Source organism: Monodelphis domestica, chromosome 1 (genome assembly GCF_027887165.1).
Source record: "Monodelphis domestica isolate mMonDom1 chromosome 1, mMonDom1.pri, whole genome shotgun sequence".
Lineage (NCBI taxonomy): Eukaryota > Metazoa > Chordata > Mammalia > Didelphimorphia > Didelphidae > Monodelphis > Monodelphis domestica.
Genome location: NC_077227.1, coordinates 590,925,048 through 590,997,136, shown reverse-complemented (window position 1 = coordinate 590,997,136; position 72,089 = coordinate 590,925,048). Strand labels below are relative to the sequence as shown.

The 72,089-nt window shown below is 39.2% G+C and overlaps 1 long non-coding RNA gene across 4 annotated transcripts; it reads right to left on the bottom strand.

Moving 5' to 3' along the window:
- Positions 1-27,530: 27,530 nt before the first annotated feature.
- Positions 27,531-63,844, bottom strand: LOC103102129 (uncharacterized). Of its 4 annotated transcripts, none has more exons than XR_458977.2 (6): positions 63,685-63,844; positions 62,894-63,031; positions 40,142-40,206; positions 29,220-29,391; positions 29,006-29,066; positions 27,531-27,864 (listed from the first exon to the last, which is right to left on the bottom strand). It is a non-coding gene; the product is annotated as an uncharacterized LOC103102129 (long non-coding RNA). The 4 variants fall into 4 exon arrangements; XR_008915567.1 differs by lacking the exon at positions 62,894-63,031 and adding an exon at positions 47,957-48,166; XR_008915566.1 differs by lacking the exons at positions 29,006-29,066; positions 62,894-63,031 and adding an exon at positions 47,957-48,166.
- Positions 63,845-72,089: the final 8,245 nt, after the last annotated feature.

Genomic DNA, 72,089 nt, shown 5'->3' with positions numbered 1-72,089 from the left:
GAGGGGGAGAGGGAGAACAAAAAGGGAGGGAAAGAGAGGGGGGAGGGGGAGGGAACAAAAAGGGAGGGACTAAAAAGGGAAACATCAAGGGAGGGGACAAGGGGGACTGATTCAAAGTAAATCACTGGACTAAAAGGTAGAGCCGAAGAAGAAAAGGTTAGAATTAGGGAAGGCAATCAAAATGCCAGGGAGTCCACAAATGACAATCATAACTTTGAACGTGAATGGGATGAACTCACCCATAAAACGTAGACGAATAGCTGAATGGATTAGAATCCAAAACCCTACCATATGTTGTCTTCAAGAAACACACATGAGGCGGGTTGACACCCACAAGGTCAGAATTAAAGGATGGAGTAAGACCTTCTGGGCCTCAACTGATAGAAAGAAGGCAGGAGTGGTAATCATGATATCTGATAAAGCCAATGCAAAAATAGACCTGATCAAAAGGGATAGGGAAGGTAATTATATTTTGTTAAAAGGGACTCTAGACAATGAGGAAATATCATTAATCAACATGTATGCACCAAATAATATAGCACCCAAATTTCTAATGGAGAAACTAGGAGAATTGAAGGAAGAAATAGACAATAAAACCATACTAGTGGGAGACTTAAACCAACCATTATCAAATTTAGATAAATCAAATCAAAAAATAAATAAGAAAGAGGTAAAAGAAGTGAATGAAATCTTAGAAAAATTAGAATTAATAGACATATGGAGAAAAATAAATAGGGATAAAAAGGAATACACCTTCTTCTCAGCACCACATGGCACATTCACAAAAATTGACCATACATTAGGTCACAGAAACATAGCACACAAATGCAAAAAAGCAGAAATAATGAATGCAGCCTTCTCAGATCACAAGGCAATAAAAATAATGATTAGTAATGGTACATGGAAAACCAAATCTAAAACCAATTGGAAATTAAACAATATGATACTCCAAAACCGTTTAGCTAAAGAAGAAATCATAGAAACAATTAATAATTTCATCAAGGAAAATGACAATGGCGAAACATCCTTTCAAACCTTTTGGGATGCAGCCAAAGCGGTAATCAGAGGCAAATTCATATCCCTGAAAGCTCATATTAACAAACAAGGGAGAGCAGAGATCAATCAATTGGAAATGCAATTGAAAAAACTCGAAAGCGATCAAATTAAAAACCCCCAGCAGAAAACCAAATTAGAAATCCTAAAAATTAAGGGAGAAATTAATAAAATCGAAAGTGATAGAACTATTGATTTAATAAATAAGACAAGAAGCTGGTACTTTGAAAAAACAAACAAAATAGACAAAGTACTGGTCAATCTAATTAAAAAAAGGAAGGAAGAAAAGCAAATTCACAGCATTAAAGATGAAAAGGGGGACAGCACCTCCAATGAGGAGGAAATTAAGGCAATCATTAGAAATTACTTTGCCCAATTATATGGCAATAAATACACCAATTTAGGAGAAATGGATGAATATATACAAAAATACAAACTGCCTAGACTAACAGAAGAGGAAATAGAATTCTTAAATAATCCCATATCAGAAATTGAAATCCATCAAGCCATCAAAGAACTTCCTAAGAAAAAATCCCCAGGGCCTGATGGATTCACCTGTGAATTCTATCAAACATTCAGAGAACAGTTAACCCCAATACTATACAAACTATTTGACATAATAAGCAAAGAGGGAGTTCTACCAAACTCCTTTTACGACACAAACATGGTACTGATTCCAAAACCAGGCAGGTCAAAAACAGAGAAAAAAAACTATAGACCAATCTCCCTAATGAATATAGATGCAAAAATTTTAAATAGGATACTAGCAAAAAGACTCCAGCAAGTGATCAGAAGGATCATTCACCATGATCAAGTAGGATTCATACCAGGGATGCAGGGCTGGTTCAACATTAGGAAAACCATCCACATAATTGACCACATCAACAAGCAAACTAGCAAGAACCACATGATTATCTCAATAGATGCAGAAAAAGCCTTTGATAAAATACAACACCCATTCCTATTAAAAACACTAGAAAGCATAGGAATAGAAGGGTCATTCCTAAAAATAATAAACAGTATATATCTAAAACCAACAGCTAATATCATCTGCAATGGGGATAAACTAGATGCATTCCCAATAAGATCAGGAGTGAAACAAGGATGCCCATTATCACCTCTACTATTTGACATTGTACTAGAAACACTAGCAGTAGCAATTAGAGAAGATAAAGAAATTGAAGGCATCAGAATAGGCAAGGAGGAGACCAAGTTATCACTCTTTGCGGATGACATGATGGTCTACTTAAAGAATCCTAGAGATTCAACCAAAAAGCTAATTGAAATAATCAACAACTTTAGCAAAGTTGCAGGATACAAAATAAACCCACATAAATCATCAGCTTTTCTATATATCTCCAACACAGCTCAGCAGCAAGAACTAGAAAGAGAAATCCCATTCAAAATCACCTTAGACAAAATAAAATACCTAGGAATCTATCTCCCAAGACAAACACAGGAACTATATGAACACAACTACAAAACACTCGCCACACAACTAAAACTAGACTTGAACAATTGGAAAAACATTAACTGCTCATGGATAGGACGAGCCAATATAATAAAAATGACCATCCTACCCAAACTTATTTATCTATTTAGTGCCATACCCATTGAACTACCAAAATACTTCTTCACTGATTTAGAAAAAACCATAACAAAGTTCATTTGGAAGAACAAAAGATCAAGGATATCCAGGGAAATAATGAAAAAAAACACATATGATGGGGGCCTTGCAGTCCCAGACCTCAAACTATATTACAAAGCAGCAGTCATCAAAACAATTTGGTACTGGCTAAGAAACAGAAAGGAAGATCAGTGGAATAGACTGGGGGAAAACGACCTCAGCAAGACAGTATACGATAAACCCAAAGATCCCAGCTTTTGGGACAAAAATCCACTATTCGATAAAAACTGCTGGGAAAATTGGAAGACAGTGTGGGAGAGACTAGGAATAGATCAACACCTCACACCCTACACCAAGATAAATTCAAAATGGGTGAGTGACTTAAACATAAAGAAGGAAACCATAAGTAAATTGGGTAAACACAGAATAGTATACATGTCAGACCTTTGGGAGGGGAAAGGCTTTAAAACCAAGCAAGATATAGAAAGAATCACAAAATGTAAAATAAATAATTTTGACTACATCAAACTAAAAAGCTTTTGTACAAACAAAACCAATATAACTAAAATCAGAAGGGAAACAACAAATTGGGAAAAAATCTTCATAGAAACCTCTGACAAAGGTTTAATTACTCATATTTATAATGAGCTAAATCAATTGTACAAAAAATCAAGCCATTCTCCAATTGATAAATGGGCAAGGGAAATGGATAGGCAGTTCTCAGATAAAGAAATCAAAACTATTAACAAGCACATGAAGAAGTGTTCTACATCTCTTATAATCAGAGAGATGCAAATCAAAACAACTCTGAGGTATCACCTCACACCTAGCAGATTGGCTAACATAACAGCAAAGGAAAATAATGAATGCTGGAGGGGATGTGGCAAAGTAGGGACATTAATTCATTGCTGGTGGAGTTGTGAACTGATCCAACCATTCTGGAGGGCAATTTGGAACTATGCCCAAAGGGCGACAAAAGAATATCTACCCTTTGACCCAGCCATAGCACTGCTGGGTCTGTACCCCAAAGAGATAATGGACACAAAGACTTGTACAAAAATATTCATAGCTGCGCTCTTTGTGGTGGCCCAAAACTGGAAAACGAGGGGATGCCCATCAATTGGGGAATGGCTGAACAAACTGTGGTATATGTTGGTGATGGAATACTATTGTGCTCAAAGGAATAATAAAGTGGAGAAGTTCCATGGAGACTGGAACAACCTCCAGGAAGTGATGCAGAGCGAGAGGAGCAGAACCAGGAGAACATTGTACACAGAGACTAATACACTGTGGTATAATCGAACGTAATGGACTTCTCCATTAGGGGCGGTGTAATGTCCCTGAACAACTTTCAGGGATCCAGGAGAAAAAAAACACCATTCATAAGCAAAGGATAAACTATGGGAGTGGAAACACCGAGAAAAAGCAACTGCCTGAATACAGAGGTTGAGGGGACATGACAGAGGATAGACTTTAAATGAACACTCTAATGCAAATACTATCAACAAAGCAATGGGTTCAAATCAAGAAAACATCTAATGCCCAGTGGACTTACGCGTCGGCTATGGGGGGTGGGGGGGAGGAAAAGAAAATGATCTATGTCTTTAACGAATAATGCTTGGAAATGATCAAATAAAATATATTTAAAAAAAAAAAAAAGAAATGTATGGACTGGAGGTGGGGAAGAGGGGAGGAAGGAAGTACAAGTCACTTCTACTCTGCTTCAAAGCTCCAGTGAACACCTCCCTTCTTTTCTCCCCTTTCCCCCAAAACAATAACAAACTAATGATAGTTATTATAGAATTGGCTTGAAGGAAGGAAGGAATAGGGGTGGGTGGGTGTTTTGATTAACATAATCTACCCCTTTACCCCCTATTGTTAGAATCTCAGGCTCTTATAAGAAGATAAGAGCTCTTACACACATACACACACACACACACACACACACACACACGTCAATTACTAAAAATGCACCAAAGATTTGGAGGATATATGATTGCCAAAAACATGTGTTTTCTTCTACCCCAGGCATAAGGACTTACAAGGCAAACAGGGGAGAAGATTACTAGAAAAAATTAAATGCTGACCCTTCTTTCTCACGTACAACTTTAAATGTGTTCCCTAATTTCTTCCACCCACAGCCAGCCACAAATATCTCAGCCTGAAAATTGCTGATATTCACAACTATCTGGAATGCAGAAAAGACAAGGGACAGACACAAAGGCATCTTCACATGTCTTCCAGTCTTGAAACTAAGTCTGAATTAGATAGGTCGCATTGTTTATAACTGCCTGGAGAGATTAGAAATCACCAGAGACATGATTCTATAATGTATCAGAAGTATCATGAGACCTTGCACTTTGGGTAAAACATATTTTTTAGCAAAATAGCAAAGGATGTTTCACATGAAAGGCAGGGCCTAGCTTGTACCTGGCAGCACATGAATCTATTGACACCATTTCTGATCATGTGGTCTTAAGGTGAGCAGCTTCCTCTTACCCTGCAGCATAAGACAACACTGGTTTAAACAGATGAAATAAAGAAGTAGGCAATAGAAGCAATCAGCAGAGAAACTTGTGGTTTGGTCCTATTCCTCCTTGACCACCTCAGAGTCTCTCAGTTATAATATTCAAAGATGGTCCTCAGGCAGGGGTTCTTATCCATTTTCTGTCCTGGATTCCTTTGGCAGTCTGGTAACTCTATGGACCTCTTCTAAAAATGTTTTTGAATGCATAAAATTCATCACATTCTCATGGAAATAAAATTATATTTGAATTCAATTATATTAAAAAAAAATTTTAAGCTCATTGACCCCAGAGTGAGAACTCCCACTATACAGTAAAACCACTTAGGTTAATCTTCCCCAGGGTTCACACGTTGGACCATCTGCTCTTTACTGCTGAAGTAACTAGTAGTTGGGCTATGACTCACCCCAGCAGCCAGCGAAGAAAAGGAGGTGACTTCAACAGCTGGTGCTAAAAAAGCCTTAAGCGTCATACACATACAGAGCCTATACATTTTGCTGCCATCCCCAATCTTCAAAGCTAAAGGGGCTGCTTTTTTCCCTTCCATACATGTACTTCTTATTTCCATTCTGTTGCTTATTTTCCTCTTTAAACCTGTCTTTAATGTGGCAGAGTGGCTAAATAAGTGGCCCTGATGTTATAGAGACAGGGTTAAATCCTTCCTCTGATTGTTGTCATTCAGTTGTTTTCAGTCACATATGACTCTTTGTGACCCCATTTGGGGTTTTCTTGGCAAAGATTTTAGAATAGTTTGCCATTTCCTTTTCCAACTCATTTTACAGATGAGGAAAATGAGTCAAACAGAATTTAGTGAGTTGCCCAGGAGTCACACAGCTAGTAGGCATCTGATACTTCCTAGATAAGTGATGATAAGGAAATCATTTAACCTTTATAGACCTCAGTTCCTTCAATTGTAAGAATAAAGAGAGGTTAGACTAGATGACCTCTAAACTTATGATTCTGTGAAATTGTTTTCCATGTGTAAAATAATAGGGAGAGAGAAGATAAATCAGGTGGTGGCATTTTTTCCCAACCCCTGGATAGTCCTGGTAACAGCTTTGGTTTTGTGTGGAAGTAGACGCCAGGATCATTCATTCCATCAACTTATGTTTATGGAGCACCTGCTCTGTGCAAAGCATTGTCCTAAACACTGCACAACTCTGAAGATGAATGTGTCACATCATGAAAAGAGCAATAGACTTGATAGAAACTCCTGGCTTCTGCTTCTGTCTCTGCTCCTTAGTTATGTATGACTTTAGGCAAGTCATTTCAATTCTGCAGATTTTAATTTCACCAAATTAAAAGGAAATGCTTAGATTAGAGTATATGTAAGGTTCCTAATAGCTTCAGATCCTAGGATTTGGAGGTTTATATCTTCATAATGTTTACTATTGAGGTATAGAGATTTAGCATGAAGAATGAGGCACCCATACAAATAATTCTAATTAAAAGGTGGAATAATGGTAAAATAAGAGAGGTACAAAAATAATGCTATAAATTCAAAGGAAAGAGAGATGTTCTTGCTGAAGGGAAACAAGAAAGACATGATGAAGGAAGTAGCATTCAAGCTAAGCTTTAAAGAATAGTTTTGAGAAAGGAAGCTAGGTGGAAAAGGGCATTCTGGACAAAGGAACTTCATATTCGAAGTTACTCAGAGTGAGAAAGAATGGGGTATATTTGGAGAATGAGAATCATTTATTGGATGGCATAGTACAGTGCCTGGTACATAGTGTACAGTTAATAAGTGCCTCTTGGAAATCTGACCTCAGACACTTCCTAGCTGTGTGACCCTAAGCAAGTTGATTAACTCTGATGGCCTAACCCTTGCTGTTCTTCTAGCTTAAAATTGAGACTAAGACAGAGAATACCTAAATACCTCTTGGCATTGATTGATTGATTCATTAGAAAGAGGTCATGCCTCTTGGTTAGGTTATATCTCTCCCACCGGATAGAACAGAATAATATTAGATTGAATAAGAAGAAAGAAAGGAGTAGTGGATAGAGGATTGGCCATGAAGTCATTCAGACTTGGGTTCCATTTCTGCCTATGTTACTGCTGGCTATGTAACAATGAGCAATCACTATATCTCTCAGTGTTCCAGAGAGCTTTCCAAGACCATAAGCTATACATAAACTTCCTATTTGCAATAATAAAGGCAATTTCCACACTAAAAGTTCCTTATACTGATGAGATCACAGGTCCGTTTACCAAAACTAGCCTTAGTAGGTTCAGAGGCTGACATGAATGCCACTACCTGTTCCATCTTCTCTCCTCCCATTTACCCCTTATATAGAAAGCTCTCCACCCAAGGGGGAAAGTATCTGGATGACTGCTTGTCAGGGATGTTTCAGAGATCATTATACCAGATGTCCTCTGCCATCCCTGTCATCTCTAAAATTCTATAAATGTAGCACTCTCTCTTTTCTCATCCAGGCTTAACAGTAGTTGAGTTTGTTGGTTTTCTGTCTTTTTTTTCATTAAATGCTACAGTAAACACTTAGTAAACATGTACACACACATTAATTTATGCCGGCTGCTGCCTTTGTATGTTGGAACAAGTCAGCCTCTTTTGTCTAATTGCTTAATGAAACATCCCTGTCTATCCTGTCAACACAAATAATGTCGTTAAATAATGGATGCCCACCTGCCACCTGAATGTAAAGCCATCTAATTAACAGCAAGAACTAGATTCATTACCACCAAATGTTCTCCCCTTCCATCTCCTCCAGTCCTTCCACCCAATGGTCCAATCCAGTGACCTGTCCCAGATTCTCTGCTACTATAGCCAGAGACAGATGCTAGGAAACAGAAGATTAGATCTAGTCTTTTGGTTATCTCTTCTAATTGATAGGGAAAGAATGAGAAAGGAGCACTACAACTATGTTATTAACAGCTAAGTGACCCAATTGAGTCAAAATGACCTAAGTTCAAATCCTGCCTCACCCTCTCACTAGCTATAAGAACCTGGACAAGTCACTTAATTTCTCTATGAATCAGTTTTCTTATCTGTAAAGTGGCAATAATGATAGAACCTCCCTCCCAGGTCTATTATGAGGACCAAGTGTGCTAATATATATAAAATGCTTCAAAAACCTTAAAGTGTTATATAATGTTGGTTCTCATTAGCTATCATGACTACAGCATTCCTTCCTATTTATAAATGATAATAATTTCTTTTTTAAAAACCCTTACCATCCATCTTAGAATCAATACTATATATTGGTTCTAAGGCAGAAGAGTGATAAGGGATAGGCAATGGAGGTTAAATGACTTGCCCAGGGTCACACAGGCAGGAAGCATCTGACGTCAAATTTGAACCCAGAACCTCTGGACTCTAGACTTGACTCTCAATCCACTGAGCCACCCAGCTGTCCCCTATAATAATTTCTTGAAAAGCAACAGATATCTGATAAAATAAATACCATAGAGAGTAAGCTCAGTGAGCACAGGGTCTGCATCTTATCTAAATTCTATCTCATCTAACACTGAAAGTAGATATGTGTTTATTAGATCCTAGGTAAAGGCTTCAGTGGAAAGATCAGAGAATTCAGTCAGGAGTCCTAGGTTTTAGTTCTACCATTTGGGCAAGTTTCTTCCCCTCTATAGACCTCGATTTCCTCCTATTTGGACGTAAGGTTCCTTTTAGCTCTAATGTTTCATGACTCTAAGAAGGGGCTCTCATCCACAGCAAGTCAGTTTCTCTGTGCATGTGAATGAGAAGGAGAACAGATTTTTTCCTCCATATGTTTGTCTAAATATATTAGCAGTATGTACACACTCACACACACACACACACACACACACACACACACACACACACAGAGAACAAAGCATGACATAGGACAGATTTTCAGTTACAGGAACTCATAATCAACTTAGGGGGCAGGGCTTCTTTTGGATTGCAATTTCCAGAGGACATAAAGTCCTTCTCCATATAAGCAAAATGGGGTACTTTTATTCCCTCCCCATGTCAAGTAGCTCAAATAACACAAACATGTGCATGTATGTGCATACACACACATACAAACACATATTCAGGTTTACCTTATGTATTCCTTGTAAGTCACACTAAGATTATAAAAGGTATTTTACAGATTAGTTAGTCCATCTTATAAATCAAAAACCTGAGACCCAAGGAGGGTGAGTGACTTGCCGCAAATTAAGGGCAGTCTAGTTTGATGGAATGAACAATCATTTTGGAGTTGAAGAACCTGGATTCTAATACCTGATTGGTTATTTAATCGCTCCACTGGAGACAACCATCCAGAAAGACATTGGTCTGTGATCACAATTCTTTGGATCTCATCCTTGAATCAATTCTGAATATGCTTAACTGGTATATTCATGGAGCAACCAGTCCCCAAAAATATCACAGTAGAAAGAATTCTAGTCAGAGGACGTGGGTTTCAATCCTGCTTTTTGATAAGCACTACTTTTTGGGCAAGTCACTTTGCCTTTTCCAGGTCTCATTTTCCTCATTTGTAAAATGAGGGGACTAGACTAGTCTCTGAATTCCCTTCCAATTTTAGATCTATAATCCTATTGGCATGGGCATTGTACCCCCAAAATTCAGGCAAACTGTAAGTAGGGAAATTCCTTTGCTTCCTTACACCCAAGTGACTCCCAACCCAAAACATCTGACCTTGAGGAACAGCCTCCTTTGATTTTCCCATTGATTTGAGATGGACAAAGAGACACCACCTCATCCATCTGTCCTCCAAATCATGAGAACCACTCCCATGCCTTCAGGCAAACTTCCCCACCCCACCCCCCAACCCCTTGCTCCAGAGACATGTCCTCACTGTTGTAAAGAATATAAAATCCCTAGAATTGATGGCATCTGGGGGGACAGCTTTTCCATCAATGTTGTCCTCCCAAATAGCAGCTTTCCATCCATGCTGTTCCACCTAGAAGGCAGGCTTCCATCTATGCTGCCCTCCTAGCCAGATTTAACATTACCTTCCAAATTAATAAATTTCTCTTTTTATTTTAAGCTAAGTTTCAGGGTCTTTCATTCTTGCAAAAGGCACCCTTCCTGAACCCTGGGGTTCACCTCTGCACCCCACAACACTGTCGTTATTTTATATGATGATAACAATAATATTTATGTGGCACTTAAAGGTTTGCAAAGTACTCTACAATGCTATCTTGAAAAACAAAACAAAACACTGTCTTTGGCCTTATTCTACAACGTCCCCAGTAAAGATTGTGATTCTTCTCTTCAACACATCCAACAAGTAGTGGACTTTTGGGACAGTTTTTATGGTTAGGAAGTTCTCCCTAATGGCAAGGTAAATTCTGCCTCTAGGCAATTTTTACCTCTTGTTGCTATCATCCCAATTAAGGCAACCCAAAAGCATTCTTTCCGTTACTACATGAAAACCTTAAAACATTAGAAATCACATCCATTCAATTCAATTCTATTAAATTCAGTTGTAAATTCAATTCATATAAAATTAATTCAACATTTATTTAGCACCTAATATAAGTCTCTTCTCCAGGCTTAGCCTCCTCAATTCCTTCTTTATCATTCTATGGCATCATTTCAAATCCCCTCACCACCAGTTACCCTCCATAGGATTTTATCCCACTTGTCAACTTCTCTCTTAAAAAGGGAAACCTTTGAACCCTTAAAACGAGTTCTTAACCTGGGGTCTGTGAACTTCCTGCATTTATATTTTGATAACTGTATTTAAAAATAATTAGTTTCCTTAGTAATCCTGTGCATTTTATTTTATGCATTTAAAAACATTATTCTGACAAGGGATCCATGGGCTTTAAAAGGTTAAGAATCTCTACTTTAAAAGGTCATTGAGCTATTTACTTGGCAGTTGTATTATAAAAACCAATAGAACAAGCAATTTAGCTGATGGCAAAAGGAGGAATTCAGACTAAACAACAAGGAAAAAAACCTCCCAATCATTATATGAAAAGAAAAAACAAGAGTAGATTACCAGGGATAGAGATTGAGCCTCATTCCTTGGGAGTTCTCTAAGAAATGAAGTCCCTTCTCTGGGCAGTTTTCAAGGTATTCTTGGTAGAAGCTGGTACTTAGTCCACATCCCCCTCTAATGATGCCCTTTTAGCCCTAGGGACTTTGCAAGAGGACCTACCCCTGAGCCAGAAACTCCACAAGGCTGTGGCAGGACTAACAACTATCTGTGGCAAGCAGCTATTTATAAGACAGGATTGCAGCCCTGCTCCCACCTAACAGCTGGCACTCAGCGGGGGCCCCTGGCTCTGTCTTCTGGTGCACCAAAAAGAGAGGGAACAATTGATTATAGGAACCCCCTTCACACTGCCAAGATGGGTGGGGACAGGGAGGAAGAGAGGTATTGTCTAGAATGGCAGGTAGAATGGCAGTCACAGAGCCAGAAGGCACAAATGCAAGGACCCACAAGAGGAAGGAAGGAAGCATGGAAGTGGGAGCTCTCCCAGCCCCCCTTGAGGCTCGGAAGATGCTTTTCCTCCCCTGGAATTTCTGCAGTTAGCTCCAGTGGGGATAGAGGGATGGTGCTCCCTGAAAACCGAGACGTCTTGGTTCCTGCCTCTTCTTCCCCTCGTCCTTTCAGCTCCACAAGTACCCTCGCTGGAAGGTCTGCATCCTCCAGGGAAAGGGTTTGCCAGGAAGCCAAACAACTGCCAGAGGAAGCCTGTGGGCTGAAATGGGAACCTGATTCTTTGGCACTTTAATCACACCCAAACTCTCCTACAGCCAGGGGGATAGGAGCCGTGCTGTTGGCACCGCCCGCTACAAGTCTGAGTGTTTAAAGGTGCAGCTGCCTCTCTGGCTGGGCTCTGAGGCTGGCGGCATGGATGAGAGAGCACACTGCCTCCCTCCCTGCTTAGCCCCAAAGGCCACCAGACATCTGGAAACCACAGCACTCCCTTGGAATCTCTATGGCCCCGCAGGCTCCGTCCCCAGGGTGCCTGGCTCTCTCACTGACGGCCGAATCCCCAATAGCGGTGATCCCCACCCTCAATCCAAACAAACCAACAGTCTTACTGTGGGTATTTCAACAATTACTTTGGCTATCAACATGGCGCCTCTTCTTGGATCGCGGTGACTGGCACCAGCCTGGCATGGCTTAGGCGCAATCTGTCCTAGAGGTTGGAGGGGATAAACAGGTGGCATTTCAAGGCCCCTCTCAACAGGTTCATTCCATGCAACATATATTCAAGACCTTTTCCCACAAGAAGAGAAATATTTCCATTTATTTAATTCAATTTACCTAGTAATTATTGAGTACCAATATATGCCCAGTGCTATTTTAGGCTATTAATAGTCATTACCTAATACTATTCATGGCATCAGTCCTAATTGATCTACTTAACCTTCTCTCTGTACTCCAGTCCATCCTCCATGCTATGGTCAGAATCATTTTCCTTAAGAATCAATATGACCATATCACTTTCCCACTCAACCTACTCCATTGGCTCCCAATTGCCTCTGGTATCCAACTCAAACTCTATTTAACTTTAAAAGCCCAACTTGATAATCTGCTCCCAACCTGTCTTGACCAGCCTCACTGGACATCATCCCTCTCCTACATACCACAATGAAGGCAGTCACTTTCTTTCTTTCCCTCACAAACAATACCCCATTTCCCTCCAATGTGCCTTTTCATTGGCTTACGTATAATGATTGAGATTAAGCCTGTGTCAGTGCACGAATACTACTGAAACTAAGGAGTATTTATGGGAAATGGAACTGGAATGCTGTTCAATGGGAAGCAGTTTAAAAGTCATAGATTATAATCTGTGTCCTGTTTGGCCATGGTAGGAGTAGGAAGGTTGTTTTCCCTCTTGTGTCTTAAATTTCTTGATTTGTAAATATGTAATATTTATTTCATATTATAAATAAATATATTATATATAAATAAATGTATTAATATTTATATATTTATAATATATTATTTCTATATATAAATAAGTGAGGTCATTAGAGTAGATGGTATCCAAGGTCCCTTCCAGATTTGAGCCCTTAGAGCTAAAGTGAGAATGTGATTAAAAATCACATATGTGCTGGAGACAGTGTGTGTGTAGTAGGACTTCAGAGGGAGAGATGATTTAAGTTAGGGGGGGTGGAATTTCCATTGGGCCATAATTCTGGGAAAGGAAAGCAAGGAGGGAAAACTTGGGGAAAATAAAATAAATGGAAATAAGTAATGTGTACAGTGGAAGATAGTAAGAGATATTGTGAATGAAGTGAAGAATTTGCTTAATCCATTTTATAAACCTGTTGTTTCTCACATTGACTATTCTTAAAGTGATCAATGCCTTGTGTTTATAGTTATGTCTTACTGCCTATTCCACAAAAGATTATAGGATCGTCCTTTTAGAAATAGAAAGGACCTCAGAGAATATCTAGCCCAATCACTTCATTTGATAGATGAAGAAACTGAGGCCCCCAGAGATTAAATGACTTGCCCAAGGTTACACAGGCTATAAGTAATAAAAGTGAGACTTGAATCCAGGTCCACTGATTTCAGAACCAATGTCCTTTTGTATTAAATAGTTGATTCTCACAACAGGGAAATGGGTTTAAGTCAAGAACACATGTAATAACCAGTGGAATCATGCATTGGCTATGGGAGAGGGAAAGGTGGTGGGAGGGGGGAAGGGGAGGAAAAGAAAATGATCTTTGTTTCCAGTGAATAATGTTTGGAAATGACCAAATAAAATAATGTTTAAAATTTAAAAAAAAAGAAAATAGTTGATTCTCTTTATAATCACCATAGGAAAAAAAATATATTGCCTTCCAGATGAAATTTAATGTTTCCCTAGTTGGGTACATATAGGAAATCATCTGTTTAAACTGTATTTAAACCATCAAATATATCCCTATGTAGCAAAAGAGTTAATTAGGAGTTAAAGGGATAGAAAACTTCAGTTTTTAACTCTATCCAAAAGACTCTCAAATCTAACTGTCCAGGTCCTCTGAATTCCAGTCTCACATTGCCAACTGCCTACTGGATATCTCTACATCTCTACTATAAGCACCTCAAACTCAACATTTACAACAGAATTTATTTTATTTCCCCAGAAATGTATTCTTTCTCTAAACATCCGTATTTCTGTTGAGGGCCTCTCCTATTTTGGCAGTCACCCTGTTTTCAGTCTTAGAGTTCATCCGTAAAATTTCCCTCTCTCTGAACTCCACCCTCCATCCAAGTATTCCATCAATTGACAAGTCTACTTCCAAATGCCTTTAAATTCCAATATCATATCTCTACTCTAGTTCAAATCCTCACTGTCTTTCACCTGGCCTATTGTTGAGGTCTCCTAAATGGTTTCTCTGCTTTCTGTCCTAATCCCCCAATCTATCCTCAAATAAGCTGCTAAAGTTATATTCCTCTGACCATGTCACTCCCCTGCTCCAGAATCTCCATTGGGTCCTCTCACCCTAGGAAAAAATACAAAATCCTCCACCTGGCTTTTAAAGTCCCTTATTTCTAATCTTTCATTCAATGAAACTGGCTCACTCACTATTCTGCATTCATGACATTCTATCTCCTGCTTTCCATCTTCCTGTGTTTCTGTGTATATTCTGCACAGGGGTTCTATCATGCCTTGAATTCACTTCCTCCACACTTCTTCTATTTTTCTTAATGGTTCTAAGGCAGAAGAGTGGTAAGGGTTAGACAATGCAGCTGGGGGTGGGGGTAAGTGACTTGCACAGGGTCACACAGCTAGGAAGTGTCTGAGGTCCTATTTGAACCCAGGACCTCCTGTTTCTAGGCCCGGCTATCAATCCACTGAGCTGCCCAGCTGCCCCTACCTTCACACTTCTGAGCATGCCTCGAAATCACAGTTTGGCCACCACATCCTGTAGGCCTTTCAGGATTCTCCCAGTTTGGTGGGAGAAAAAAATAAAGAAATGTAAAGAATATGTAAAGAAATGTAAAGAAAAATTTTGAGGCAAAAAATGACTCTGCATATTCTTTACATTTCTTTATTTGTTGGCATAATGCAAACCTAAAATTGAATGAGAGCTCCTCATTCTTAAAATGCCTAACAAAGACTAGCTAGTGCTTGGTAAAAACTTATGGAATTAGCTTGAAATACAGTCTTCAATCTAAAGACATCTCTTTCACAGTGGATACAAAAGTGAGCCTCTAATGGAGAACTTCACCCACTTTTGCTCAGTTCCCGATTCTACACTTTCCTCCCAGCTTCTTCCTTTTCACTACTCTTTCTCCATTTGTTCCCCGTAGGCATGAGACAGGCACACGCATGCACTATGTTCTGAGTTCACCTGTTGTCCTATCTATTTATTCATTATAATTATGAAGCAGTTCCTTTGAAGAAAGAAGAGAAAGCAGGCAGGATATCTTTGTGGGGGGCCTGGAACGGGAGAATATAAGAACAATGTTTAAATGTGTGACCTGATTCCAAAAACCCACAAGAGCCCTGGAGAATAATTAATTAAATGGTTATCGGTGAGGTTCGCTTCGCTCTTTCTCTCCCCTCAACTCTATTTCTCTCTCCCCATTGTAGCTACTCTCTCCCACTCAAGCCCTTCATCCTTTCCTTCTGGTTTGGAGCCTTCACTTTATTTCCCCCGGCAGTGGAATGTGGGTTTGTTTTTAAGAGACTAAAAGTTTGAAGTTCCTTTTTTTCTTAGTCACCATGTTGATTCTATATTTAGTGATTTTATTAAGAAGATAATTTACGTAAATTCCATACCAGGGCCCTGCTGAGAAGAGAGCTATTTAATTCCATTCTTCTTATTAGGGAAAACAGACATGTCAAATGAGATTTAGAGACCAGACAGATGAATTTATGTCTATGCTAAAGTAGGGCCTGGGGCTTGGGAACACAAACCAGGGGAACCGGGAAGCACAGAGCATTGTGTGCAGGCACTAAGGCACCCTCAGTCTAAGGGAAAAGATGGCTATATCCCCAAAGACCCCCCAAAATGTCACTACTGAAGTTCAATGAGGAGCAAAGGCTATTCAAACAGCCTCTGAAGATCTCATATACCAAGGCCCCCTTCTTCTTCTTCTGCTTCCACCTCTCCCTATCAGCACCCCCTAAGCATAACTAATTCATGGATTCTTCATTTGTTAGAGCTGAAAAGTACTTCAGTGTTATCTAGTCCAAACATCGAACTTTTCAGATGGGGAAACCAAGATCCTGAGAGGAAATAGGACTTTATTTCATTCGAATTAAATTTATTAATAATCTACTACATGCAAAGCCTTTGCTAGGTGCCAGGGATACAAAATACAAATAGAAGGAAACTTACACATCACTAGTCAGTGTCAAAACTTGGACTCGAATCCTCGGTCAAATACATGGTCCTTATTAAGTATGTAATTAAGACCAGAGATGAAGAGATGGAAGGGACCTTAGGAACAATCTATTCTATTAATGGATAAGGACACTGAGGTCCAGAGATAATAAATAACTTGTCCAAAGACACAGAGTTTGTAAGAAGTATTGAAATTCAAACACAGGTACTTTCCCTCCTATTTCAAGAGACTCTATCACTACTTATTTGTGTGGACTCCCGGTTCAATGTTCTTTTCATCATGCTGGAGAGAGCAGGTCTGCCCCTTCAGATTGGGGGGGGGGTCATTCCATCTCCTCTCTTGGAGCTCAATTATTTTGGTTTCTCAGCATCATTTTTTTAAATTCTTAATAAGGATACTTTAAATAAACCCAATATGTGAAAAAAAAATCCATTTATATTCAGTTATTGAATTCGGAACATCCTTCATTTCATGCTGGATGAAAGTGTCCCTCCCACAGAAGCAAATCACAATCCTCACCCTCCCACCAATGCCTTAATAGATGGTCTTCACAAACTATAGTGCCTCCCTCAAAAAAAATATACTTATTCTTTTTGAGCGACTTTCTAGTGATGAGTCTTTCTGAATTACCTAGACGAGTACAAGGGTTATAGACCAAAAGTCTACAAAGAAGCTCGTGTCCAAAACCTTCTCAGCCTGGTGAGAATCTATCGATCACCTCCCATTTATTGAACCCTTACTATGTGCCAGGATCTGTGCTAGGCCTTGGGAATACAGAAACAAAAGTGAAAAGAGTTCCCATCTTCAAAAGCATGCATATATGTATGCAAGCACACATTTAGGGGTGTGTGTGTGCATTATGTGTCTATACAAAATGAGTCCAGAACAAATGGAAGATAATTTGAGGCGATGAGAGAAGAGAGAAGGTGCACTGGCAGCTGAACCAATCCAGATAGTCTTGATGTTGAAGATGGTAGGCAGGCTCCACTCACATCATTTTTGATATCTCAAGGTTATTTCTGTACTATGATGAAATCCAAGGAGAGGACCTTAGGGGAGGAACTCCATTGAGATAAAAAAATTAATTGGAGTCATTATTGACTTTACAGAAAGATGAGACACAGTCTGAGGTTTCGGGCAAAATTAGGCATCACTAAAACAGGCTTTTATTTCAATAAGACTACAGTTCCCAATTCAAGAAGCTTCTAACACGAAACAGCTCTTCTATTCCCTGTCTTAACACAGGCAGGCACATGCAGCTTGTGAGCAAGCGAGTGGGCCGACATTTCATCTTCTTCAGAAGCCTTTGGAGACTTTGCCTCCTGCCAACTAACATTCAATCAACTCCAAATCTCTTCCTCCTAAATACATCCGGGCCTGGCTGTGCTCTCTAAGTAGGGGTGATCATGAGTGAGAGACAGACTGAACAGCCATCAGCAGCATGGCACATAGTCCTCCACCTTCCCAAACCCCCCGCATTGAGCCTCTTTCCACCTGCCCCCATTCAGATGTCTTTGTAGGAAGGCTGAATGCTGAACAGTGGGGGAAGCTACGCAGCCCCAGTTTTGATTAAGAGAATGCTACTATCGTTTTATTTCCCAATTTATTTTAAAACTGTTTGTAAAAACCATCTGAGAAGTCTTAGAGAAAACAGCAACTACAACTAATCATCTTTTGTCCCCAACTGGCTTTGTGCTTTTCTATTCCACCAACATTGATTTTTTTTTGTATTTTGTTTTTAATTTAGCTTTAGAGGAGCAGAGACGTAGCTCAAAAAAGTAAAGCAATGAGCTTGACTGAGACTCAGGGGCTGAGAATTCTAATCTCAGTTCTCTCAGAGAAGACTGCTGGGTCGTTGCACCTCAGTGTTGCCCTCTTGAAGAAAGGGATTAACTTTAATATACCTTCTAGAGTGGCTATGGTCGACTAGTAACAATGAGAATTTTCAAAGCTTTATGCAAAAAAGAAATGGATTGAGAAACTGGAAATATGGATATTAAAGTCTCAATAAGGCACTAGGAAGAATGAATGGATGCACTTATGAATGATTATGATTAAGCACCAGACCAAGTACTATGTTACACATAAGGGATGCGCACACACACACACAAAAAAAATGGAAACAACACCTGCCTTCTAGAACCTTATATTCTAAGAAGGGTAGACAATATATAGGGGAGTAATGGCCAGAGAAGGGAGTTTTAATCTAAGAGGTCTCAGAGATAGTGAGTGGGGCAGCAGGGTCATAGACTTTCATTATCTGTCCAGAAGCAACAGAAATAATGATGTGATTATAGTTCCTAGAACAAAAGGGAGAAAGTGAGGGGAAGGAAGCAGTGCATATTCGGTTGCAGGGTAGATGGCAAGATGTCTGAATGGATAGATGTGAAGCATGGTCTGTGTTTCACTGCCAAAGATGGGGTAAGTATTGGTTGAATTTTCACTTACTCACCAATCAGGATAGCCAAGTCTCAGAGTGGAGCTGCAAATATGAGTACACTAATTTCCCTTGGAAAGAAGACATGGGCTGTGGATGTATCATCTGAAGAGTACTATTCCCAGCCGACTGCAGCAGGGCAGATGGCAAGACATTCAGGGTGGACCAAAGAGCAGGGAATCAAAAACCCTGAGGTCTACTTCTGGTTTTCCCATGTTGTATAATTTCTAATACCTGATTTTGGCATTCCAGATGATACCAAGAGGGAGAATCCTGGGTTAACTTGGTTTTAATTCAATTCAGTCAGTACATATTAAGTAATTACTATGTACAAGAAGCTGTGGATAAAAAGGGTACAAAGTAAAGGGATACACACTAATGGCAAGGAAAGATGACAACTCTTACGAAAACAGATAAATGAAAATTAACTTGAGAAGGAAGAGAACACTAAAGACTAGTGAGATCAGGAGAGACCTTATATAGATGGAACCTTAGCTGACCTTTGAAGGAAGCTAAGGATTGAAAGGAGTAGAACTGAAAAGGGAATGAATTCCAAGCATGTAGGACAATCAGGTGTTATAAAGTGGAATGTCAAGTTTGGGAAACAATAAGGAGGCTAACCTAGATAGAATGAAGAGTGGAAGGACTATAATGTGAAATGTGCATTCTCAAAGGCTACATTCTCAAAGTACCAACTCTGAAAGGTATCACAAAGATTTGAAGCATGGTACGATCAAAATAATGATTTTCTAAAATCTGAGAAGCAGAATAGTTAAATTCAGAAAAGTTAATCATCTAAAATCAATTGCAACCTGTTTTTGTTGTAGTTGGGTTTTTGTTGTGATTGTTACTGTTTTTGGTACTTGGCAACTGAAAAAAAATATTTTTAAAATACCTGCCTTAGGACTGTAATTCAGGAAACAATGTGTGGTTTCTCCTGAGTAGAAAAGAGCAAAAGCAGAAAATCCTCCTTCTACAACTATAGAAGCCACCCTACTCAAGGCACTTTGGGTACCAGAGGTTACTAGCTAAGAGATGTATAGAAAATAAAATAAGTATAAAAAATATATTGATCTAGATTTATATAAAACAACAGAAAAGAAAGGATATAAACATATAAATCAAAGCGGAAAAAGAAATGCATGATGCCAATTCCAGGTGATTAGATCCACCCAATGTCTCTTCAGCATGCCCAAAATAGAACTGATTTTCATCCTAATCCCTCTCCATAACCCAGCCAAGCTTTTCTATTTGTGTTGAGGTTACCATCATCTTTCCAGTTACTGAGAATCACTCTTTCAAAGCTCTGTTCCATTTTCCAAGTTTTGTCAACATCCATCCTCTTCAGTGTATTGGGAAAGGCACTAAACTTTTATTCAAAGGACCTGTATTCAAATTCTCCATTACTACCATTTATGCAAACTTTATCTCTTTAGATCCCAAAGTCTCTGTATTTAAAATGAAGTTAGATAAAAATTTATGAGATCTCTAAGTCTGTGAACTCATAATATATGCAAACTCTCTACAAGGAGTTGTATATTGTGCCATAAGGTGTTCCTAAGGAGATGAAATCACAAAATTTTTTGAAGTATCAGAGTACCATTGCAAATTACTTTTGAGTTCCCAATCAAGCGAAAAATGCACTAATTGAGCTCTAAGACCTCTTTCACATCTGACACCCTATTAAGCAAGTGAATAGTTATTAAATACCCACTTTGTGCTAAGTACTGGAAATATCAGGATAAAGAACAAAACAATCCCTACTCATGAGGAGCTTATAACCAAATGGAGAAATAAGAAGTCCCTATATGAGCAAATGCAGAATAAATAGAAAGAGAACAAATGCAAAAAAAATTGTTGAATACAAGGAGTTTAGGATGGCACTAGCTATTAGTGCAGTAAGGAAAACCTCCATGTAGAAGGTGAAGCTTGAGCTGTGTATTAAAGAAAGTAAGGAATTCTATGAGGCTCTAGTGGGAAGGAAGTGAACTCCAGTCATAGAGAGGTGAGGTGGTGGCAGTGGGGGAGTTAGTCAGTACAAAGACAGATAGATGGTAGTTGGAACTGTATGTGTAAGGAACCAAGAGAAGGTCAGTTTGTCTGGATTGCAAAGTGAAAGACAGAGAGAGTCTAGAAAGAGAGGTTAGAGCCAGGTTGTGAAAAGCTTGAAAAGCTTAAGATGGGAGTTTTTATTTGTTCCCTGAGGTAATAGGGAGCCACTTAAGTTTCCTGAAAAGAGAATTGGCATGATCAGATCTGCATTTCATGAAAATCACTTTGGTAATGATTTCCAAATAGAGTGGAGTAAGGAAATACTTGAAGTAAGGAGAGAAATTATGAGGATGTTGAAATAATCTAGCCAGGAAGTAACAAGGACCTGAATTAAAGTGGTAGCTATTGGAACAGAGGGAAGGAATCAAATACAAAAGGTGTTGTGGAGTTAGACATAGTAAGATTTAACAGTTATAATTCTATATATTCATCAACTTCTTAACACCCCAGTGTAATACTGTCTTTGTTCCTTCAACTCTGGACTATGACAAGACAAGGACACAAACCAAATGCCTCTTGGTCAAGAAGAGATCTCCAAAAATGAAAGGATGCCCTCTGATTGGGGAATGGCTGAACAAATTGTGGTATCTGTTGGTGATGGAATACTATTGTGCTGAAAGAAATAATGAACTGCAGAAATTCCATGTGAACTGGAACAACCTCCAGGAAGTGATGCAAAGTGAGAGGAGCAGAACCAGGAAAACTTTGTACACAGAGACTGAGACACTGTGGTACAATCGAATGTAATGGACTTCTCTACTAGCAGCAATGCAATGATCCAGAACTATTAGGAGGGACTTATAAGAAAGAACATATCCACATTCAGAGAAAGAACTGTGGGAATGGAAACATAGAAGGAAAACAACCGCTTGATCACATGGGTTGATGGGGATATGATTGGGGATGTAGACTTTAAATGATCACCCTAGTGCAAACATCAATAATATGGAAATAGGTCTTAATCAATGATACATGTTAAACTTAGTGGAATTGCACACCAGCTATGGGAGGGGGTTGGGAGGAGAGGGAAAGAACATGAATCTTGTAACCATGGGAAAATATTCTAAACCAACTAATTAAATAAAATTTTTAAAAAAAGAAGAGATCTCCAAGCCTCCTCCTGGGGGAGTAGGGGAAAAGATAGTTACCCTAATCTTGGGACTAGTGTGACTTGTAAAGTTTTCATTGAATTAAAAAAATAATGTCAAAACCAATTAGGAAATAGAACATAAATCTAATAAACAGTAATAGATGCCCTATACTTTATCTTTTTCTGCTGTCAACTCCTAGGTAATGTTTTTCTTTCCCTGCATTTCCTAGGAATCATCCCCCCTCCTCTGTAGCCTACTTTATGCTTAGGAACAGACTGGTACCAGAAATCCACATGATGCTATGATTTGGATAAACTTTTGGCTACAACTCAATGCCATGCAAAATTATTATACTTAGTGATACATTATCTTTCAGGATGCCAAAGCTAGTCACTGATCATAAATACTACTGTGGGAAGGTAGAAAGGAAATTAGCTTGGTAAGCCTCAGCGTGTCTTGAGATGAATGAGATTTCAACTAGTTATTGGGTCATTTTTCCCTGTAGGACTCATTATCTGGCCTTCCTTTCCTAAATATTACCTGCCTGAAGGATCTTCTGAGTGCTTGATGTATGTGCCCCAGGTATTATAAAATTCCTTAGAATAGTATTCTCAAGAAGCAGTGTTGCCTAATGGATGGAAACTTATCCTTGGAGATAGGAAGACCTGGGTTCTTTCTCTACCAGTGAAATCGTGGATCAGTGCTAGTGATAACAATCTCACATTTATGTCCATTATAAGTAAGGTAGGTAGTTTAGATATTATTCACAAATCATAGATGAAGAAACTGAGGCTCAGGGAGGTAAAGTATTTTTGCCATACAGTTATTCAGTGAAGATCCAGAAACCAAACCCAATTCTTTAGACTTGAACATCAATGACCTCCATTATCACCACTATTATACGATAATGCTCTAGAAATGCTAGCTATAGCAATAAAAACAGAAAAAGAAATTGAAGGAATTAGAACAGGCAATGAAAAAACAAAATTATCACTCTTCACAGATGATGATGGTATAATTAAAGAATTCTAGAGAATCAACTAAAAATTAGATGAAATAATAGTTAGGATTAATATAATATAATTAATTGAAATAATTAACTTTAGCAAAGTTTCAAGATATAAAATAAGCCCACATTATGTCATCAGCATGTCTATACATTACCAACAAAGCCCAGCAGCAAGAGATAGAAAAAGAAATTCTGTGTAATTAATAATAACTAATATAAAATACTTGGGAGTCTACCTGAAAAACAAACTCAGGAACTGTATGAATTTAATAACAAAACTTTTCACACAAATAAAGTGATATCTAAACAACTGGTAAAATATTAATTACTCAAGGGTAGGCTGAGCAAATATTTTTTTAAATGACAATTTTACCTGAACTAATCTACTTATTCAGTGCCATACCAATCAAACTGCTCCAAAATTATTTTATAGAGACAGAAAAAATAAGATTTGTCTGGAAAAACAAAAGATCAAAAATATCAAGGGAATCAATGAAAAACATGTGAAGGAAGGTGGCTTAGGAATACCTGATCTCAAACTGTATTGCAAGGCACTAATCATCAAAACAATCTGTTACTGTCTAAGAAATAAAGTAGTAGATCAACTGAATAGATTAGGTACACAAAACCTAGTAATAAATGACCATAGTAATTTAGTGATAAATCAAAAGATCCAACTTTTGGGGACAAGAATTCACTATTTGATAAAAAAAAAAGGGTTGGGAAAACTGGAAAATGGTATGGTTGACTGGGAGTAGACCAACATCTCATATTATATACAAAGGTAAGGTCAATATGGGTACATGATCTAAACATAAGGAATGATACTGTCAACAAATTAGAGGAGCATAGAAAAGTTTACCTGTCAGATCTATGAAAATGGGAAGAATTTATGACTAAACAAGAAAAAGAGAGCATTATAAAATGTAAAATAAATATTAAATTAAAAAGGGGTTATAAAAATGCATCCAAGATTAGAAGGAAAGCAGAAATCAGGGTTGGGGTGATTTTGCAGTAAGTATCTTTGGTAAAGGACTAATTCCTCATATAGAGAGAGAACTAAGTCAATTTTATAAAAAATAAGTCATTCTCCAATTGATAAATGGTCAAAGGATATGAACAGGAAGTTTTCAATGAAGAAATCAAAGCCATCTATAATCATATGAAAAAAATGCTCTAAATTACTTTTGATTAGAGAAATGCAAATTAAAACAACTCTGAGGTAACTCTTCACACCTATCAAGTTGGCTAATATGTTAGAAAAGGAAAATGATAAATGTTGGAGGGGATGTGGAAAAATTAATGCAATAATACACCGTTGATGGAGTTATGATGTAATTCAACCACTCTGGAGAGCAATTTGTAACTATGCTCAAAGAACTCTAAAACTGTTCATACTTTTTGATAAATCTTTACTAGATCTATATCCCAAAGAGATCAAAAAGAGAGCAAAAGGGACCTATTTGTACAAAAATATTTATTGCAGCTTTTTGGTGGTAACAAAGCATTGGAAGTAGAGGAGTTGCCCATCAATTGGGGAATGACTGAATAAGTTATGATAGTGATGGAATATTATTTTGCTATAAGAAATAACAAGTAGATTTGTTTCAGAAAAAAATCTGGAAAGACTTACATGAACTGGTACAGAGTAAAATAAGCAGAACCAGAAGAACATAGTACACAGTATCAGCAATATTTCTTGATGTACAACTGTGAATGGCCTAGTTATTCCCAGCTATACAGTGATCCAAGACAATTCCAGAGATCCATTATGAAAAAATGTAATTTGCCCTTGGAGAAAGAACTGATGGAATCTAAATACAATCTGAAAAAGCTTTTCTTTTCTTTTTTTCTTTCTTTTCCTCTTCCTCTTCCATCTTCTCCTTCCCCTCCTCCTCCTCCTCCTCCTCTCTTCTTCTTCTTCTTTTCCTTCTTCTTCTTCTCCTCTTCCTCCTCCTCCTTCAAAATGACTGATATAGAAAAATGTTTTACATCATTGTACATGTAAAATCTAGATCAGATTGCTTACCTCCTTGGGGAGAGGGAAAGGCAGACAGACAAAGAAAGAGGAACGGAGGGTCAGAAGAAAGGAGAGAATTTGGAACTCAAAACTTTTTTAAAAGAATATTAAAAATTTATCTTTACATGTAATATGAGAAAAAAATAATTTTAAAAAAGTGAATGGTTCCCTTTCTCTTCCTCTTCATCCCCCATTCACTACTTAAAATTCACAATTTTCTTCCAGCAGAGACTGACCCAGTCAATCCCTTTGCTTTTATTCTTCACCCTAGTAGGTGGGACTGGCTAGCCTTTGATATACCCAACTACAGTATGAAACTGCCTTATGAGTTTTGAAAACCGAATGTCCCAGAGAAGGGGGAGGGTCAGAAAGGGGGAGTGAGGAGTGACTGGAGTGGAAGAGTCCTCAAGCTTTCAAAATGGATGACTCCATTTTGGCCAACTAGCAATCATTAGAAATGGTATGGGTCTCTTTAACTTGCTAGCACTCTCTGCATCATGTTGATGCTCTAAGCTGAGTCTGGCTGGACACACACACACACGCATGCACACATACACACACAAAACAAAGATGTTGTTTAGCAGTTTGTCAGCCACTGTAAATTGCCCAGGCAGCACCCTGGAGGAGTTGGTATTCACTACTGAGGCTGCAGTATAGATTGAACAGCTCCCTGCCAGAATGCAGCTCCCTCACTCTCCAGACTCCTCAGTTTACCTCCCTCTCCCACCCCTTTCTCCCTCAATTGGTAGCCTGTACTGACAGCCAGGGCGATGGAGCTCAGCAGAGCAATTACATTGAGTTTGAGCCCAGGAGGACTGAAATGAGCAATGTAGTGGAGCCTAGGTCCCTTCTCTTTGCCCTTTACCCATTCCCAGCCCCCGCCCCTGGTCCCCATACACCTCTCTGTATTCAACACTCATTGATCTTGGACAGTACCAGTGGACCAAGAAAATAAATAAAAGCGATTTGTTCTCACTAATCTGAAAGCAACATCGGCTACCCCAAAGCAAAGTAAACACACTCTCCCTCACCCCTACCTATACCTCGGGCTTTCTTGAGTATAATTTTAATTATAGTTGGACTTCCCAGAGGCTTCCATCAAAGGAACTCAAGCCAGGCCAAAGAATTTTTGTTCGCTTGTTTGTGCATTAGGGGTGGGGTGGCGATGGGGCCGGAGGGTTAGTCACTGGGGAGTGGGCATCAGGAATCAAGGACTACAGAGTCCAGGATGAGGAAGAGGTTGGCAACTATTCTCTCTGCAACTGTCTCACCACCCCACCCCACCCCACCCCACCCCCAGGATTCTTCTCTTCTACCCTTCCTCCCTTGAATAATGTGGTTTCTCTGCTTCTGCAATCCCAGGCTCTGGTCTCCACATTAACATGTATATTGCTTGGTTAAGGGCTATCTAACTGTGGGTTCTAAATAACCGGGAAATGACAGAGAGGTGATGGGGGTGAAATGAATGAAAGGCTTGTCGAAATCTCCCAACTGCCTTTGTCATTGATAAATAAGCAAAGAAACACACTGAGGTCTCTGGGTTTTCTGTCTCTTAGCCTGCGGACTGCACTATCCTAAAGAGAAGCTGCCCCTCTGGGACAGAAGCAGAGCAAGAATGATGGGATTCAGAGTTGCAAGAGGTTTTAGAGATTGCCTACTCCACTCAGCCTCATTCTACAGATGAGGAAAATGAAGCTGAGAGGAGGTGATTTACTCAAGGTCCAAACTCCCTCTTCCCTGATCTTAGAGCCCAGTCCTTGCTACCTATATTACTTCTATGGTTGCATGTCCAGCTCTCTGCTGGCCCCCTCTACCTGGATGCCCAGTCAAAGTGTAAAACCAAGCCTCAACAATCCAAAAAGCAATTTTTAAGCACCTGCTATGTGTCGGGGCAGTTAGGAGGCATACCTGGAGCCAGGAAAACCTGAGTCCCAAATCCAGTCTGAAACACTAGCTGTGTGACCCAGGGAGAGTAATTTGACTGTTATTTGCTTCAGTTACCTCAACAGAAAAATTGGAGCAATAATAGGACCTCCCTCATAAAATTATTGTGAGTATCCAAGGAAATATTATTTATAAAGTGCTTAGCAAAGAGCCTAGCACATAGTAGGTGTTATATAGAAATTAGCCACTGGGGTTACAAAGATAAAAGGGAAGAAAAACAGTCCCCACAGTTAAGAAGTTAACATTCCTAGAAAGGAAGAAGTGGAGGGAATAAAATATGTCAACAGATTAATACAATAATTTGAGAAGGGAATCCAAATCTGCCCTTATTCATGACTTCCTAATTCAGTTAATGGTCCCACCATTCTCTCAGGTACTCAAGTTGGGAACCTCAGTCATTTGAACTCTTTCTTCTCTTCTCCCCCTCCTTGCCCCTATACCTAATTGGTTCCCAAGTCCCGTGCAGACCACATCCCCAAATTCCTGTGGAAAACTTAAAGCAACAGATAAGTATTAGCTATCACTCTTTGTCTCTCTTTAGGTGTAAAGACTATGATCAGGAGTCAACTAAGGCAATCTAACAAGTTTAAAGGATGAGGACATTGTTTGCAACTTTGAAATGCCTCCTCCATAGCTACAAAGGAATTCCTTTAGTGGTGGATCCACCTCAGCCGTAAAGATGGCAGCTGAAAAAAAATTGATTGCAGAAGCTCTCAGGAGTTCTTGGATGGTGGAAGTTCTAAGAGAGGAGGTTCCAAATAGAAGGAGGATATCCTGAACATCTCCTCCTAGAGAAAAGGGGGACTTCTTGGACAGAACTTGATGGAAAGAAGCTGAACACTGTTTTCTATAGGGAAGAGAAACAAAATTGTATTTCACTCTCCTCTCTTCAAAAGTTATTCAGATGGTGCAGGTCATTCTTCCAGAGGAGTCTTTATTACAGGCTGACATAAGGAATCCTATGGAAGAATAGGACACTGGGGGTGGTGGGGAGAATGTTTCCCAAGCTTATGAGCTCTTGAATTGGGGGCATTCAGTGGTATGAAATCAAGGCTACCTTATATTCTTTAAGTTTATTACCACCACCCCCATTTTGGAGACCTAGATACATACTATACTGTGATAGTCCTATGTGGATTGGGGTAAAATAAGTCTAAGGATACATCTATGACCCAATTTGTGTGAATAAAAAAATCTCCTGAAGTGGCCGCATTAATGAAATTTGTACTGCATGTGTCCACTGGACTAGAACAAATTATCATATTTTATGTGATTACTTCAAATAGTATAAATTTGAACGTATGTGACCACTCCAGGGGATTAATTTTTCACGTTAATTAGGACCAAGCTATATTAGCTAGCATTTATGTACTACTTTGTTTTTGTTATTGCTCATTGTGACTTTTTGTGACCCCATTTGGGGTTTTCTTGGCAGATGCTGCAGCGGATTACCATTTCTTTCTCCAACTCATTTTACAGATGAGGAAACTGGGGGAACTAGAGTTAAGTGACTTTCCAGGAGTTACACACCTAGTAAATGGCTTTAGCTGGATTTGAACTTAGGAAGATTCATTTCCCTGACTTAGGGCCCAATATTCTATCAACTGTACCATCTAGCTGCTCCAAACTAGCTGTGCAAGCTTGAGCAAATCCCCTCTCTTGAGTTTTAGCTTTCTTTATAAAAAAGGGATTTCCAGCAAGGTCCCTTGGAAATGGTATGTCCTTTGATTCATGAAATATTTGACCACATTTATCACTCAGGGTCGAGGGAGCTGTTTTCTCTTTTGGGTGGGCTTGTTGAGAGAAAAGGCTTCCTTGTGAGATTATTAACTGAAATGGTAAGAAGAAGAAAAAGCCAGGAAGTTATCTGCAAAAGGCCCTAACTCTGCTTTAGACACAGTCAGGGTTTCATTGAACAGGAGAACAGTATAGAGAGGACTGTATTCAAAGTCAGAAGATAGAGTTCAAATGTAGGCTTTGCTACTCACACTGTCCAGTTGTACTCACTGCTTGTTCACTCCTGGTATCCTCCTGGCACTCAACTCTCACCTGTGATTCCAAGAAGCTATAGTATAAGCAGCGGCCACAACTGGTAACTCATCTCAGCAGACAAATGGGCTAAATCAGGTTGGGAATAACTGAGGGGCCTCAAACTCATCAGTGAATTAGGGGGATGCCTACCCCAAGCATGTGAAGACTTACCCCAGTGGAATGGGCAAATGAGAATAATTTGTCCCAGTGGCCATGGAGTCAGCTGAAATGGGCACTGTGGAGTGCCTAGAGCTTGGTTAAACAGAGATGCCAAGGTCATCCCTTCATTCCAGGACATTGCCAGTCATCCTGAACTCTGTTTTACCACTGGACTTTGGTAATTCTGAAAGAGAGAGTGAGACTGTGACTTTGTGCAACTCTGGGTCACTTAAATACAATTCATATAAAGACAAGACATCATCCCATGATGCCATTCACCTTCTTCAAAAAGGACAAAAAACAATATTTTCAGTTGCATCTAATTCTTTGCAAATGCATTTGCAGTTTTCTTGGCAAAGATACTGGAATGGTTTACTATTTCCTTCTCTAGCTCATTTTACCAATGGGGAATTGAGGCAAAACGAGTTAAGTAACTTGCCTGATGTCACGTAGCTAGTAAACATTTGAGAACAAATTTGAATTCAGGAAAAGGAGTCTTCCTGATTTCTGACCTAATATTCGATGCACTGCTACTCACTACCCTTGAGTTATTTTGGGTAAGCCACTCAAATTCTTTGGGTCTCAATATCTTCATCTGTAAAACGAGAAAGATTCTATCAAAATCCTATCAAAGTTCTATCAAACTTCTGGCTAGAACAAAACTCCAGAATGAACCAAACCAGTTTAAAATTCAAAATGTTTTTAATTAAAATATAATCAAACATAGATCATGTTCATTTGTGGCTTTATAAATCAGTATTCTGGGACAAGGATCTGTTTTAATTTGGCACCACCAAATGACCTTTAAGGTCTCTTCCAGCTGTTAGTCAATAATCCTGTGTCCTAAGGCTCTGTGAGGTCAGACTACTCTGTCGCATTTCCAGGAAATTGTTGGGTATTCTTTCCTACCCATGATGCCTATCTGCCTTCTGGGCAGGGGCAGGGATCCATTAGATATTTAACACAAACTTAAAATCACAAATTCATGATTTTGGTATGAAATATCAGGTCTTTTTCTGGTCTAGAGAGCTACAGTTCAAGGAGGTCCTGGTACTGCATGAGGCAGAGTATGCTATAAAATTTCTTGAAATGTGTAAATTGATCATACCTCATCTTTCTACAATCAACCAGGTGCCAGACTGCCTTAAGCAGCCACTGACCCTGCCTTTGGTTCTTCAGCTATCTGGCCTCTAGGAAAGACCAGAAGTTTATCAACTGTCTTTTGATACCTGCCATTCCACACTCACCACAGATTGAAGATCCTCTAGAGTTCTTGTCCCTCACCTTGGGGACCTCAAGATAATAATCCTAGATAGCATTAGTCTACAGTGCTTTAAATTTGAGAAGCATTTTGCAAATATGTCTTTCATTTTATCTTTACAACATTTTATCTTCACAACAACCCATGCCATAGCATACAACAAAACAACAATTACATGCCTGTGTCACACCATGATACCGCCATGTCATATAATGGCATGTGGTGACATGGCTGCCATACAATATCACACAAATAGCAGGCAGTGACAAGCCACAGTGGCCATGTCAACATGTCATGCCATGTCTCATCATGCAACAACTGCATTATTATGACATGGAATAACACATCATGACATACTTGTCATGTAAAAACATACCTATGACATGCCTATATCACCTAATGATGTGCCTTGCCAACTGATTCACAATAATACACTGTGGCATGTAATAGCAGCCTGTGATAACACATATGCATCATACAATGACATGTCATGACACAGTGGCCTGGCATGGTGTGCTATGACATGCCTATACCATACAATGGCACATTCTAGCACACTTGTCATGCAGTGACATTCCATGGCATACCTTGTCGTATGATGAGAAACTGCTACATGCCTCTGTCTTACAGACACACCACCACATGCCATATCATACAGTGAAACACCTATGACATGCATTGTCATGCAATGACATGCTATGATATACTATGTCATTAAATGAAATACCCACAAAACAACTATGTCATTCAGGGACACATTGTGTCATGCAGGAACACACCATGTTGTACAATGGCACTCCTATGACATACCTATGTCTTGAATTAGCACACTTACAAGAAATCTCATCATACAATGATCACCTAGTCATACACTGACATGCTACAACACACCTGTGTCACAAATATTCAAAGTTGTATCTGAACTCAGGTCTAACTGACCCCAGGTTTAGCTTTCTATCTACCATGCCACATCCTGGGCTGTAGAATAGAGACTGCCCTTGGCTGACAGTTGAAGATTGAAGGTGGCAATCACAACTTTTAGACTACTCAAGCCTACTCTCTACTTCTTGCTCCATTTATAATATTCTCCACCTCAGATGTCTCTTAATATACCAGATAAGACTCCAGTTCATCAGGATCTTCTCTTCCTGTTGATTCAATTCTTCATCATGGTTCCTCTAGAGCAGTGATGGTGAACCTTTTAGAGATCAAGTGCCCAAACTGTCACAGTCTTATCCCAGACAGGGGAGGGAGGAAGCACTTCCATTGGGCTGCTGGACAGAGGGGCAAGTCATGTACAAAATGTCCTCAGGCATACATGGAGAGGAGGAAATGAGCAGCTCCCTCCAGCACATGTACCATAGGTTCACCAACACAGCTCTAGAGGAGAATTTATCCCAGTTCCCGTTTGGCTAGTGAGGAAATGGCACTGAAGATGTCCTCTGAAAGGGCTCTGGAGACAGTGACCATGGCTTCCCAAGATGTTCTTCTGCTCATGGCATCCATCCCACCAACCCACAGTACCTGATGCAGAAGAGCATCTGGAGGCACATCTATGTGTCCAACTACAGGGAAGTGCAGTGCTTTGAGCTCATGGCTGAGTTTGTCTTGCCTAAAGCCATCAGTGATTTAAAGTGTATGGTGGCAGTGGGGAGGGAGGGGAGTTATCATCTTTCTTGTGCCTGATTTTGAAGATATTGCGGTAACAAGCAAAGAAGGACACCATAGGTTAGTTCATTGAAAACTAAACATTCCACGTATGTTCCTATCTTGGGGGCCCTATATATTAGGCTGATGGGCATAGTCATTGACTGCTACAAGTATCTGAAAACTCTGCCTTTCCTGGGACATAACTATTCAGGCAGACACCAATTGGATGGTATTCATTGACCCTCCTGACTCACTTTATGAAGGAATTGCTATGTGGTGAGCAGATCTGTGGCATCATCCTGCCTCAGATCCAGAAGCACTGCTATGTGTTGGAGGACCCTCAACTCGGCAACTTGGAGGAGGACACAGATGAATATCATTGTCTTTTGAATTGGATTGCTGCTACAATTTGTGACTTGATTCCCCAGGAAAAGCTATATCTCTCCATACTGCCTTCCATATACTTCTTATGAGATATTAGACACATCAAAGAGTATGCATACAATATCAAATTAAGGATTTCCATATAAAATTACACAAATAAATGTAAAGAAAGTGAAATAATTTTCATATTCCTCTATATTATTTCCTATATCATCTTCCTCATCCTGATGAGTTTACCTTGGCGTTCACACCCATTCATTCCATGCCTGTCTCAAACCTCACCTTCACCACTATAAGCAAAATATAACATGTGTTGGAGATAAAAAAAAATATGATAAACAAATTAAGAGTACCTTTGCTCCTGGGAAAGGGATGATAATCAAACACACTTAATCTCCACTTAGAATGCGTGTGATTCAAAGTTATAAATTGCTTCTTAAGTCAAAAGTCCCCTTCTATACCACTTCTTTTTCCTTCCCAAACTCATCCATATCAAATTTGCCCTCCCTATGCCATAACCCAATTTCCTTCCTCTTCCATATAGAAGTTCCATCCACCAATTAGATTGTTACACTGCCCAGCCTTTTAGACTTCTCATACCCTTTCCATCCTCTTGCACAAAACTGTGACTCCTCCCAGAAGCTCCCACCTTCTTGGCTATTCTTTCTAGTATAGGGTGCACATTCACTCATGCCCCTAACATACCAGGTGAGAAGTAGGCACTCGTGCTCCTCAATGTGACCTCCAGTCCTTTCAGCTACTCCCTCCACTAACATTCAGTCACTTTCCCTCCTTTTAAGGTCCACTCTATCCAGATCAATGACCCTATCCAGATCCTGGTATCTGTTCTCTACCAATCCCCAGGTTAATAAATTAATTAATATATACTTACTAAGGTCAGTTACTATGGCTATCTACACAAAGACTGAAATATTCCCTATTCACCTCATGCAGGGGACAACAAACAAATATACACATGGGGACTAGAATTAACTTTTGAGTTCTTTGACATAGGGAACACCTACTAGGGAACAACCTCTATCCTATTCTCCAACATAGAGTCTTGCAGAGTTGCCTAAAATATTGAGAGATTAAGTGACTCATTCCAAATCATATACAATCAATCAATCAATATTTATTAAGCATTTACTAGATGCCAGGTAAATCACTAGAGATGGAAAGAAAAAGCAAAGATAGTCACTGCCTTTAAGGAATTTAAATTCTAATGTGAGAGATAATATTTAAAAATCATAATATGAGAAATAAATACAGAATAGATTGGAGGCAATCTTGGAGAAGGTTATATTGGCAACTAGGGATACCAGGAAAGAATTCACAGAGGAGGTGGTATTTGAGAGGAGTCTTAAAGGAAGCCAGAGACTCTAAGAATCAGATGGAGAAAAAAGAACATTCTGGACACGCCAATGAGAAGTCTCAGTACTGTGATTATAGAACAGGAGGTAGGCTACTGTGACTGAAGGGGAAGTGTTTAGAAGAAAGAAGAATTTAAGAATATCAAAAATGTAGATTTCGTGGAGCTTTAGAAGTCAAACAAACTTTATATTTGATCCTAATGGTAATAGAGAGACATTGACTTACTGAGTAGAACATGGCTAGACCCATATGGTAGTAAAATCACTTTGGAAACTGAATGGAGGATGAATTGAAATAGAGAGAGCCTTGAATGACCAATTTCACAGCTATTGCAATAGATAACATTTAGTGGAAAAGATCATGAGTTCAATTTTGAAAATGAGTTTGAGATGTCTCTAGGACATTTAGTTTGAAATGTCTAATAGACAATTGGTGATGAAACTGGTGCTCAGGCAAAAGGCTAGGACTAGGCACATGGATTCTTGGGTCATCTGCTTGGAGATGATAATCAAACCCAGAGGCAATGATGCACTTATTAAGGAAAGGGAGAGAGAGAGAAGCAGAGGGAACTCAGGAAAAGTCATTCTTTCCTTTTCTCGATGAGTTTATAATCTTATAACCCTTTGCTCACAGTCTTCTCTGTCCCAACCCTTGCTCTTATACTTGGGGGCTTCTTGTTACATATTGATGAGTCCTCAAATGCTCTTCTTTCTCAAGCCACTTCATCAATCTCAGCTTTCATAATTCATACCCTCATTCTACCTCAGTCAACCAAGGGATACTCTTATCGCCATGATCTTTAATCCTTCCAACTCTTCCCATGCCTCACTCCTCCTAAATCGATCCTTTGTAACATCCAGCTACTCTTTGGGGGCAGCTTGGGAGTTCACACTCCCAAGGTTTTATACCTGGTGTCTGGTGAATTCCTTTGTATACATGTTTGCATGTACTTTTCTGTAGGTTGCTCCTTCTTTACCTGTCCCTCAAGAAACTGAATGCCATTATTAATGACAGAAATAGCTTCATTTTTGCCTGTTTACCCAGTGCCTGGAACATAGGTATTTTATGAATGTTTGTTAAAAAAAAGTCTATGAAACATTTAGCTCCACACAAAAGTTACTTGCTAGTCATTTTCAGCCTTGATCAATGCTTATCACACAACCTGCCCAAATGTCAGCATCCTGAGACTACCTTGTGCCCTTCCTCACCGCTTTCTGGTGTTAAGTAGAAGCTGCCTTTGAGGAGATTTTTCCCAGAAGACTGTCTGGTGTAGTGTTGCATGATAGATTTGTTTTCCTCCCCATGTGCAAGCAAAACAGCATCATGATATTTTGCTGTCTTTCTGTGCGGAGGTTTCTCAAAATTCAGTGGGCCTTTTTTTCTTTAGAAACTGAATAGATACCCATTTGCAACATATCATCTGAGAGAGAGAAGACCCTGCTACTCAACATTTCCCATACTTCTATCCCTGATGACAGAAATTCCACTATTAGTGATTCATTCATACTTTGTCCTCTCTATGTGGTCTCCTTTTAAATTACATTATTTGCAACAAATTGCATGTGGTCCTATTTTAAATTGGATTATCCTAGAAGGGGCAACATATTATTCTACCACATGTCAAAATTTGTTTTAACACCTTCTTGATAGAGTAGTTCACATAAACATTTGCTATGCAAATGTTTTAAGCAAACAGAAAATGTTCCATATATGGACAACTGAGAAAATTGAATGAAATTAAAATTCAAGTTAACAAAAATGTGTTAATGTCTCTACAAATTATGGGAATAGGAACCATTCACATGCAGAGCCTTTTAAGGTTTTCCCCTTCTTTACAACATGCCTATGAAGTAGGAGCCAAATATTATTATTCCTATTTTATAGATGAGAAAATTGAGGCTGACAAAGATTAAATGAATTTCCTATGATAACATGACTCTGTAAAGATTAAAATTTATGAATATGGGGAGACTGAGGCAGGTAGAAATTAGGTTCTCTCTGCAAGGAGTATTATATTTTTTAGAGGTTTATTAAAGGTTAAAGATTAAAGAAATACAGAATAAGAAAAAAGAGGCCTAGGCCAGATAACCTCACATCAGGGAAGAGACACATCTGCTCCAAAATGGAAGTCCAATAGAGGCAAGAGCCTCTCAAAAGCCTTTGAATCAGCTTAAATACCTTCTTGATCTCGGACCAGGTGAGATTACAAGGCATTCTGGGGAAGTGGAGCAAAGGCTCGTGGGGATTGTAGTCCTGTATTCGAGTCTATTTTTTACATTCCCTCGTGTGATCATTTTTGGAAAAATTAATTTTTCCCCAAAAGGATCATAAAAACATAATAAACTTAAAAGATTACAATAGTGTGAGAATAAGAGAAAAAAGAATAAAACCAATAATTGCTGAACACATTGACAAAAAGCCATTAGGGGGCAGTCCCCTTTGGCATAAAAGTATACATACAAATAAATGTTCAATCAACCACACCCAAAGTTCAATTTTGTGCAACTTGTGGTCTGGAGGCTTCTTCATGGTGGCTTCTCCAACAGTTCAGTTCTGGATTCAGAGAGGTAGCATCTTCTTTACCTAAAATTCTTCTCAAAAGGAATTTAAACTTTGCAATTTAAATAATGATATTTTTTTACATTCCCCCATGTTGTGGGTGATTGAAAGATTCAGAATCAGTTAGGGATGCATGGCTGAGGTATGAGGTATATGAATCAATTGGCAAGAGATATTAAAAAGACATCAGAAAACCCAAAAGAAAAGAAAGATTTCTGGATGAAAATATAGACTATCAAAGTCTTATGTGTAAAAATTCCAAGTAGAAGAAAAATAAATCTATAACAGGTCCTTCAATCAGGGCCCAATCAAAATGATCTAAGTAATGATGCATTTACCCATTCAGTGCCAGGACTACAGAAAGGTACCACACTATGAGAGGCAGAAAAGGGGACCAGATTATAGGAGCCAAGGTTTTGGGGATACTCATCTGTGAGTATCTTCAGGGTGAGTGTGGATACAAGGAAAGCCTTCGTGGTCACCATAAACTGTAAAGATTAAAATTTACGAATATGGGGAGACTGAGGCAGGTAGAAATTAGTTTCTCTCTGCAAGGAGTATTATATTTTTTAGAGGTTTATTAAAGGTTAAAGATTAAAGAAATACAGAATAAGAAAAAAGAGGCCCAGGCCAGATAACCTCACATCAGGGAAGAGACACATCTGCTCCAAAATGGAAGTCCAATAGAGGCAAGAGCCTCTCAAAAGCCTTTGAATCAGCTTAAATACCTTCTCGATCTTGGCCCAGGTGAGATTACAAGGCATTCTGGGGAAGTGGAGCAAAGGCTCGTGGGGATTGTAGTCCTGTATTCGAATCTATTTTTTACAACTAGCATTCAAAACCACATCCCTCTAGAGAACAAATTCAGAGTTTCTGGAAAAATTCTGGCATCTAGTAATATCTGACCTAGAATTTTATTAAAAGAGAGGAAGAATTTCAATAGGTAGGTCTACGTGTATGGGAAGGATAGGGAATAATTTCATGTATGGGGCACAGATCATAGTAGTCAATGGAAGTTAGAGTGGTCAAGACAAGATGGAAAAGAGGGTAGGAATAGCACATAGTCAAGTTTGGTCACAGTTCAGAATAAATGTGAGGCAGGGCAGGACAGGGAAAGGGAGATGATAATGAATTGGTAAAATAAAAGGAGCATTGGCTTTGAAGTCAGAGGCTCTAGGTTCAAAGCTTGTCTCTGTGCATCGACTTTTCCACTTAAATCTTCGTGCACAAGTGTCTTTGTGCACAAAAACGCACCAAGACAATTGTCATCCTCGGTTACCGAGAGACTATTACCACATATAAGTATATATATATATATATATATATGTATATATATATATATATATACTGCTTAAAAAAGCAGCTCTGGAACTCAGTTTCATCATCTGTAAAATAAAGAGGTCAGACTAATTCTCTGTGGTCCCTTCTGGCTTTGGGGCTATGATCTCATGAAGCTCTATAAAATAAAACTCAGAGATTTTGGCAGAGGTGATGAACTGGAGGCACAGGGTATGATACATATATATCTATATATGTGTGGGTATTATACATACATACTGGAGTTTGGATTTCTTTTGCTTGATTATACTTGTCCCAAGGGAAATTTACTGTTTGCATCATTTATATCAGGTCAAGGGATTTAGGGGAGTGGGGAGAGTTGATGGCTTGTAAGAGTAATGCAATAAAAATAGAGAAAGGAAGACCAGGGAAACATCTTTAAAATCCACATAAGAGATCAAAAGAAAGGAAGGTCAGAAAGGGACACAGACAAGCCAAATAATTTTGTTACTGTCATGTAAAATTTAATACACACTTATAAAAACAAACTAGGCATAATAGAAGTTTTCCATTTCATATACAAAACTCTTTTTATGCCATTCTTTGTATATTGAAATGTTCATGTTTGTTCATGTATATCCAGTTTTGAATAAAATAGAAAATGGGGGAAAAGGGACAAACTTGGTTGGAAAAGCAGATTGAAGACATTGTATGGAGGGCTTTGAATGCCATGTGAAAGAGTTAATGTTTTATTCTGAAAGTAGGTGTGGATTGAGAGGCAAGCCTAGAGATGGGAGGTCCTGGGTCCAAATATGGCCTCAGATACTTCCTAGCTGTGTGACCCTGGGTAAGTCACTTAACCCCAGTTGTCTAACTTTTATTGCTCTTCTGCCTTGGAACCAATATTTAGTTTTGATTCTAAAGATGGAAGATAAGGGTTTTTGTTGGGGGTTTTTTTTAAGTAGGTAAGGTGCACAGTGGATAGAGTGCCTCGCCTAGAGTCAAATCTGGACCCAAACACTAAGTTAGAAAGTAAGGGTTTTTAAAAAAAGCAGCTAGTTAGAACAGAAGATAGAGCCCTGGGCTGTAGTCAAATCTGGCCTCAGACACATACTAGCTGTGTGACCCTGGGCAAGTCACTTAAATCACTTTGCTTCAGTTTCCACATCTGTAAAATTAGTTGGAGAAGAAAATGGCAAACTACTCCAGTTTCTTTGCTATGAAAATCCCAAATGGGGTCATGAAGAGTTGGATATAACTGAAACAACTGAACCATTAGTGTGAAATACTTATATCATTTCTTCTTCCTTCTCTGCACCAAGAAACATGCTTTGAGGTCTGACTGAGTTTTGGGTCCTCTGGCAGAAAATGGGCCACAGAAGCAAATAAAACCCTGTCCCTTGACTTTATGGAGCTTATAGACATGAGCAGAAAATTAACAATACAAAGCAGTATCATTTTTATCATATGAGGGGTCCAGACAGGGTTCTAAAGTCAGCTTAGTGTGATATTTACACCTTCAAACTGGAAAAAGCTATAAATCAGAGCTTGATTTCTTGTTTTATTGATTGTTTAGACATAAGAAAATGATGGAGAAAATATTAATAATACAGATTAAACTTAAAGGGGGGAGCAGCTGGGAAGCTCAGTGAACAGAGAGCCAGGTTTGGAGATGGGAGGTCCTGGGTTCAAATCTGGCCTCAGATACTTCCTAGCTGTGTGAGCCTGGGAAAGTCACTTAGTCCTTACCATTCTTCTGCCTTGGAAACAATGCACAGTATTGATTCTAAGATGGAAGGTAAGGGTTTAAAAAAAAAAACTTAAAAGTATACCACACAAACTTGTCTGCAGAAAGCTTTTCATTAAACATTTAGCAGCAATACTCTATTTAAAGACCATGAGTATTACAGACAATGAATATTACAGAAATTCAGAGAGATGGGAGAGTTACTGATGAGCTAGAGATGAGAAAAGAGAGATGAGACTCTACACCTTTGTCTTCTTCACATTTTTTTTGAGAACCAGCCCTGAAACCTGGGCCTCCTACCAAGGCAGTCAAGTACAAAGAAAAATCTCTTCCAACCCTATCTACCAGAATAAGTTTCCCTCAGTCCCCAACTTCTATGGTTACTCATGTTCCAAGCCAAAAACTGTAATTGGGAAAAAAATGGTTTTCAAGGCAGTTCATCTATAACCCACCCCAATCCTGTGTCTCATTGGATGAAGGTGGTCCATCAGGAGAAGTGAATGATGGTTGTAACCAGCCGACCACAATGAAGAGGGAGCCAAGCTCCCATTCATCATCTCTTCTCCCTAGGTAACCACATGGCCCTCGCAGCATGGCAGAAATCGCTCCCTCTGGTTCCACCAGCTAGTGGAAGCTCTTTGTCATTTTTGTCATTGATTCACCTTTCTTTGGTGCCCCTACCTTTTTCTTTTTCCTTTCAGTTGGAAGTAGACTTTGGATCAGAACTAGGCAAAGTGAACAGCTGCCTACAGCATAACATAGAAGGAAACACAAAAAGGAACACTTTTTAGCATGAATTGTTTTACTCTTGTGTGTAATAAAATACTAGAAAATACCACAGTCCATGGCACATAGGTGTTTATTTTTTTGTCATCACCTGTGTTGATTGGACACCTCCAGTAAAAATACATTGCAGGGCTGCTTGAGAAGGATGTGGGGAGAAGGGGGAAAGGAGATCTAAAAAATCTCTGCAGAGTCTTCTGGGTAAATCAGTGAGGATAACACAACTAACAGCTTCCAGCAAAAAGTGTGGAAAGTGTGCTTGAGGTCAATTTAGAACCTGCATTTCAATCACATCTGTTCTGTGAACTTATGGTTTATCCCTGAGCAAATCACCCAATATCACTCATTGACTCAGTTTCCTCACCTGTAAAACAGAAATAGTAAGCCCTGTTTCATGAAAAAGAATTGTGAAATAAAATTAAATAAGCACAAAAGCACAAAGTCATAAATATATCATTATTAGGAATGTTATTAAATTTTATTAATCATGTTGCTATTTATTGTTGTTCAGTCATGTCTGTTTCAGTTGTGCCCAATTCTTGATGTGCCCATTTGGGGTTTTCTTGGCACAAGATGCTAGAGTAGTTCATTATTTCCTTCTCCAGCTCATTTTATAGATGAGGAATTGAGACAGCAAATAGAATGAAGTGACTTGCCCAGGCAGGCATAGCTAATAAGTGTCTAAAGGCAAATTTGAACTCACTTCTTTCTGAATCCAGGTCTGGAATTCTATCCACTATGCTACCTGGCTGCCCTTGTTAATCATTATTGTTTGAAATTCACTTTGAAGAGGACCAATGGCACCATGAGCTGATATCTCAGCTAGTATATGAATTGGATTTAAGTGATGTCCAAAGTTATCATCAGTCTCACTCACTGTTCCAAAATCATCTGAGTCTAGTGGCAGGACAAAAGTCAGGAAGGCTGGCAGTGGCCATGGATGCAGGAGGTGACCTTGGCTCCCTCAACATCTGGCCAAGCTCCAAGTACTTCCCAGAGTGGGTTCAGCCATCTTCACAGCCATTGGAACCACTTGTTCTCATCCTCGCATTCCAACAGGGTAGACACCCCCCTAACTCCCTGATGGGTTTGAAGCTGTTAGTTCCCCTCAGACTGGTTTAGCCCATCTGCCAAGTTGGGTTTACCATTTTGCCATGGTATGGCCACCATACATGCTAAAGCTTCTTGGAGTCACAAGTGAGAACTGGGTGATAGAGAGACACCAAGGTTCCAGGAAAGTCCTATCCCCATGCCTCACTGGCTTGGCAATTTCTTTTCTTTCTTTAAAAAAAAATCCTTACCTTCTATCTTAGAATTGATGCTGAGTATCAATTCCAAGGCAGAAAAGCATTCAGTTGGGATTAAAAGGCTTGCCCAAGGTCACATAGCTAGGAAGTGTCTATAGTTAGATTTGAACCCATGTCCCTCCATTTCTAGGCCTGGAGCCAACTAGCTGCCCTGGCTGACAGTATCTTTACATCAGCTAATCTGGCTCATGTCCTGCCTCTTGACTTTTCTGGATTCTTTCAAGACTCAGCTTAAATCCCATCTTGTCCAAAAGACTTTCCTAGTCTCCACCCACTTACTTCCAGCACTTTCATTCTGAAATGTCTTTCCATTTACACTGTATATGTTGTGTACATAGTTTTTTATATAATGCCCCTTCCATTAAAATGTAACTTCCTTGGGGCAGCTAGGTAACTCAGTGGATAGAGAGGCACTTCAAATCTGGTCTCAGACACTTCCTAGCTGTGTGACCCCGGATAAGTCATTTAACCCCCAATTACCTAGCCCTTATAGCTCTTCTGCCTTGGAATCTATATGTAGTATTGATTCTAAGATAGAAGGTAAGTATTTTATTATAAAAAGTAAAATAAAATAAAATGTGACCTCCTTGAAACAGGAACTATGTTTTCATTTTTTATTCTCAATGCTTACTTGGCACACAATAAGTATTTAATAATGTTTGTTAATTGCCTGGAGCTAGGAAATATAAGCTTTGGTGTGTGTCTTTCCTTCTCAGGAAGATCTAGTTTAGTGCAATTATTATACGAGTTTTACCCACACCTTAGGTAATGAAATTACAAGAGGCCCAAACACTTGGAAGAAATTACTCAATCAGCAGTGCAAACTAAGTGTTTGACTTTAGAGATTTAACCCCAACAAAATATGTGAATAAGTCTTTAATCAGTATGAAAGTATTATAGAGTTTTGGCCACTGGATGTAGACAAATAATTCCTTACAAGAAACATGATTGGCTAAAAGAATCAGACATATATCTAGTCTATAAAAATTGCCACCAATCAAGCATTGGACTAATGCATTGTTGGAGGACTTCGAGATTACAATTTGTCTATTCCAGAATTAGAACTAGGCTCTTGAAAAGTAATTGCCCTTCTATGGATCCAGGTTCAAAGGGCCATAAAACTATGCATTCACCTTGATCCAGCAATATCACTCCTGGGTCTGTATCCCAAAGAGATCAGAGATAAGGCAAAAGAACATAAAAAATATTTTAGTAGCTCTTTTTGTAGTGGCAAAGAATTGGACACTGAGGAGTTGTCCAACACTTGAGGAATGGATGAACAAGTTGTGGTATGTGGTTGTAAAGGAATATTATCATCCCATAAGAAACAGAATGAGTTGGAAAAAACCTGGAAACTGATTGAATGATTACATGAAATGCAAAGCAAGTGAGGAGGAACCAGAACAATGTATATAGTAAGAGAAACATTATATGATGATCAACTGGAAAGGACTAAACCATTATCAACAAAGCAAGTTCTAAGATAACTCCAAGAGGCACAGCCAAAGAAGGAACTAATGGAGTTGAAAGCAGATCAAAGCATGTCATCTTCCACTTTATTTCCTTCATGAGATTTTTATTATATATGTGATATATGTCTCCTATCACAACATGAGCAATATGGAAATATATATCACATGAAATAACCTATATCAGACTATTTACTGACTTAGAGGTGGGGGAGAAGGGCAGAAGGAAGAAAATATAAATTCTAAAATGTCAGAAAGCAATTGTTAAAAATTATTTCTACATATAACTGAAAAAGCAAATTAAATTTCTCTTGAAAAACTTAAAGGTTGGGCTCATTCTTCCCAAACATTTGTGGGGAATATATTATACTATTTGCCCTTTCTAAAACAGGGGTTCATAGCTTTTTTTATGGACCACTTTGGCAATCTGGCAAAGTCTATTGTCTCCTGAGAATAATGTTTTTTTGAATGCACAATATAAAATACATGATATTATAAATTATTATTTATATATATTATATATTAAAAATATAGTTATAATATTTTACAAAGCAAAGACATAGCCTAGATTAAGAATCCTTGGGACTAGGGCATCATTATAAATATCTTTCCTAAAAATATAATTCATTTTAATGTCTGATTATTAGTTGAAAGCATATTGGCAAGAGATTATGAATGATCGTACTAAAGGCATACCCTCAGGACTCTCCCTAAACCCCTGAGAGTTGTACCCCTCTTCCAGGAATGCTAACATTTCCCAGAGGAGATGCCATGGAAGTTTAGAGATATTTAGGATTAGATTGACCTCAGCTCCTTCAAGGATTTATACGGAGTACTGGAAATAGAAAGATAAAATAAGACACTGCCCTTGCCTTCTTAGAGCTTGCATTCAAACATGAAGGAGAAAGAGCATATGTCATATATATAGAAAATTTTCATATTTGGAAGTGCAATCCCCTATAAAAAATTCTGATGAAGGAAGAGTCAATTCTTTTTGGGACAAACAGGACAAATTTCATCCAAAAAGCAATACCTGGGTTGAGTCTTAAAAGGGAGGATTTTCTATAGGTAGAGACCAAAGTTAAGGTAACCTATTCCAAGCAAAGGAAAATCAATAATTAACTAGTATTTATTTCTATAGTATGTGATAATTTCCATGCTAAGTGCCACAGATTCCAAGACAAAGGAGAAATAGTCCCAGTTTTCAAAGAGCTCACAGTCTTATATGGGGGAGTATGTGAGCAAAGACCACAGTAGGCAGACCCAAACAGGAAGGTAAGTACTCTATTTTGGCTAAGGTACAATAGAAAATTTTGAATTGAGAGTTTCAAGATTTGATTCTGGATCCCAGTTCTGCTACTTATGGCCTGTTGGACCTCTAGGAAATCACTTTAGCTTCTCTGATACTCAGTTTCTATAAAATGGGATTTATAGCTATAAATCTATAAAATGAAGACTTAACTAGAACTTGACTTGGACTTGATGGCCATGTAAGTATCTTCAAGTTCTCGATCCATGACTCAATGATCTCTTTGTATAAGACTGAACAGGTCAGAGTTTTTTGTGGTTTGTCTATTTTACTCAGAACTTAATAAACACCAAATAAAATAAACATTTCCATGTACATAGTAAAAAAGAAAAAAATAGGATTGTACATGAAACTTCAGATGACTGCAATTCACAGCTCACTTTTTCCATTAAGTTTATAAATTCAATCTGTAGTTTTCAAAGTAATCCTATTTGCTAGTGCTTCTTTCTGGACTTCCTTCTTTGATCTGCAATGAGGGGAGAGGGGGGAAGATGCTTCAATAGCCCACTTTTCTTTCTTTTCTTCCACATCATTATTTTCCCTCCTCCTCCCACTCACCCTTTAATTGGAAAAGAAAGAAAAACAAAGCCCTTTTATAATTATGCAAAACAAATTCCCACAATGGCTGTGTCCAAAAATGTATATCTTATTCTGCATGTTGATGGACAGGTAAGTTGGAACCCTGTAGTGGAGGTCTCAAATGCCAGGATAACACTTAAAGCAATTAAGAACAATTAAGTGGTAAATTGTGTGCTACTGACTGTAAGTCCCCTAGGAGCTTGGTAAGGGGAGATCAGTAGCTGAAGAAGGCTTTATGAAGGAAATGGAAGCTTAGTTGCACCTCAGAATAAGTTCTGGAAAGACAGAAAGAAGGAAGGAAGGTATTCAAGGCAGAATGAATGCCATTTGCACATGAACCAGAAGGACACCCATCTGACTGGATCAGGTGTATAGAGTTTTAACTAGGAATATTTTTCTCCTCGAGCTAGGAGAGAAAATAATCGAGGGGAGTGTTGCCAGTAGAGTTTCACCAAGAAAGGAAGCCACTTAGTTATCACCCCTATGGGAGCTGACAAAGCAATGTATCAGGGGGAATGTACCATAGCAATAAGACTCTAAGAACATCAGCCATGCCACAAAGAGCTTAAATGATAAGAACATGCAAGAGGAACCTAGCTGTGGTACTTCTGCCACACAGTGGCACAGGCTGCTCGAAGAGCATGAGTCAGGGTGCGGGAACAGTGGCCACAATATGAGGAAATGTGCTCTCCTGGAATGAGAGCAAAGGTACTGGAATGCTCAGCTCCCACAACAAAGTCTGGTTAATGCCATTTCAATTCTGTTCTGGAAATGTTAAGTTTAAGATGCCTGGGGGACATTTAGTTTGAAATGTCCAATAAGTAATTCATGATGTAGGATAGGATTTCAGCAGACACCCAGCAGTTGGATATGTACATCTAAGAGTCAAGGTGATTTGGCTTCCATGGTGGGAGATGGACAGTAGCTACCTGACTAAATACTTCTCCATCCAAGACTAATATTAGGCATATATCTTGGCATCCATGTCCATGTCTTTGGTGAATTATTTGATTTCCTATCAGACTTAGCCCTGATTATGGGTGACTTCAGGCATAATAATCATTAGGGAAGTTTAGTAATTGGAAGTAATCTTATTCTGAGAGTTGGGTTCTTCAACCCTGAGCACAAAGAGCTGAAAAGCTAAAGATCCTTAGAGTAAGAAATGAGGAGAAATGCCATTCTAGTCAAGGGGAACTGAGAACATAAATGCATGGAGATGGGAGATGGAATACTGAGCTCCTAGAAAAGCAATGCCTTTTCTCCAGTCTCATAACCACCACCCTAATTTAGGTCCTCATTTGGCTATGATGAGAGCCTCTCAATTGGATTCCCATATATACATTTCTATTATCTCTAATCCGTACGCCACACAGCTGCCAAAATGGAACAAGACGGAGAAACAGCTAGTAGTCCAATCTGGGCTAATAATAGAAACAATAACAATAATAGCCAGCATTTCCATGCTACTTTGAGTCTTACAAAGCACTTTGCAAATAATCATATGAAATAAGACTGAAAAGGTGAGTTGGAGCTTGGGGAGAGCCTAAAGTGCCAGGCTGAAGGGTTTATTTTTTTTTTTCATAAAAACAACAGGAAGTTGGTGAAGGGTTCAGAGAAGGGGCACCATATAATTAAAAATGCATTTTATGCAGATCATTTTGGCAAGCAAAATGAAGATAAAAGGGACCAGAGAATGGAAGACTGTAAGTCTATATCAGAAGCAATGAGAATGAGAACTAGGGTCATACCAGTGTGTGTGAAGAGGCGAGATAGATCCCAGAGGTATTACAGTAGTAGAATTGACCGAACTCTGAAATCGAATGGGTGAGGGAGTAAGGAAGAGAGAATAATCAAAGGTGCCTTTGATATTCCGGGATGACAGAGATGCCATTGACAAAAAATAAGGAAGTTGAGGTGAAGAACAAGTTTAGGAAAGACATGTGTGGGGTAGAAAGATGTCCAGCAGGTAGTTGCACTGGAGCTGGGGGAGAGAATGTGAGAGTGATAGATTTTCAACCATTCAAACCTCTTCATTCAAGGGCATGAATTAAATTTAAAAAAAAAGAAAGGATTGTCAAAAAGAAGACTAAGGACACTTCCCCATTTAATAGGCAAAGCAAATATCATCAAGAAAGAGCCATCAGTCAAGGATGGGAAAACAAGGAGGAAATAGTGTCATGTTAGCTAAAAGAGGAGATAAATAAGTAGAAGAAGGAAATGATTGTGGGGAGGGCAAGAAAGCTGGGACCTGAGAATAGAGTCCAAGCTCTATTTTGTCTTTTTAAAGCAAGTACAGCATGTGGGTAGTTCTCATGATCTTTCCTTTAGGATGAGTCACAACTAGCACATATTTAGTTTCTCCCTCCCTGGGCATTTGCACTGTGATGTATCCTGATGAGAACCAGAATCTGCAGGGACTTAAAAAGCCAGGGAGGAAGGCTATATGAACCCCAACTTTAACAAAGGGAGAGAGAGAGAGAGAGAGAGAGAGAGAGAGAGAGAGAGAGAGAGAGAGAGAGAGGTATATTCAAGAACCTACATGTTATAATAAGCCTTGGAAAAATAGTACACTTTGGGGAGCCTATTATTTAAACAATTGTCATTTCACTGAGCCAAATGTCCAATTATGGGAGATCAGTTCCATCTTGGAGCACTGAGAGGAAATGAATTAAAAGTAATGTCATCAAAGACTACCCTGAAACCATCCTGGTCCTACTGACTCAGTTCCCCTGGCTCTAAGAAATCAGACTGATCTGGATACTCAGCCCTTAAGGAAGTCTAACCTGCCAATTGTCATAACAGAATGAACAAAGAAGTTAGGGAGAAGTTCTCTGAGAATGTGTGCATGATGGATGAGAAAATGGTATAGATCATTTGTAGTGATAACTTCAAAATGACTCTCGTGTCCCACAGACTACCACAGTCCCCCCCCAGGTCCTCTAGGAGGCACTCCTGGTGCTGGGTCTTTCCCAGGATTTCCATGTTCTCTGTTTGTCTCCATGATTGTTGACTCGCCATAGTTGAGGGCTTTCTGTACCATACCACCTACCTGATATCAATCACCACTTGTTACTGCTGCCCACCTCAGGTTCCACTAACAGCCCTTCAGAAGCTTCCAGGAGGCAGGTTATAGAAACAAGAAATCTTTGTCTGAGTTCTTGGACCTGAAGTCCCTTACAAATTCTCTCTGAATGGTGGGGCTCTGGCTGGCCCATGTGAAAGCAGTCCTCACTGGGCTTTCCAAATGGGACTTCAAAGCCTTTTAACAGGACAGGGAGAGAATAAATGATATGGGACTTCAGAAGTCATGCTGAATCTGTTGATATATCTATTCTCACAACTATATTTTACTTCCTTTGATACAATATATGTGTTCCTAAATACACACATATATGTTTATGTATATGTGTACATATATGTAATGTATACAGTGTGTATATATATATATATATAGTGGTTTCATTAACATAAGGAAAACTCATGAAAAAACTCCTACCAATGCAGATATATACCACCATTTAGTCTTGTACAGCTTCCTGGAGTCACTGACAAGTTAAGTGACCTATCCAAGGTCACATAGCCAGTAGGTGTCAGAAGTAGGTCATGAACTAAGGTCTTCTTGATTCCAGACCCCACTTTAGCAGGTATCCTACTTTCATGTTGTCTCTTGTTCTTTAAAAAAAGTTCTGTTAAATTTGAATCTTTGTAAACTAAATCCTGTTTTCCAATTGAATCATGTTATGCATTTGAAAGTGTTTTGTCCTCATTTTAAAAGCTTTTTTGTTTCTTTCTCTTTTACTACTACTATATTACACATCCCTGTTCCTAGATAATTAATTACCTCCAAACAACCCAGAACAAATCTTAGAATCCTGGTAGTTATAAGATCATAGACTTAGAACTAGAAAAACCCTCAGAGGTCATCTAGACCATCCACCTCATTTTACAGATGAGGAAAGTGGGACCCAGAGAAGAGGAAGTGACTTGGCCAAGGACACATAGGTAGTGGTAGCAGAGGAAGATTTGAATTAAGGTTCTCTTACTCCAAATACAGCATTCTGTGACTTAAGTAACCCAGATATAAACAGTATTATAAAGGGATTAATTCTTTTGGATTGGAAAATAATTTCCTGATTCATCTGTATTTGGACATCTAGATTTTCTTGATGGGTTCATTTGAAGAGAAGACACAAGGACATCATCACCACAGTGTTATCAAGCTGTGATATAATTAAAAGAGTAATGGATTTGGAATTAAGGGCTCTGGGGTCAATTCCTGGCCCCACTTGTCAACCATGTGACTTTAATAAAATAACGGAAAAAGGCTAGATAACCCTAAGGCTCCCTTCCAGTTCTAAATTTGTAACCCTTTTGTCATTCAGTTATGTTCAATCATGTCTGACTCTTCATCATCCCATTTGGGGGTTTGCGTGGCAAAGATTTTGGAGGGGTTTATCATTTCCTTCTCCACCTCATTTTACAGATGAGAAAACTGAGGCAAATAGGATTAAGTGACTTTCCCAGGGTCACACAGCTAGTAAGTGTCTCAGTTCAGATTTGAGCTCAGGAAAATCTGTTTTCTTGACTCCAGGTCCAACCCTCTACCCACCATGCCACCTAGCTATTCATTTCTTCATTCTCATATTGGAAGGACAGCAGAGTCTTTTGTTCCCATTTAACAGAATGGAAACCCAAGGAAAAGGGCAGATTGCAGGCATCAGATTGAGTCCTAGGCTCCTTCCTGACACTGCTCTAGGCTTGAAACTACTTTGGGGGGAAAAAAACAGCAAAAAGAAAATGGCTCAACCCACTGGATGGGAAGGGAAGAGGCTGGGCAAAGCCGGAGTCCCTACTGTACAAAGCCGCTTCCCTGCGTTGCCTTCCACCTGGGCAGTATCCAGGCTGGTCTTGGAGAAAGCCCAGGGCTGATCCTAGCTGAGATGAGCAGCTTCAGGTCAGAGCTGCTGTAAACACACTCCGATTTTTCAACCAAAAGCCTATATCAGACCCTTTGTACACGTGGGCTTCAGCCTCACCCCCCCCCCCCCCCCCCCCCCCCCACCACCACCACCACCAAAGGACAAATGCAGGCAGCTGGTCAGAGCGAGCATCTCTGCTTTTGCATGTCTGACTATTGCCATCTAGTGGCGTTATAGCTGAACCTCAACTCCTCTCTGCCCCTCCGTTCTCTTTCTGGGAAAAAGGGCTCCTTTTCAAACCCAAAGAGATCCCCTCCAAAGCTCAGCCCAGGCTCGCCAATCAACTTGAATGTTTTCCAAGTCTCTATAAAGTCAAAAGCTCAGTTCTTGAAATCCAATATAGTGTAAACATCTGACATAGGTTCAAATGCCTACTGTTCTACCTACTCCCTGTATGACCTTGGATATGTCTCTTAATCTGTCTGAGCCTCAGTTTCTTCATCTAGAAAAGGAGGGGCTTCAGGTCAGATAATCTTTAAGGTCAATCAATTAATCAATAAATTAACATTAATTGCCTACTATGTACCAGGCATTGTGCTCTGTGCCCAAGACACAAAGAATGCAACAATCTCAATTGGCCAAGTGCCTATACCCTAATGAGATTGGGGTGGGATGGAGAACAAGCACACTTAAAAATACCTGTAGCATAAATACAAAGGGAATAAATGCAAATATGTATATGCAAAGGTCCCTTCTACCTCTATGATCTTTGGGTTTATTGCACTGACCCAGAAGAAAGCAAGCTCTTTAAGGGCAGAAATTGTTTCCATGATTCACTGGGTTGTTGACTTTGTATTGCTAAGGTCTACTCCGGAGCTTTGCCCATACATAGTCTGTGTTTTTGAAGTATTTGGAAAATTGAATTGAAACAAAATATTTTCACTTGAAGGTAAAGCCCATGGAAGTAGATCATATTTCTTCTTCTCCCTGAATAGGGAAGTGGGGAGGAGAAAAAAAGAGGAGGTGTAAAAGACGTGTCTCTATGGTACCAAACCCTTTGAAAAGATTCCAGCAAGGTAAAATCAAAAGACTAAGGGTATGATCCAGAGAGGGGTATTCTGAGCTGCTTGGGTGTTCTGGAGAGCCCTTCTTTAGGCAGACCTGAAGAGCTTATCTTCTCTTGCCTTTGACCATGAAAGCAACCAAAAAGGAATGGAAATTTCTGAATTTCATGGAATCAGATCAAAAGGAAAGGGTACCTCAAACTCTGTTCCATTTAAAGGGAGGATCTAGTAGTTAAATCTCATCCTACTCTTCCCTGTCATGAAGAAACTTTAACTTAAGTGCTCTGCCCTTGGAGGTGGCCAGTACCCAGAGCCCACATGCCCAAGATCCCTATTCAATTCAATCTCTGGCCACACTCTCAGTTACCAGGTTATATATCTGCCAACAGAGAAAAATATTGGGTGGTCAGAGAGACCTAGGAGGTAGAGGATAGGATTTCTTAACTTTAGGGAAATGGACTATCCTCATTTATTCCTTCCCCTGCCCCCAAACTACTCCTCCATTTTCTGTGTTCTAACCTACCCATCCCTTTTCTTTCATTTCCCCTGGCTCCTTCTTGCAGAAGACTCTCTCACTTGTCAAAAGTGGATTTCAGGAGACACCTAGCCAAATTCTTTCATTCTTCATACCATGCCTGCAGCATAGGTCTCCCTGACTCTTCATCCTTCCCTCAAGAGCCTCTGCCCTACAGTGAGCCCTCTTATGGTGATGAGGGGGCTATTAAGTAAATTCATTATTGACTATTTCACATTAGATTCCATTTTTTTCCTTTGATGCCAACACAACTAATAAAAATGCACTTTATCTTCTTGGATTTATGGGATCGTAAAGCTGCTTTCATGTACCTCCGGGAATTGGGATTAAAGGAGAATTAAACATCTCCAGCCAAAAGACTATTCAGGTAAAGAGAGCAGGAAAAGGAGGGGGGAAGAGGAAAAAGAAAAAAGAAAGAGAGGGAGCAGGAGAGAGGAGTGATTCAAGGACAAGAAATAAACTGAAGTAAAAACCTGGCAAAAATATGGCTTTAATATATTGTAAAAGAATAAAAACCTCATAAAAAGTTATCACCAGACATGAGGAGTTCGTAATGTCGCCCATTGTGAATTCTGGGGAGGAACTTCCTCTGAGATGAGAGTCATTAAGTAAAAGCAAGATCCATGGGATGGCAGAGGATCTCTAGAATAGAATGATAGAGACAGAGAAGAAAGGGGGCAAGAAAAGGCTGACAGAGAGAAGCAAGGCAAAAACAGTCACAGAGAAGGGCTCAAGTAAGATGTCCCATTTTTTAGTTTTATAATATAAGTGACATGGAAAAATCAATCCATAAAGAAAAAGCTTCCATGAAGCTTGGTAGGACCATATGACAAGAGGAATTTGCCAAAGCAGAACAATGAGGAAATCTTAGGACAAGGAATCCATAAGACCTCTGTTCTAGTCTTGATTCACAGTCTAACCATAAGACTGGTCAAATCACTAACCTTTATATTTCCTCACTGTAGTAACTGACCTTCATAGTACTACCTGAAAATATTATCAGACCCTCAAGGGCCTCCCTCTGTCCTACAGGAAGTCCTCTTATGATGAGGGAGCTGTTAAGCAAATTCATTATTAATGATTTCACATCAGATTTCCCCAACTGTCATAATGTTCAAGTGAGTACTTTACAAAGGCATTGTATTAGTAATACTGATGATAGCAATCAGGAAGAAGAAGAAGACGAAGAGGAAGAGAAGAACAAGAAGAAAGATTCTGTAGACCTACTACCTTGAAGAAATGCATTCTAGTACCTCATTTCTCATGCATCTTCCTTCCAGAGTCAAACAAGGCAATTTTCCTCTCTAAGAATCAGTTTCCTCTCTTGTAAAATGAATGATAATGGTTCCTGTCTTAGCTGATTATGTCTCATTTGACTGTTAAGAGGCAAAAATAAAATGGTGGGCACTTTAAAAGCTAAAATCACAACAAAATCATATTCTTATGATCACCAACCAGAAGTAAGGATTGAAACAAGGGAGAATTTCCATACTTCTTACTGGAGATCCAAATCTCAAGGGAAGGACAAACTGGGAGCTCGTGACTGTCTCCCTGACTTGTCCTCTTTGTACCTTTGCAGGGAGATCATGGCTTTGAAAGAACTTTTCTTGCAATCAGCTCAGCCTTGATTTAGAAGTTTATGTTCTGGGAGGCATCTGAAAGCCTGGGCACAGCCCTCAGTAATTAATCCTTGGAGGTCCCTAATGACAGAGGAGACTCTGCTTAGTGGAAGTTACTTTAATACTAAACAGCTTGTGTTATCTAACAAATGAGTACATTTCACACCCAATAAAAGTCATTTTTGATAAGTGCCACTAATGGATCGTAAATCTGACAAACACAAACAATAGCAAGCATACACACACCAACATATAGCCTTCTCCAATAACCATTTTCTGCTTGAGTCCTCTAGACGTTGGAATATAGCACAAGGGAAGTGTGCTCAAAGGAAAACTGGAGCTTTGGACCCAAGCTTAATCAGCAGCCTTCCCTGAAGTCAATTAGGGCGAGTTGACGGAGAGAGGCTTTTGCAGAAAAAGTCTCCAGAATGGCCTTCCTGAGTTCAAATCTGGATTCCAAAACTAAGTAGCTGTGTGATCCTGGGTAAGTCACTTAACCCTATTTGCTTCAGGTGTTCATTTGTCAAATGAGTTGGAGAAGGAAATGACAAACCATCCCAGTATCTTTGCTAAGGAAACCTCAAATGGGGTTATGAACAGACAGATACAATTGAAATGACTCAACCACCACAACAACTTCCTATCCTGTCCAGGCTAGAATTGTCACAGCCAGTTCCAAACCCAGTATCATTGCTATTTACAACTTGGACTTGTTTCCAATTCATTAGAGAGACTAGAGATCACCCAAGTGCTCATCATATTGATGATGGAGTTAGTCTGGACCCCTGATCAACTCAAACTCTACTACAGCTCAGAATTCCTCTGCTCTAACAATCCACTCATCTTAGCCTCCTGGGCTTACAGGCATGTTATACCACCCTCAGCCCTAATCATTTAATCTAATTTCTAAATAATATTTTTCCTATTACATGTAAAAACAATTTGAACATTCTTTTTTTAAAGTTTTAAGTTCCAAATTCTGTTCCTTTTTCTGAACCTCCCTCCCAGCCCTCCCCACTCTGAGATGATAGACATTCTGATATAGATTTTGCATGTGTAATCATGTAAAACATTTTTCTATATTAGTCATTTTGTGGAAGGGACCTCAAATAAAAATTAAAATAGAAAACAAAATATAAATATTTCCATCTGCATTCAGACTCCATCATTTCTTTCTTGGAGAGCAGATAGCTTATTTCATCATGAGTCTCTGGGATTGTCTTTGATCACTGTATTGTTGAAAATAACTGTCATTCACAGTTGTTCATCAAGAAATTATTGCTGTCACTGTTATACAATTTCTTCTGGTTCTGCTCACTTCACTTTGCATCAGTTTATGTAAGTCTTCCCCAGGTTTTTTGTGATCATCCTGTTCATCATTTCTTATGGCACAATAGTATTCCATTATAATCATAGACCACAACTTGTTCAGTCATTCCCCAACTGATGGACTACTCCTCAATTTCCAATTCTTTGCTACCACAAAAAGAGCTGCAATAGATGTTTTTGTATGGATAGATCCTTTTCTTTTTTGCCTCTTCAGGATACATACCTAGTAATGGTACTGGCGGGTCAAAAGGTATACATGGTTTTAAAGACTTTGAGCATTGTTCCCAATTGCTTTCCAGAATGCTAGCCATTTAATCATAATGGATACCAGTTATTCAGTCAACAAGCATTCATTAAGTACTATGTGCCAGGCAAAACAAAGGAAGATTAAATCATAGTCCTGGGGCAGTTAAGTAGCTTGGTGGATAGGGAACCAGGTCTGGAAATGGGAGATCCTGGGTTCAAATATGACCTCAAACACTTCCTAGTTGCATGACCCTGGGCAAGTCACTTAATTCCCATTGTCTAGCTCTCAAACATTCTTCAGCCTTGGAAACTATATTTAGTCTTGATTCTAAGACAGAAAGACAGAAAGTAAGGGTTTTAAAAAATTACATAATCCTGCCCACAAGAAACACATTCTAATAGGAAAAACAACATACAAAAATAAAATTGTTTAGTTAAGATATATACAGTATAAATAGAAGGTGATCTGATAAGGGAAAGTCTTAGCAAGGAGTAAGGAGTAAGGGATGATGGAGAGAAGGGCTAGAAAAGACTTCCTGCAACTGGTATCAACTGAACTGAGTCTTGAAGGAAGTGAAAGAACTGGAAGGTCAAGATGAGAAGAAATTCATGGAGTATGGAGATGGTGTCATGAAGCCAGACACTGAGATAGGAAAATCCAGAGAGTAGTATGGAATATGCAATTATCAGAAGACTTAGCAGTATGTCAACAATCAAGAAAGCCCACTGAAAGTTAAAGAGAAGAGAGTGGCTAAATCAGTAGCTCTCCAGAACAATGATAGGGTTTAGAGTGCCACAAAGATAGAGACAGCAATAGGTTCAGAATAGAGACAGCAGTAGCATGCAGCCAGCAAAGGTTAAAGTAGGCATAAATCAGGAATTAGATTCAAGAAGACAGACCGGGGAATCAAGGTACAATATCAGCAATCACAGAATCATAGAGCCAATTTGTTTCTGAGGCTAAGTTCTACTTCAATTAGGCATCCATTATATATCTTAGCCAGAGGTGGGGAACAGTTATAAAACTGTGATGGATCTAACCTCACCAAGGAGACTTAATGGCTACCTTTGTCTCTGATGGATGGTCAGAAAGAAAAATAAGAGACTCTACTATTAGAAGACTCACTCTCAGTGTCTTATTGAGAGGACAATCTGAAATTATTTTTAGAGGTATACCAAGCTGTGGATATATGAAATAACAATGTAGTACTCTGAAGTAATCATGTCTCTGGAGAGAAGAATCCTTTTTTCCTACGTCCCTCCCTCCCTCCCTTCCTTCTTTCCTTCCTTCCTTCCTTCCTTCCTTCCTTCCTTCCTTCCTTCCTTCTTTCCTCCTTCCCTCCCTTCCTACCTACCACCTACTTGCCTACTTTCCTACCTACCTACCATCCACAGACTTTGATGCTCAGAACTGATGTTTTATTCAGAAGAGCAACTTCTTTCTAATAGCAATGATATGGTTTATTTTGGACCCATACCCAAAGAGCCTTTGTATTTTTACATCTACTTTTCTCTTAGAACATTTAAATTTAGTTAATTTCTGGTTCTTTCCTGGGATAATTTGAGTGAGCTCCCTGAAAGTAAACAGTGCCACTAATAAGCATTTTGAGCATAAAATATATTTATTATAAGCATAATAAGATGCATCTCGGTTTTCTGTCTAGGAGCAAGTTAACAGGGTCGTTCTACTCTTCCCTTTCCAGAGTTATCTTACTGTCATCTCTGCATAAACAAAGGCAGTAATAAAAATGGGAGAACCTTCAATAGCATAAGTGGAATTAGGGAACTTTAGTGACCATAGAGTATGTATCCTGTCTTATAGCTTTATTTCTGAAGATTTATTCTCTTTGTTCTGGCTTTTTTATACTAAGTTTGTATCTTCTCAGCTCTAGTTCTGCTTTGCTTCTACTTCTATTGAGGCCACCATTACTTAAGCTTGGTGTCATAGTATCTGATTCTCTCTCCTCCTGCCCAGCATGCTTGATTCCTTATTGTTCCCAGCCAGTTCAGTTCTTGCCTAATAAATGCTGGTGCCTTGGGCCCGTGCCATCTTGTGAAAATGAATCCCCACTGTTCTCCAATCAATGGCTGTACTTTGGGCCCAGGGGACAATGGAAAAATGAGTTCTTACCTAACAGCACTGTGTTTTAGGCCCATAGCATTACATAAAGATGACTCTCTTTCTCCTCCTTTGCTTTTCTGCTATGTGTGCCTACTTCAAAAGAAAGGACCAGTCTATTGCTTTAAAGTTTGTCATTGATAACAGATAACTGAAGGAAGAACTACTCAATTCCTAATTCTACAACTCTTTTCCATACTAGAAACATAGAACAAAACTTGTTAACATAGTCAAGATGAATGATAAGATAATGAGATAACAAAGTTGCCCTTAATTAAGTTGTCACCAAAATTGGATAAACTGTATCTTAGGGTAATGAAAGAATTGATATATGTGATTATTGGGCTGCTATCAGTGATCTGACCCATAAAGGACACAAGACAGACCATACCCAAGAGTACAAAGATTCCTTTTGCTGACTTTGCCTAGAAGACATATTGAAATCCTGCCTCTACCATAACACCAGCATTTTTAGGGAGCATCATCAAGCAAGTTTCCTATCCTTAATCTCTCTCCCTTCATTACAGAGTTGCATCCTCAAGTGTTGGTCAAGTCCCTTGGGAATCTCAAACAGTACACCAAGTTCTAGAAGGAAAGGAAAGAAATAATCATTTATTAAACACATACTATGTTCTAGACTCTGTGCTGACCACTTTATCTCATTTGATTCTCACAATACCTTTAGAAGGTAGGTGCCATATGACATCCATTTTACAATTGAGAAAACTGAGACAGAGGCTAAATAGCTCAAAGTGGATTAAACGGTCACTTAAATCAGAGTTTATGCCACTTAACCCAAAAGATACGTGATCAGCAACTAGACCACAGATAGTAAATGTAGGAGATAGGACTGCAACTCAAGTCTTCCCGAGTTCTATCCATTGTACTACCTATGGACCAGCTAGCTACCTCTACAGATAAGAAAAAGAATGACCTAGTACTTTGGTCTATCTTGTTGGGAGGGCTGTCATGGACCAGTACCTGGATTAAGGGACTCTAAAGTCATGAAAGGGGGAGAGATGCGAATTTGACCGGGTCATTCTCCTACCATCCTGCCTTTGAGTAAGAAGTCCTAAACACATAAAGAATATCTATTTTATTCTTACCACCCCTGCAGGAAGTGAAAATGTCCTGATTGGAGGATGGAAGAAGCCCTTTCTAATATTCATCCTCATTCAATCTTTTCCCCTGGCTTTCTAGTTTTTGTTTGTTTTATTTTAGTGCCTTCCAATCCTCTCTGCTCTCTGTATAGGACAAGGTAAGGAGATGGCCCCCAGCCATATGTCATTAGTCTGTTCAGTGCCAGATACTGACTGTGTTCAGCTTAGGAGAGGAATAACCTCGGGGTATTAATGGGGGCAGACAGTTCACTTTTATTTTTTCTTCCTTCTTCATTCTAAAAAGCAAGAATAACGAGTTAGTTCTGTTGTTGGAATAACAACGAAGGCATTCACTGGCAGTCAGTTCATAAGAAGATTTGTCTTGTAATTGGAGCTTCAGAGAATCACCCAGCTTCAATAGCATCCTTGGTGTAAATTAGCCTCCTCTCCAAATTTACAAATTTTGCTGTAATTATTGAAGTCAACACCACCGCTACCAGTTTTTGTATTAAAGTGGCAGCTCACAAGAACCAATGATTCCGATCTTTTATTAGCCAGATCCAGGCCCTGAGTTCTCTGGCCTCCCAGTAAAGTAGAAAGGATCACATCATTATAACTCTGGGTCCCCCACCAAAGCTGGACAGTCTGCGAGTTCCCTAAGCCAAACTAAATTGGGGGTGGGGTTCCCAATATCCTGGACAACATAGTCTGGCCTCTTATACATCACGCACTTTCACAAAGAAATTGGAATGTAGCACAGAGACACTAACTTGTAATCTCTACCTTCCCAGGCTTGTGGTGCTCATATCCTCACTGATAACCTCTGGCCCTGCTACTTCTCTTGGGGCCATTTCTTTACAAGAGAGTTGAGGTTTTCCTTTTCAGAATATATATATATATATGGGTCCATCACCACCTTGCCTTGAAAAACCCTGGCCAGGCCCAACCAGACAACATTTTCCCCCAGGTCCATGATCATAATGGATTGGTTTCCAAGAAAAAAAAATCAGGAAAAAAAAAAGAAAAGAAAAATCAGTTGAGAAATGAGCTCTGAAAGAAAGACATCTGACCAGAAACCTCTTAATCAGAGCGCATCTTGTATTTGCATAGTAATTTAGGCTTTCAAGAGGGTGTCCACATCGAACTTGGTCTGCACAAAAAGCCTGTGTTCAGTGGGGTCAGGGCTGGCAAGACCTTTGGAGTTGAGCTATTCTAGACCAACACCTGATTTTATTTTCAATGTTTGTTGTTGCTACTGTTGCCATCACTCTTAGTTCCCTTCTTCCATATTCAACTTAGAAGCACAATTGTGGAGAATGGAGGAGCCAGCTAAAATTTCTAAGTGAGACTTAGCCCTGAGGATGCTTCGTGATGCAGACATTGTCACTATCCTCAGCATCCTTGACTTTTATAAACATTTTATCTAGGCTTTTTCCGTGGAGGAGGAGATATAAATGCTAAGAGATCTATTCAGAGAGCATCTCTGTGCTTTTATTCTGCCAGTGAAGAACATGGGTTCATCCTTCTGCCTTTTGATATTAATGTAATAGAGTTCTGGACTTGGAGTCTGGAAGACCTAGGTTCAAATCCTGCTTTATAACACTAGCTCTATAATTAGGGGGAAAGTGCCTCAATATCACTAATGTTAGTTTCCTCATCTACAAAATGAATATAGTAATCCCTATCTTATCTGAGCTATGAGGGGCCAATGACCTAATGTATTTAGTGTGTTATCAACTTTAAATTGTTATATAAATGTTGGTTATTATTATTTTATTATTAATAACAAATCTTTCATGATCAAGAAGAATAGTAGTCTATTTAAATTGGACTAATGGTTTTGATAATGCTCAGTCATCTATGCTAAAGGATAAAAAGGACAGAATATAAAACTTCATTACTAGCCCCAAGTGGAAGAAAAAAGATATTCTGCTCAGCCACCAAGGGCAGAACTGGGATGAATAATTGGAAGATACCAGAAGGCAGATTTTGGCTCAGTATAAGTCAGCACCTCTTAATATTAATGCTGTCCAAAAGTGTGTTATTGTTGACTTCAGGAGAGAGTAAGATCCCTGTCATTATAGGTCCTCAAGAGGTTGAATGACTAGTTAAAGATTTATAGAGGAGATTCATGCCTCAGATGGGACATTCTATTCATTTTACAAAATAGGAAACTAAGGCAAGTGACTTGTCCAAAGTCACACAGTAGTGTTGTGGAGAATTGAGATCTACAAGATTCCCAGTCACAAAATCCCATTATTGTTTTCTTTTTTCAAAAACTCTCTCTCTCTCTCTCTCTCTCTCTCTCTCTCTCTCTCTCTCTCTCTCTCTCTCTCTCTCTCTCGCTCTCTCTCTCTCTCTCTCGCTCTCTCTCTCTCTCTCTCTCTCTCTCTCTCTCTGTGTGTGTTTCTATTCTTTCAACTTCTAATCCATTTCAAACAGCTTAAGCCTCTCTTGGGGAGCAATGCAGTTCTCTTTCTGCAAATGTACCTCTGGCTCCATTATTCATCCTTTGAGAGGACAGAGTAGCTTCCTGCTCTGTATTCTACCCTCTCTTGTTGTCTTACGTCTTATTATGTAAAATCTCAGACTTGTTAATAGCTTCAGCATCCTATGCATTTAAAACCAAAGCTTTGGAATAATGTAAACAGAGAAGTGCCTACCCAACAAGGATGGGCTCTGGCCTGATACAAATTGAAACCGAAAAGATATTAGATGAAGGAGTCAGGAATGATATAGAAAAGAAGCTGCTGGGTGAACTAAGGCTGCTGCTGGGCTATAGTAAGGATGGTATTATTTACTAAAATGCAACCACTTAAGTGAACCTTGGGGTTTGGCTGCAGCACATTTAGAGAAGAGTCACCTGGGAATTGTGCCTTTCCTAAGGGCTAGATCCCCACAAGCCTTACCCTAAATTAGCACCCATGCTCTGCAAAGCTCTAAGGGCAGCTAGATGGTGTAATGGATAGAGTATCTGCCTGGAGTTAGCAAGATCTGCATTCAAATTTGGCCTCAGACACTAGCTATGTGGCCCTGGACAAGCCACTTAACCCTGCTGCCTCAGTTTTTTATCTGTAAAGTGAGCTAGAGAAGGAAACCACTGGTAAACCATTCCAATATCTTTATCAGGAAAACCCCAAAGTGAGGGTCATGAAGAATCAAATATAACTGAAATGACTGAACAAAAACAAGATGGTAGATAGAGAAAAGACAGGTCTTCAGACCAACATAAAGGAACATAATCAATGAACATTAATTTTCCCACCCTTCACCTTAGTACAATGGAAAGGGAATTGAACTAAGGAGGGAGGCCTGGCTTGTCAGAACTGACTAACTCGAAGTCATGACTGCTCTAACATTTGGGCAAGTCACTTTCTTTCTCTCTTCCTCAGTTTTGTCCACTAGAACTTGTTGCTGTGTGACCTCACCTGAGTCTTCACTGCCAACCATCAATACATCTGTTTCTGTTCTTACTGTCTCCTTATCCCATTCCCCACATTGACTGTTCATAGCCTTTTTCTCTCTCCTCAATCTTGAAACCTGAACTTCCATTCCCTACACTTAGAAGAACTCACCACCTCTTTTTTCACTGAGATTGAAGTCATACAGCGAGAGCTCCTTCAAATCCTTTCCTCCATTCAGAACTTTTCACATAACCCTCCTTTATGTCTGCCTTCCCTCTTGTCTCAGATGTTTAGTCAGTTCTGGGTCAACATTAATGTAGAGGGTCTATCCTTGAACCTGTATCTCAGCATGTCCTAAAGACATCAGAAGGAAGTTTGTCTCCAGCTGCCTACAGACATCTCCTCTTGGACTGCCCAAGAAGTGCCAGAGGACAGAAGCAATACAAAGACATTCTCAAGGTGTCTCTTAAAAACCTTGGTGTTGATTGTGAGATCTGGGAGACATGGGCACGGGACTGTCCAGCATGGTAGGTCCATTTCAAAGAAGATGCTGTGCTCTGTGAGCAAAGCAGAATTGCAGTAGCTCAAAAGAAACAGAAGAGGCACTGATTTAGATATCTCCATTCCAAATGTATATTTGGACTATTTGTGCCCAACCAGCAGCAGTAGAGCCTTCTGAGCTCATACTGATCTGATCAGACACAGTCAGACATATTGCACATCGACTCCAACATAGTGATATCATTTTGGTCCTCTTCTAGTATGAAGGACAACGACCAAACTACCAACTAACTGATCTTTCACCTCAGACAGGCTTCTTATCCTGAGGCCATAGTTTTGGTACAACCATTCACCCAGTCTCTCATCATTTGGAAACTTGGCTTATCTTTGACTCTTTCCTTTGCCTTAACTACTCCTATTCAACCAGCCACCATGTTCTGTCCATCCTAGTGCTATAATATCATTTATATCTTCTTCCTCTTTTCTATGCCCTTAATAAAATCCAAGCATGTGTCCATACTACCACCTTCCTAGACTGCTGCATTTCTTACAAGTCTTTCCACTTCTGCTTTCTGCTACCTCCAATCCAATGTTGCCATCACTCCCAGGCTAAACTTCCTTATACATAGTTCAGGCCATTTCTCTCATGAAAACCTTTTAAAAGTTCATTATTTCCTGCCAAGTGAAGCTCAGATTCCTTTGCCTGGCACTCAGGGCTCTGCATAATTTCCTACTTTTCTAGTTTTCTCTTATACTATTATATTCAATATACTCTTAGGTCCTACTAGTCTAACTCTACTGCTCACCATTTTCATGTGATCTCTTCCTCATCCCTGGAAAGTATTGTGACCCTGGTTTGGGGCATATTTTTGGAAAGGGTTGTATTTTCTGTCTTTTTTCCACTTTGGGTAGAAAAGACAAGCGAGAGAGAGAGAGAGAGAGAGAGAGAGAGAGAGAGAGAGAGAGAGAGAGAGAGAGAGAGAGAGAGAGAGAGAACATGGGTTTTTATCAATTGCTTCTTTTTGTTATTTGCTTGTTAATCATTTAACATCATGGCACATAGTTTTTTTTTAACAGCCTGGCACATAGTATGTGTTTACTAAATGCTTGTTGATTTGAAAATTTTAAAAATACTAAGTGCTTTACAAACCTTAAGGCATAATATAAACCTGAGCTCATCATGAGGAATGTTGTTCAGTCCATAGAGAACTGACCTTGAATCAGGAAGCCCTGGCTTTCATACATGCTGACTTGTGCTGGTAGAACGACTTCCCTTTTCAGGAGTTCTCTACACAAAGGAAATCACTGGTTGAGCTCATATTGTTTTTGCTGCTATTATTGTTATATGCATGATGGCATAAAAATTCTGTACTAAATTTGTGTAGCTAGATGGCACAGTAGAAAGACTGCCAGCTCTAGACCCAGGAAGACTCATCTTCATGAATTCAAATCTGGCCTTAGCCACTTCCTAGCTGTGTGATTCTGGGCAAGTCCCTTGACCCTGTTTGCCTCAGTTTCCTCAGCTATAAAATGAAATGGAGAAGGAAAAGACCAACCATTCCAGGATCTTTACCAAGAAAACCCCAAATGGGGTCATGGAAGAATTGGACATAACTGAAAAATATGACGGAACAACAATAACAATTAATTTGAAAGATGCAAGCAAAGCCCAGAGATATTTTTTCCATTTCGCTAGCTGAACATCTTCTGTTGACTACTTCAGGCTGGAAGATTTAGGGGAAAGGGGCTTTGTCAGACACAATTTTGATGACAGAAATGCTGCGCTATCATTCAAAATGCAGATAGCAAGGCACAGCAGGCAAAGCGTGAATGGAGCAGTTCGTGTCTCAAGCACCAGATGACTCAAATTTGGTTCTCATGGTTACCCTGATGTCATCGCAAGCCCCGGGGCGTGTTAATAGCCCGGCAGAGCGGAATTACCTGACTTAAGACCTTTTCTCCCCCTGTCTGCTTAAACATGCCTTCTCATTCCAGGGGCCCCCACACCTCGCGTAGCTGCAGAGCACAAAGGCGGCTAAACAAAGCCCACAGCACGCTGGCAATAACAAAGAAACATCACAATGACATCATGGACCGGCCAGCGGACCTTTCCAGTCAGCCCATCACAATGGACTGCCTTTGTTCGCCGCTACTTCCGTAGCACCTGCTGATGGAAGGTTCAGATTACCGCTTTTACCGACATAACAACCGCATATTTGAAACAGAATGTTTAGGGCGAATTGTGGGCTCAGGGTCCCGCATAGAGTAGCATTAAAGTATAAGACGTGCTTTCCTGCTGGGATGCCAGTCACTATTACTGTACCAGGCTCTGCGGTGACCCAGGTCATGATAAAGTCCCTGTTCCCCTGATATTGCTAGCGGAGCAAACAAGCCTCTTTTAACAAGCAGAATGCATGGAAACTAATTCCTTTGCCCATCTCTGTCACTTGAGGATTTCATGAAGTGGCCCAACATAAGAGCAATGTACACACTGGAGGTGGGCTTTCTAGATAGGGGGAGAACCGAAGGGGTGCCGCAGATGATGGGATATGTAAGTGGGTGCCCTGGAAGTTCACACGTGCACACAAACCAATTAAGTTTAAGGCTCCCTGAAATTGCTTTCTCCCATCTGGACCAAAAGCAATCAGAACTCAGGGCATTCGGGTTGAAGCCTTACCTATGGAGTGGTGAGTCCAAGGCCAAGGCTTTCTATTTACTTCCTTAGGAGGCAGTTAGAGGTTGTTGGAGAAGGGATATAAACGCAATAAAATCCCATTTGGAAGAGACCTTGGGGATTGCTAAGCCTATGCTTCTGATTTTACAAACAAAGAAACTGAGGCCCAAAGGGGTGAACCAAGATCTTGTGACTCTAAACCCAGTGTTCTTTCCACAACATTTTAGTTTTCTGTCTTCTTCAGACTCTAAAATGATACTCTCTCTCTCTCTCTCTCTCTCTCTCTCTCTCTATATATATATATATATATATATATACATATATATGTATGTATATAAAAATAAAACTCTACAAAGTCCCTATAAGGAGGCTCTGAATTATCTGTTTATTTACATGGCTAATTGATTGTTTCTTGGGCCTTGTATCCTTGAATGAATGAATAGGGACCAAATATTATGTGCCTCTTGTATCTCCATATTATTTGACTTGGTACTTACGTTTGGCACATTATAATGCTAATACTAATACTACTAGCTAGCATTTATATAGTGATAAAGTACAATAAATATTTTATTTGATCCTCACAACAACCCTGTGAGATAAATGCTATTATTATCTTCATTTTGCAGATAAAGAAACTGAGGAAGACAGAAGTTAAGTGACTTGCACAAGGTCACATAGCTAATAAGTGTCTGGGACAGAATTCAAACACAGGTCTTCCTGAGTCCAGATACAGTGTTCTATTCACTGTACCTCTAGTTTATATATGAATGTATATGAGTAAACAAATACTTAAATATTGCTTGATAGGCTTAACCTAGAGGCAGGGAAGAGCTGAGTACACAAATGTTCTGAGACAAACCACCAGCCTTGAAAGCCTGGACAAAACACTTAGCCTTTAACTCATTATTAAGTGGAGATATTCGCAGTACTTAGTTCACAAAATTGTGAAAATAAAATAATATTTGTAAAGTGTTTTACAAACTTTAAAATGTTACATAAATAGTAGTAGCAGCAGCACTGTAGTACTAGTATTAGTGGTTGTTGTTGGCAATTAGGGGAACACAGCAAATTGAATGATCTTAGAATCAAAAAGACCTAAACACAAATCCTTAGACCCTTAGTACCTGTGCGACCATGGGTTAGTCACGTAATTTGTGAGTCTCGGTTTCCTCACCTACAAACCTAAAAGCATTTTATTACTATTAACACTAGCAAATGGTGATAGTAGTAAGTTGATTTGCGTGGAAATGGGCACAATGGAAGTTGACATGTGGCACAATCCAATTAAGTTCATTAAAAAAACCATGGATCTATATGCAGAAAAGGTCCAATAATTCATTGAGATCTACCCAATTGTTCATTTTACTAGGGAGAAAATAGCCCCCAAAAGATTGAGTGATACCAACATTCACACAATTAATTACTAAGTGCCATAGCTGAGGCCTCTACCTCTTAATCCATCATTCTTTCTTTTTGACATAAGTATAATCTGTCATTAAAGATATCCATTCATTAATTCTGTTATTCATTCATTCATTTTTACACATATTTTGGAATGCCTTCCATACATGTACACAGTCCTTCACAAAACTGGATACCACCATACATCTAAGCATGGCTATTCTGAAGACAACCATTAAATCAATAAAAATGGTATTTCTTTTCAAAAATACCTTCAATTTGTACGTGTTTCTGTCATTAAAGCAGTTTAGAATGAATGAAGAGGGGTGAACTCAGTGAGGATTAGTGGATACTGACCCATAAAGGCCATTGTCAGCAAGGAACCCTGACTCCCTACCAAGTTTTCCACTCCCACTATCTCCTGATGAGGGTCTCAGCTCAGACTCCAGAAGAGACAAGGAGTTGTATTTCTCTGTAACTATATTTCCCTTCTCTCTCCTGATGTGATTGATCTTCAGGCTTATTGTTCAGGGCTGTAGTTTTTAAATCTTAACACTTTCTTGCTAAGCGTGTCACAGAATCATAAATTATGAGAGTTGAAAGGACCCTCATAGGTCAAGTAGACTAAACTGGATCTTTCTGGTAAGTTTTCATCCAGTCTCTACTTCAAGTGACAGAAAACACATGACCCTGGAAAGCTCCCCATTCCACATTTTAGACAACTCTTTAATGCCCACCCACTGCTTCTTGTTCTGCTTCTACAGTCAATCAGTCAATCCACAAATATTATTAAGCATCTACCATAAGCTAGGCACTGTGCTAGATATGGGGCATGTAAAGAAAAGTGAATGAACAGTCTTCCTCCTCAAGAAGGATTCCTACCAAATGAAAGTTTAATCCTTATTCCCAAAGTGTTCCATTCAACAGGTTAATATCCTCAATTACTTCAACTATTTTTCATAAAAATGGTTTCAATTCCTTCACTATGCTATGCTTTTTCATGCAAACCTAGCTTCTTTCTTTCAAGGAGAATTCTGTTTCTTAGCCTTTGATCTGAAAAGAGTCCTTTAGTCTACTTCCTCAGAAATTGAAAATATGAAGGGCATATTTTAAAATCACTTAATGGAAGCCACCATTGCTCTTTGCCTTCTGATTCCTAAACAAAATCCATGACTCTATAAGCATGTAATGTGTCTCTCATATTGCTGGATCATAGATTGGGGGCTAGAATGTACATAATAGATCATCTAGGATAAACCCCATATTACAGATGAGGAAACTGAGGCCCTGGAAGATTGACTTGTCCAATAGGTAGTAAGTATCAGAGGTGGGTTATAAACCCAGGTCCTCTGAGACCAGGGCCAGCAATCATTCCAATATGCCACACTGCCTGCCATATGCCCAAAATAGGTAGAGATGCTGCAGAAAAGTCCTTCTCCTGCCTCCTGACAGATATTCTACTAGAATTAAATCTCTGGATGGTTCCATCAAGCTGGAAAGTATTTTTAATACAGAAGTTGTAGTCTGAGAAGATCATCTTTTCTAGATATAAAGAAACTCATCAGTGGAAGACTGACATCCAAATGATTCATGTGTGGGGCCATAGCATTTCATGAAATGGACAGAGATACCAAATCACCTCAGTCCTCAATGATCCCGAGCACCATCTCATCCCTCAGTGATGAAGGCACAGTGATACAAAATTGGTCAGTTTCAGAGGATGCTAAGAATAATACAGTGATCCCTTCCATATAGCGACTTTCCCCATCATGGTTTTGATATATCACGTTTTCAATACATTATGAATTGACACAAGAAGTTAAATGGGAATTTTTGAGGTTTGCAGAAGTCACACTTGACATGTGAAGGCCAGCAGATACACAGAAAAAGTTTAGAAACTCAGAAATGTATATACTTAACCCAAATTTACAATAAGGTACTATAAACACCCCATGAAAGGAAAAAAATCAGATTTCTTCTCTTATATAAAGGGAGGGCCAAAAAATTCCATGTGGTTTTTCCAAAGGATAGGTGCACCATATCCTTAACCCCTGCATTGTAGAAGGGATAACTGTATTGTCCTTAGACAATCTACATTCTAAGTATTACCAGTTGGAGATACCAATAACATCTTTGCTTAGGTTGTCTGTTGTACCTAGGATGTCTGCATAAAGCACATCGGACTTAGTTAATCTGCTGTGAGAAATAAGCCAGGAACCAGCCTTTTAGGGTATATTAACCATTTCCCTTCCTCTCAGTAATGCAGCTATAAAACTATGGAACTAGATCCTTGTCTCTTTTCTGAGAATATCTTCCCAAAATTTAAGGCTATGTCTTGGTGAGGTACATTTGGTGAAAGAATCTTACCAACTCAGAGGTATATAAACTGTTACCTAAAAGATCATCAAGTCCAAAGCCCTCATTTTACAGATTACTAAATTGGGGTCACTTGAGATTAAATGACTAACCACGATCACACAGTAAGTTTTGAGGTGATATAATTTGAACCTAGGTCTTCCTGATTCCAGGTCTGGTGTTCTACCCATTGTACCACATTGCCTCTTCTAGTTTGTGTAAAAGGGTATTTTCTGGATGGCCAGTTGGAGAGTGTTGTTAATAAGATAATTCCACTGAGGGTAGTAAAATGACTCAGTCATCTTGGTGAAAAGAAATGTGTACCTGAGAGCCCATACACAGGTCTGCAGCTTGGGACTCTACATTTCAGAATGGGGGTAATATAACATGAAAAGGTAAATCTTTACCTGGAGAATCATGAATAACATCATTCACAAAAGATTTTATTTTATTTAGATTTATAAACAATATTCTAAAAATATTCTAAATTGACTAATTAAATAGAAGTTTCAAAAAAAATCAAAAAATAAACTAGCATGCCTAATCAGAAACAAGGTAGGAGAAAATTAGAAATGTTGTTATATGACTAAGCAAGTGACTTCACTTGTAGCAAAGAGCTCAGCACAGGAGAAGCAATGAGCCACATTGGCCAGTTCAATTCAATTGTTCTTAAACATTAAATATAAAGCAACATACCAAATGGTGACAATACAAAATATAGAAATAACATCACCCTCACTCTAAAAGAGTTTATATTCTCCGGGGGGGGGGGGATCCATGGAATATTCAAGCACCTAAATGGTGTCATACCTCCATGGCCAACAGTGTAAAAACTTTCCTTTTGGGGTTGTTGACTTGGGTACATGCCTTACAGGATTGGACATACTAATAGTTATCAAAGATGTAGAATTAGATTCAGTCTTGTAAAGTCACAAGGAATCAATCTAGCCCCAAAGAAGAGTTAGGATACTTGTGTAAGCTGTGAAAAGACATCTCCTCCTACTCCTTTGCAGAGGTGGGATGGGGAACCCACCAATGTAGAAAAATAATGCATGTATTTTCAGACTTTTTCAACATATTGTTGGTTTGCTGAGCTGACTTCCTCTTTTTCTTAAAAAAAATGTTCTTTTATGTGAGATCCATCTCTGAAAAGAGGAAGGAGACAGAGAAATTTAGGTTAATATGAAGAAAAATATCAATCAAAATGTATTTTTAAAATAACTGGAATGGACCTTAGAGATCATCTCATTGCCTTGCTTTATAGATGAGGAAACTGAAACCAGAGAGGTTAAGTCACTTGCCAGAGGAACACAGGGATGTTTGAACTCACTCCTCTGGCTCCAAATGTAGAGTTATTTTCCCTGCATCACTCAGAACTCCCAGGTGACAGAAAATATGTGAATAGACTCACATAGATAGGCTCCAGCTTCCTGTAGCAGAAGCAATGCACCTCTCATCCCATATCCCTAGGGAGTTGGCACAGGCATGAACAGAGAGGCAGCAGGTGATTTGGAGGCCACCTTCTGTTTCAGTTTGAAGCACAGATAACTTAGTTATACTCAATTATTTTCTAACTGCTGATGGTTGATAATATTGAGTAAGCCCTACAAAGACTCACTACAGAGCTCAGAAAATAAGGCCTGCAATTGTGATTGATCTGCCAGGTGTCTAGAATATGATTTCCACAATGGCACATCTGTTCATCTCATTATGATGTGTCAGAATATAGGTGATGCAAAGTTTAACTTCCTAAAATAAATGCTACCCAGCAAATATGGCACTGGTTGAGCTGGTAGGTTGTCTTAATATGCTCTAGTCTCCTATGGTCAATGTAGGTGGTGATAGGGTGCTTATCTCCTGCATGATAATGTCTCTATAGCTCAGATTCAGCCTTTTAAAAAAAATCTTTACCTTCCTTCTTAAAATCAATACTGTGCATTGGTTCCAAGGCAGAAGAGTGGTAAGGGCTAGGCAATGGGAGTTAAGTGACTTGCCCAGGGTCACACAGCTAGGAAGTCAAATGCAGCTTTTACCATGGGTAGCTCTTTTTCTCATATATTATGACAATCTGCCAAAGTCCACCTGCGGAAAAAGTACAAGGTGCAGGGTTTTAGAGTGATGGTAGAGTAGAATTACCTGTCAGCAATTACCTTCTGTGAAAACTCCTTTTAGGCCCCATGACAGACTAACAAAGCATTTTTATGGAACCAAAAAGTGATGTTAAGTGGGGTATCCTCATTTAGGTCTTGTCAGACCTTGAACAGACTCTGGACCTTCTGTCCAACATTTCTATTTCTTCCCTACCTTACCTCTCTCTGGAGGGAGAAGTGAGGAGAGGGAGCATGGAGAAAAGTCACTTAAAAGGCATGGAGTTAGAAGATGGAGTGCTGTGTTTAAGGAATTGTAAGAAAGTCAGGGTTGCTGAATTGTGGAATATATGGAAGTGAGTAAAAAGACAAAAAGACTAAAAAAATGGGAAGATCCCTGTTTGGGGGACATTGTTTTGGGTTCCCCTAATCATCCTGATGGCCCTTTTCCAGGTATGCTGTAGCGTGTCAATGGTCTTCCTAATGGACTAGCCATCTGTGAATTTCATAACCAAATCATGTGACACTCTATAAAAGATCACTGGATTACGTGCCAGAGTACTTAACTCAGGCCTAGTTCTGCTATTTCCTAATGGGTTTGGTCAAAACCCTTCTCTAAGCCTCATCTTTAAAATGAGAATTGATAATGCTTGCATAGTAGAGATCTGAGCTTTAATTGGGTATGGCCAGAGCTTCTCAGAGATGCCTTTGAAAGGCCTTTTGAACATTCTCCGAATGCCTAACATGGGGCCCACTCTATCCCTTACCATTTTTTGTGGGGGGGAGCCTCTTTTGACTAACTGCTTACATCTTTAAAACTGCCAAGGTTGATATTAATGCACTTATGACCTGGTCCAACCATCCTGGAGAGCTATTTGGAACCATGCTCAAAGGGCTCTAAAACTGTGCATGCCCTTTGATCCAAAAAGACCACTCCTACATCTCTTTTTCAAAGAGATTTTAAAAGGAGGGGGAAGGGGAGGGTCTATTTGTACCAAAATATTTATAGCAACTCTTTTTCTGGTAGGAAAGAATTGGAAATTGAGGAGTGGTCCATCAATTGGGAAATGGTGGGACAAGTTGTGGCATATAATTTTGATGGAATACTTTTGTGCTATAAGAAATTATGAGCAGGATGATTTTAGAAAAACCTGAAAGGACTTACCTGAACTGATGCAAAGTGCAGTGAGAAGAACCAGGAACACTGCATGCAGTAACACCAATGTTTTTGATGAGCAACCATGAACGACCTTGTTTTTATCAGGAATGCAATGGCCCAAGATAATCACAGACATTCATGATGAAAAATGCCATTCATTTCCGGAGAAGGAACTGATAGAGTCTGAATCCAGTCCAAAGCATACTATATTTTACTTTCTCTTCTTTTCTTTTTTGTTCAAGATCTCTTCCACATAATGACTAATATGGGAAAATGTTTCATATGATTGAACATGTAAAATCTATTCCTTTCCTTATTCTATTTCCCTTGGAAAGGGCAAGAAAGAAAGGGTGGAAAAGAAGGGGAGAATTTAGAACTCAATATTTTCTTAAATGTTAAAGAATATTTTTACATATAATGGAGGAGGAATGAAGGATTGTTTTTAAAAACTAGCAGGATTGAGCTATTCATTCTTTTTCCTTTTCAGCTGAGTTTTTTTTTTTAATGATTCTTAGCTACTATGCCCAGTGTTAGTGCCATGAACAAGTGAGGTGAAGGACTTGCCTTCCCCTGCTCCTTCTCTTATGCCTCAGCTCTGAGAAATAAGACTAGAAGAATTGTTTATGTCCTATGTTTGTACTCTTCAGTTTCAGATGCTGGAGGTGAT